This window comes from Dromiciops gliroides, chromosome 2 (genome assembly GCF_019393635.1).
Source record: "Dromiciops gliroides isolate mDroGli1 chromosome 2, mDroGli1.pri, whole genome shotgun sequence".
NCBI lineage: Eukaryota > Metazoa > Chordata > Mammalia > Microbiotheria > Microbiotheriidae > Dromiciops > Dromiciops gliroides.
This window is the reverse complement of record NC_057862.1, coordinates 308303596-308375684: the sequence shown is the minus strand read 5'-3', so window position 1 is coordinate 308375684 and position 72089 is coordinate 308303596. Positions and strand designations below refer to the sequence as shown.

Below are 72089 nucleotides of genomic sequence, written 5' to 3'. Positions count from 1 at the left end.
TGATGTAGATGCCAGCTTTGAATATGCAGAGTGTGGAACACGTCTATTTGCCTGTGTTTTGTGGCCATGGCCATGCTTACATGTGTCCACATGAACACCATCTACATCAACATAATTTTTCCTGGACCTTGGATTTCAATGGTTTAGTCATCATCATCATCTTGTTTGAATAGCACTTTAATATTTTCAGAGCACTTTACATATATCATCTCACCTGATCCTCACTGCGCTCTAAGATAAGTGCTGTTACTCCCATTTTAAAAATGAGGAAATTGATGCTGAGAAAGGTCAGGTTATTTGTCCAGGGTCACACATCCAGGAAATGTCTAAAGCAGGATCCAAACTCAGGTCTCCAACTCTAAGTCCACTGCTCTATCTATCTTGCCACCTTAGCAGGGGGAAACAACATTAACACAGATAAAGAAATATAATTTTTCTTGTTTACTCCCGTCCTTTGATTTCATCCGTGTATAGACTTTCCTGTGAGGAAATTTCCTCTAATGTTGCATATCAGCAACTCCTCTGCAAGGTACGGTCTTAGTTCCCATGGGGCACTAAGGAGTTAGGTGACTTGCCCAGGGTCTCACTGTCAGTATGTATCAGAGATGGGACTTGAACCCAAGGTACTATGTACTCAAAATGCATCATACAACCACACACTAATATGGACATTTTCTGACCCATACAGAATGTTATCGTTTTGGTAGTGTTTTTTCTCACTCCTCCCTTCATTCAAGCCTTCTAACAAGCCGTTTGAGGAGGTCAGAGATTTCTACCTCCATTTTACAAGGAAAGAGACTGAGGTCCAGAAAGGAGATATAATATGTGTATGAAAATATATATAGGGGGCAGCTAGATGGCGCAGTGGATAGAGCACCGGCCCTGGAGTCAGGAGTACCTGAGTTCAAATCCAGCCTCAGACACTTAACACTTACTAGCTGTGTGACCCTGGGCAAGTCACTTAACCCCAACTGCCTCACTAAATATATATATATATATATATATATATATATATATATATATATATATATATATATATATATATATATATATATATATATATATATATAATGATTTCTCTTCTTTACACCCTCTTTTGGTAACCTCATCAAGTATCCCTATGCAGATTACTTCCAAATCTACATTTCCAGCCCTACCCTAAACTCCAGTCTCACATATCCAACTGCTTGCAAAGCATTTCCAAATGGATATCCTATAGGCATCTCAAGACACACATGTCCAAAACAATTCATTTTCTCCTTCATGAAACTCAGCTTTCTTCCAAGACTCTCCATTTTTATAGAGAGCATCATTCTCTTTCTAGTCACTCAGCTTTCAACCCTCAAAGTCATCCTCAACTCCTCATTCTCCCTCATTGCCCATATTAAATCATTTGCCAAATTTTTTGTCAATTCAACCTCCACAACATATCTCCCATAGTGCCTTTCTCTCTCTAGTTACATGACCACCACCTGAATTCAGGCTGAATTCACCTTTTCCTAGGACTACTCTTTAAAAAAAAAAAAAGATTTCATATAGCTGTGTGACCCTGGACAAGTCACTTAACCCTCATTGCCCTGGGGAAAAAAGATTTAATATTTTTCCAATTACATGCAAAAAAAAATTTTATCTTCATTTTTTACAATTTTAAGATCCAAATTCTCTCCTACCCTCCCTACCCTCCCCCTTTGTTAAGAAGACAAACAATTTGATAAAGGTTATACATTTGCAGTCATGCAAAACATATTTCTATATTAGTCATGTTATGAAAGAAAGAAAAAAACAAGAAAAAAGAAAGTTAAAAAAACAACATTATGCTTCAATCTGCATTCAGTTCTTTCTCTGGAGGTGGATAACATTTTTCATAATAGGTCCTTCAGAACTGTCTTGGATCTTTGTATTGCTGGGAACAGCTAAGTCATTCACAGCTGATTATTGTACAATGTCGCCATTACTATGTATAGTGTTCTCCTGGTTCTGTTCATTTCACTCTGCATCAGTCCATATAAGACTTACCAGGTTTTCCGAGAGCATCTTGCTTGTCATTTCTTATAGCACAATAGTATTCCATTACATTCATATACCACAACTTTTTCAGCCATTCCTCAATTGATGGGCATCCCTTCAATTCCCAATTCTTTGCCACCACAAAGAGCTGCTGTACATATTTTTGTACAAGTGGGTCCTTTTCTCCCCCGCTTTTGTTTGTTTGTTTGTTTTTTGTGGGGCAATGAGGGTTAAGTGACTTGCCCAGCGTCACACAGCTAGTAAGTGTCAAGTGTCCAGATTTGAACTCAGGTCCTCCTGAATCTAGGGCTGGTGCTTTATCCACTGTGCCACCTAGCTTTCCCCATCTCCCCCTTTTTTTTAAGTAATTTTTTGTTGTTGTTTTCTTTTGAGGGGCAATAAGGGTTAAGTGACTTGCCCAGGGTCACATAGCTGGTGTCAAGTGTCTGAGGCCAGATTTGAACTCAGGTCCTCCTGAATCCAGGGCTGGTGCTTCATCCACTGTGCCATCTAGCTCCCCTTTTTAAAATATCTCTTTGGGATACAGACCTAGGAAGGGGATTGCTGGGTCAGAGGGTGTGCAGTTTTATAGCCTTTTAGGCATAGTTCCAAATTGCTCTCCAGAATGGTTAGCTTCATTCACAACTGCACCAACAGTGCATTAGTTCCTTGGACTACTCCTAATGGGTCTCCCCACTTCCAATCCACCCCACACACAGTTGCCAAAATAATCATCGTACACAAATCTAGCCATGCCACTCCCTTGCTCAAGAATCATCCATGGTTTCCTATTGCCTGTAGGACAAAAGCCAAACCCCACAGCTTGGAATTTAAAGCCCTTCCTAGTCTGGCTCCAGCCTACTTTTCCAGCCTCCCATCACAAGGTTCACCTTCACATCCTCTTTGTTCCAGTCAAATTGGTCTATTTGCTTATTCCCTTAACTCAGCAGTGCAGCTTCTCCCCAGGTGCCTTTGGACAAGCTACCCAACATGCCTAGAAGACACTTCCTCTTCATCCCCTCCCTTTAGAATCTTCTACTTCTTCAAGACTCTGTCCTTCATCGTATTATCTTGTCCTTATATTTCTGGGTAAATGCTGCACCCACCCATAGAATGTAAACTCCTCAAAAGTCCTCGATGTTACCCCCTACTCTCCCCCTTTCCTCCAGTCTCTGATAATGAGGAGGTCCTCCTCCTGGCCAAGACAAACCTCTCCCCATGAACCCTAAATCCCATCCCCTCCTGACTTCTCCAGGAAATTGCCCCCTAAATCATCCCTCATCTCTTTCTAATCTTCTCTTCTCTAATCTCCCTATGTACTGGTAACTTCCCTGCTGCCTATAAACATGTTTGTCTCCCCATTGTTAAAAAACAAAAACAAAAACAAAAAAATCCTCCCTATATCTTCCCATGCCTTCACCACACTTCTTCTAGTCTCTGATTTGTAACCCCATTCCTCACTCTCCCTCATGCAACATTTCCAATCAGTTGCCATATCTCAGTGTTTCTATCTCTGAAACAGTTTTTTGTGGGGCAATGAGGGTCACACAGCTAATAAGTGTCAAGTGTCTGAGGCCAGATTTGAACTCAGGTCCTCCTGAATCCAGGGCCAGTGCTTTATCCACCTCTGTAACATTTCAACCTCACAACCAACCCATTCTCTCTGCTGATGAAGCTACCACCTTAGTTCAAGTTTGATCACCAAGACCACCACAAGCAGCTAAATGGCACAGTGGATAGAAGCACCAGGCCTGGAGTCAGGAAAACCTGAGTTCAAATCTGGACACTTGACACTAGCTGTGTGACTCTAGGCAAGTCACTTAACCCTCATTGCCCCACAGAAAAACCAAACAAAAGAAGGGGGAAGGACCCATTTGTACAAAAATATAGCAGCTCTTTGTGGTGGCAAAGAATTGGAAACTGAGGGGATGCCCATCAATTCCTGAGTTCAAATCTGGCCTCAGACACTTATTAGCAGTGTAATCCTGGGCAAGTCACTTAACCCTATTTTTCTCAGTTTCCTCATGTGTCAAATGAACTGGAGAAGAAAATGGCAAACCCCTCCACTATGCCTTCTAAGAAAACCCCAAGGAGGAGTCATAAAGAATCAGACATGACTGAAAATGGTACAATAAAGACTATTGCAATAGCCTCCTAAATGGTCTTTCTACCTCAAGTTATCCCATATCTCTCTTCTCCTCTGTCAAACTTAGAAAAAGTTGTCTAGTCATCATTACCTCCTCTTTCCTTTCTCTCTGTCTCTGTCTCTATCTCTCTTGTCTCTCTCTGCCTCTCTGTCTCCTCTCTTTCTGTTTCTATCTCTGTCTCTTTGACTTCATTAGCTACCATGTGTTTTATTAACATCTCCATGCAGATGATTCACAAATCTATATATCCAGACCCAATCTCTCTCCCGAACTTCAGTCTCTCCTCACAATCTCCCTATTAGAAATTTCAAACCAGATGTTCTGGAGATATCTCAAACTCCCCATGTTCTAACACTCATTATCTTTTCCCCCAAAACCCATTTGTCTTCCCAACTTTCCTACCTCTGTTGATGGCATCACAATCCTCCTCATTTCTCAGGTTTGTGACCCCGATATTAACCACTCCTCATTCCCTCTCACCTCACATGTTGAATCAAGTGCCAAATCTCAACTCCCCCAGATCTTTCACATCTAGCCCACTCTTTCTCCTCCTCACCCTCACCACCATGCTCCTGGAGCATTGCAATATCCTCCTCCATGGGCTCCCTGCCTCGAGTCTATCCCCATTCCAACCCACCCTCCTCACAGCTGCCAAAGTGATTTTCCTTAAATGCAGATCTGACCATATCACTCCCTTACTCAATAAATTCCAGTGGTCCCTTACTGCCTGGAGAATAAAATAGAAACTTCTTTTTTTTTATTTTAAAAGCTCTCCACAACCTGGCACCAACCTATGCTTTCAGCCTCATTACACATTTCTCCACTCCTCACAATGTACAGTCTAGGCCAGCTGGGGGGGGGGGGCGGTGTTCTCTGATCTTCATGGACAGCTCACTACCTCCTGCCTCTGTAACTTTGCTCCCCTTCACCTTTTGCAATCTCTCTTCCTTCAAGATGCAGTTTAAACACCATCTTCTAGGTGAAACTTTTCCTGATCCAAACCTCTTCCCACCCCCAACCTCTAGTAGCCCACCTCCCTAACTACCTTGTGTTTATCCCATATGTGTTTATCTACACATGTGTTGTCTTCCAGGATGGAATGTAAGCTCTTTGAGGGTAGGGACTGTTTCAGGTTTTGTATCTATCTCCAGCTCTTAGCATCATACCAATTGCTTGTTTGATTGAGGGCAGGGGATATTTTTATTTCGTCTTTGTATCCCCCATGCCTAGCCCAGAATGTCTTGCACATAGTAATTTACTCAATAAATGTTTGTTGAATTCAATTCCTAGTTTCTTTCTGTTTATTGCACCAAAAATAATGATGACACATTTCTTAAACACTTTAAGCACTTTACCCTGTGAGGTAGGTAGGTCAAATATCATCTTCCCATTTTACAGATGTGCAAAGCGGGGCCCAGGACAGATAAGTGACTTACCCAGGATCACACAGCTAATAAGTGTTAGAGTTGGGACTCAAACCCAAACCCAGATCTCCTGCTTCCTAGCTTATTGCTTTATTAGGACTACCTGGGCAAGGGCAGCAGAGGGTGGGGCATGGCAAGAAGGACAAACATCCAAGGACAGAAAAGGCCTAGGGCATAGGAAGGGAGTCAGGAAGAGGAAAGAAATTTTAAGACAAATTTCAAAAGCTAAATTCCCCATTTCCTTGACTATGGATTCTGGCCAGATTTGGGGGTTAGTGAGGTTGAGAAGCAGGAGACAGAGGAGAGTGTCCAGGAAGCCTGCCACATTTGTTCCTTTAATAATCAGTCAACCAGAAAGTCTTTACTGAGGCCCCACTTAGGACCTACTGTGCACCCAGTTCAATTCCAGAAACATCTACTAAGTACTTACATATGCATGGCACCATGCTAGGCTGTGGGGAAGATACAGGGCTTAGATCAGACATGGTCCCTGTTCTTACAGGGTTCCCAGTTTATAAAGGGGAGAAGGCATACACAAAGACAACTACAATACAAAATAATACAAAATCAAGTGCATTAGAGAGGGACAACCAAAGCTTTATATAAGACTTGCTTTGAACTGGATTTTAATGGATGGGCAGAAGTTAAATGAGTAAAGAATAAAGTGGGTCAGGGAAGACATTCCAGTCGGAGGGAACAGCATGAGCAAAAGGGTAGAGGTGGGATACTAGGTCATCTTCAAGGCACAGCCCAATTTGGTTGGAGTACTGGGTACTTAGAGGGGAATCATAGAGAAATAAGACCTTAGTTAGGCACTATGAGAGAATGCCTAGTGACAACAGGGAGCCTCCTGATGACAAGGTACTGGACAAGGCAGGGTTAGCTTCCCCCACCCCAGCTCCTCAGAGGGTTACCTGTCCTACTTTAAACTACTGTTTTATTTCTGAGGTTCCACAAAGAAATGCTCCCAAAACAGGCCGCCTCATAAGCCCTGCCGTAAGCCTAAGGTTTGCACCCTATCTCAGTCCCTCTCCCATCCTGATATTTTGTGTACAAACACAAGGAGGGGCAAGGGGGGAGGTAGCACACAGCCCAGCTGAGAAGACAGTACCACAAGCCCCTGACAATGCCCTTGAGCCCCCAGCCTGGTCCCCTTTGGCAGCTCCCCAGAGCCTGGCTCCTTTCCCCTACCCCCAATTTATTTCTGAGAGTGATGGCTTTGCAGCCGCCTCCCACCAGGGCTCCGGGAAATCAGGTGGCTGCTCTTCTCTTTATTTATTTCCCTTTTTTTCCTCCTTTTTAGGAGACGATAATTATTCAGATGATCGTGGTGATTTACTCAGCAATCAGAGTGGCTGAACACAGGCCGGCCAGCGGTGCCCAGAATGAGAATCACTTCGGGCCCCAGGGCTCCTGGCTCCTTCCCTCTCCTCTCTGCTTTTGTTTCCCTCTCCCCACTCCCCCAGAACAAATGGGAGGGGGATGTGTGCATATATGCCCAAGCAGGTATGGGCATGTGCGCAAGCATCAATGTGTGCAGATGTGTACACTTCATGGGAGGGCATGTGCATGAATGTGCATTCTGCTCTGTGTATGCAAGTGTGTGCGTGCATACATATGAGCATGGGAGAGCAGTTTTCCTGAGGGTGACAAGCTTGCTCCTGCTTAAACACGTTCATGCACCTAATGGGTGAATGGTGAATGCCCATACATGTGCATGTACACGTAGCTGGGCTGTGTGCCTCTGTATGTTTTCCCATGTGTGCATGTGGTTAGCCGCCGCCCCCCCACCAATCCTGCTGCCCAGAAAGACTGTGCGACAGCAACGTTGTAAATGGCGGATCCGAGGTGACCTCATTAACATCTCTGCAGAGGCCCCTTAAAAACCATCAGTCTCATTTGGCTGCTCTAAGTGGAGGAGAACGCGGCTGTGTTTCCTTGATCAATTGCTTAAAATTCAGGGTCGGGGTTCGGTGCTGAGAGAGGGCTTGGTGCCAGCCCGCTCAGACGCTGGGGCGCGCTCTCTCTCTCTCTCTCTCTCTCTCTCTCTCTCTCTCTCTCTCTCTCTCTCTCTCTCTCTCTCTCTCTTCTCCCTCCCCCCCATTTCCCTCCCTCTTCCCTCACCTCTCTCCCGCTCTCTCAATGGGGGGGTTAGGGAGGAGGGAGAGAGAAATAGTGATGCTGTCGTATTGGAAAACATCCCTGTGCTGGCTGGGAACGGCCGGTAGGGAATCGGCGCTGGAAGCCGTTCCACTCGAGCAGATGGCTGAGAAACTTTGGCTGCGAGATAAATTGGGTCTGACGGTCTGAGGCCCAATCACAGATGGGTGGAATTCTCCGCACCGTCCCCAACGTCCGGGGCGGGGAAGGCACCTCGCTCACGCACCCCCTTTGTGCTCCGGGGCCTCTGTGCCTGCTTAATGCGGACTGGAAAAATGTTTGCCGAGAGAGGCTCCGAGGCGCGGCCTCCCAACAAACAGTCTCATATTCAGTGTTCCCTCCATCTCCACACCATTCACAGGACCCTCAGGGGCCAAGAGGGGCCAGGGAAGCAGAGGTCCTCCTGCCTCCACTTCCAAGCTGGCAGCCTGGCTTTTTTCCTCCTCCATACTTCAGAGAAAAGGGCCTGAAGCATGAAGGTTAACAGCTGGGGGGGGGGGAAGATGCCTTTCCCTCCCCTCACCCCCTCCCTTCCACCCAACCCTGGGGATCATTATCTTAAATAGGGTTGTGAGGTGTGAAGAGAGAGAGAGAGGCTGAGCTGCCAGAGACAGGGAAAGAGAGGCACATAGCCAGGCAGCCAGAGCCAGAGATAGAGGCAGAAACAGAAACAGAGACAGAGACAGAGGCAGACAGAACAGGAGGTCAAATGCCTGAGCCAGCCTGAGAGGGACACAATGAAAGAGGGAGACACACACATAATGAGGAAAAGACAGAGAAGGAGAAAGGGAGTGAGATAGAAAACACACACACGAAGGGAGGGGGGTTATGGAGTAGAGAAAACAGACAGAAAAGGAGAGAGACAGAGCCGAAGAGAGACACACAAAGAGAGGCAGAAGCACAGGAAGAGCTGGCTCTGTGAGCATCAGTTGTGCAGAACAGCTCCCAGAGAGCAATGGTCCCTGCACATCTGTAGAAGCCAAATCTCTGGGGAAGGGAGGGAAGGGGAAGGGAGGGAAGAACCCCAGGGCCAGATGCTCCCCCTCAGCCTGTCTCTGACTCCCTCAGGAATCCCTCAAGCACTGGGATTCCGGCCTCAAGTCCACAATCTCAGGCTCTGTTTCTATCCCTCCACCTTTCCCAGCCTCAGTTTCCCCGGGAGCTTAAGGGTGGGAGTGGTGGTGATGGTGGTGTGAGGAGAGTGATATTGTGAGAGGGAGAAAGGAAGGGAGGGAGGGAGGGCGGGAGGGCGGGAGGGAGGAAAGAGGGACTTGGATTGCAGTAATCAGGCTGCAGCAGATAGCCTTGCCAGTAGACAGAGGCAGTTTCCCAAATGCATCAGTCCAGCGAGCAAATATCGATCACAGCAAAGCCAAGCTCAATACCCACTTGAGCAGCACTAAATCCTGTCTTTCCCCCTGCAGAAGGCAACACCTGAATCGCCACACACCCGATCTCCCTGACAGCAGGGGCTCCTGGCACCACTGGCTCCCCATCTGCCCCCAGCCCATCACACAAATGCTACCACCGCGTTCCAAATCTCAAAACTCCTGCAGACTCTGGGACAGGGAAGCTCTGTCCTTGAGGATCCCTAAGAACAGAATAAAGACACTACCCCTGTCTGCTCCCCTCCCCGACCCCCAGTCCCTCCAGCGGCCTGGGCCAGAGAAAAGGCCATTCTGCCTAGATGATGAACAGAGTGCCCTCTAAAGTTCTTCCCCCACCACCGTTCCACCAGGGTCCTGGACCCTGAAAGATTGGAAAATCCTCCAGAGTTGATGAAGTTGAAGTTTCATAAAGGGCTTGAGTGATGCAGCCAATCAGAATGTCCTCATTTACATAGGAATTCTGATTGGTTAGGCAGGCTTCCCTTTAGGATTTTAGTTTGAAAAACGGAAGAAAAGAACAGGCTCCTACAGGTGAAGGGAAGGGGAGGGGGAGGAGAGAGGGGGAGGGTCTCAATCTAGCTAGCTTCCCAGGGCCCTTCGGCAGGGTCTTCCCTTCCCTTCTTCCCCTCAAATGTCCTCATCAACACAGGACTCTGAGCCTGAACACCTCCCACTCCAACCCTGGGAACTGAGCCTTCATGGAAGAAAGGGCCTCTTCCCTGGGGTCATTACTGCTTATTTCTGCAGCATCTGTGGAGAGCACTCAGAATCCTTCAGGGTGATGATGTCAGGGGTTAAGCTTCATCAGTCCCAAGGACATGCTTGCTCCCCGATTCCATATTCTGGGACAATTCCCCACTACCCCCAGGCATCCAGCGACCCCCTCTTCACACATCAACTCGTCCAATTACCAGCCTGAGCCTGGGCACCATCCTGACCTTGAGATCAGGTTTCCTCTTATAACCACAGGGCCCAGCATACCCTCTGACCTGCCACTGAGTCCCTGCAATTAATTGAGCCTGTTTGCTTCCACTGCCTGCCCTGGACGCTGCCACTTCCCTACCCATCCACCCACCCCACCTTTATATCACAGCATAGTCAGGATCTGGAAAGATCTGGATGCTCTCCAATAGACACCCCCATACTCATTATGCTCACCCCCACCAAAGATACAGAACAGAAGCTATGGGTTTGAAATAAAGGGCCAAGCACACAGGGATAAAAGGGGAGATAGGGAGGGAGGCTCTGGATAAAAAAGTGAGTTCATGAGGCTCAGCATCAGGCAGGGAGGGCAATCAAACTTGTCTTGGTGTCCCCAGATCCTCCTCTCAATCCCATTACTGTGGGCCATCAGTCGGCCCGAAATGAGAGCATGCCATCTTTCACTAGGAGGAAGAGGAGGAGGGAGAGGGGAGGGAGGGGGGAGGAGAAGGAGAAGGAGAAGGAGGAACACAGAGGCTCCTTGGATAGGAAGGTTCAGGGGCTGAGAGCAGCAGAAATTCTTTTTAAAAAACACAGCAGTTCCGGTTAAAAGAGACAGCTTCCCCTCCTCTCCAACTGCCCCCCTTCTACCTCACCCCTTTTACAGATTCAGCCAACACTCTCTTCCTGCTGGGAAAAGGTTCCCCTGGGGTTATCAAACAAACACTGAATCTTGTCTTCTCATCCCTCCCTCCCCTGGAGGGAGAACAGGAATATTAAGTCTACTTTGGTCTCTCAGGGATCTCTAAGCATGTTAGAATGCTATAAATTATTCCACACACAATACCCTTCCACGGCCCCCCCCCAACACATATACTGACCCAAGCCAAGATACTAGGTAGTGGGGAAAGAATATTAGCCCATCCAGTGGGGAGACTGGTGAATGAGGAAGGGGAGAGGGTCTCTCTGAGTGACACAGTTCTAATAATGGGAAAGAAACCGCCTAGAACCCCCTGACCAATGCTTGAGAGAGAGCGCCCCTCCCCTGACAGACATATTAACATCCTTCACTCTTATACAGAGCCCAAATCAGGAAGGGGAAGGGGGGCAGTTTGGGCCAGATGTCGATATCTGTTTATGCATCTGTGTGTGTTTATGATGTGTCTGTCTCGGGATGAGGAAAGGTGCTGTGCCTTCCTGGATTTAAATGTGCATCTCTGCAATTACTCAGATATGGCTGACTGTATTGCATGAGTATATGTGTGTGCAAGAGAGAGAGAGTGTGTGTATATATGTTTCTTTGTGCACACGTCTCCAGCCTGGCTTGGGCTACCCTGAAGCCCACAGCAAACATGCCTTGTTTGCAGAACGGAAATGCCGCAGACCCAGCCCTCTGATACAGCAACACTGAAAGCCACCTGACAAAGCAAACAGCAGAGGCCTCCCTGGGCTGGGAGCCTGGGCACAGGGAGGAAGGGACAGAGGTCACTTCAGAGGGCTCCATTCCCCTGCCTCCTGCCTAAACAGGCAACCCTTCCTCCCCACCCCTACCACCAAGCAGCAGGGAAGAGTTGGACACCCGGGTTCCAATCTGGCTTCTAAATCAGGTTTGCTAAGACCTTGGGCAAGTCACTTTGTCTTGGTGCGCCCTGGTTCTTTCCTCCTGAGCAATGCCGAGCTTAAAGATTATGTACAGACACTCATTGGATGAGGTTAAGATTGTATAGCAATGGAATCTAGACGCATGGACCTGCGTGAATTCCAGCCTTCCTAGTCTGGTTTGGAGGACAGCCAGTCCTTCCTGGAGGTAAAGCAGGCAGTGGACCTCTCCTAACTGGATTCAGATTCGAGTCTGGAGGGCTTTTCCATCTTGACTTCTGCAGTTGCAGTTTCGCTCATTCCCCACTCCCACTGGCATTTTCTCTGCCGAAAGGAGACAGCTAGCATGGGGCAGAAGGGGTTGTGTGGAAGTGGGAGGAAGGGGGAGGCAACCTAGGAGATGAGTTCTACCACCAGGACCCACACTGTGAAGCTGAGATAATCCCGGGCCATCTGTCTTGTTTTTGCTAACCCGCTCAGCCGGACAGCTGCCTGGAGGCCCTGGGCAGAGGCGAAGGCATGCTGAGTGGCTTGTGGAGTAGGAAAGGGAGGCAGGCTCACGTGGGGACTGGATGGGAGAGAGGGGAGGCAGGGGCGATCTGCCTCTGACTCCAAACATCCCCATTCCCTCCTCCTGCCTCCCTTGTTTGGCTTCTCTTTGTCTCTGCAGAACCAACATCCCAGAATCTTGAAGTCACCTAAGAATCCCTCTCTGGCCTCTCTCCAAGGGTAAACAAAAACAAAAAAGATTTTCCCCCTTCCCAGTCACAGAACATTCTAGGCTAGGAAAGGGATTGTCCTGCTCTGGATGAAAAGGGATGGACAAAATGACCTCTGAACAGATCTGTAAGACTGATTTTTCCCCAGTTATTTTATTTATTTATTTATTTATTTTGCGGGGCAATGGGGGTTAAGTGACTTGCCCAGAGTCACACAGCTAGTAAGTGTCAAGTGTCTGAGTTCAGATTTGAACTCAGGTACTCCTGAATCCAGGGCCGGTGCTTTATCCACTGCGCCACCTAGCTGCCCCCCCCAGTTATTTTTAGGGGGATCCGGGGCTGCCATGGCCCTCACGTGTCTCTGATGGGAGTCAGTGAAGTAGGGAATCTGCCCCACTCAATCCCTCACACTTCATACTGGCCCAGTCTTCCAAAAGCCACCTCATGCATTTCATCACCCCCATGCAGGACCAATGAGAATGTCTCCAGCTGAATGACTCCCTTTCTGCTGTGAAAATCAGTCAGTGAACAAGTACTTAATCATTTAAATAGTGCTAAAATTTCAGGATACAAAGAAAGGCAAAAACATATCCCCTGCCCTCAAGGACCATACGTTCTAATGGGGAAGACAATGTACAAATAACGAGGTACAGTGACTGGAAGGTAATGTGAAAGGGCAAGGCATTAGTAGTTAAGGGGACTGGGGACAGGCCTCCTGCAGGTAGGAGAGAGAAGAGAAATCTCTTACAACCTGATGGGAGACCCATCACCCCACCCTCGGTCTTTCTCAGCTTGAGGGCTAGATTTTTTTGTTCTTTCTTTGGTTGTTTTGGTTTGGGTTTTTTTTTTTTTTGCAGGGCAATGACTTGCCCAGAGTCACACTGCTAGTATGTGTCAAGTGTCTAAGGCTGGATTTGAACTCAGGTCCTCCTGAATCCAGGGCCAGTGTTTTATCCACTATACCACTTAGCTGCTCCCCAGGGCTAGGTTTTATGAACTCACAGTTCCCACTGGGAGAAAGGACTCACTTCCCACCATACATATACACACACACACACTCACACACACACACACACACACCCCACACACAAATCCAGAGAGTCACATAAAAACCCAGACCTGTACAAACCCAGACAGGAGTCACATACAAACTCAGACATTCTTAAAAACAGAGTCACAAACTCAGCATACACATAGCTCACATAAACCCTTATAACCCATGAGGCAATAGGGCCTGAAAGGAGAGAGCCCTGAATTAGGAAGCACTCCTGATCTTACTCAGCTCTGCCCCCTAGCTCACTGTGTGATCTCGAACAAATTGCTTCCCCTCTCTGGGCCTCAGTTTCATCATCTGTAAATTGAGCAAGCTGAATTATATGGCCACAGAAGGCCCTTCCAACTCTGGAATTTTCTGATTTACACACATACACTCACATGTTCCACACTCAAAACCTCAGTACACACAGATCATAAGATCATAGACTTCAAGCTTGAAGGAAACTCTAGTCCAATGACCTCATGCTACAGAGGAGGAAACTGAGGCCCAGAAAAGTTTAATGACTTGGCCAAAGTCCCATAAGAATAGCTAACAATAATAGCTGACATTTATATAATGCTTACTATATGCCAGGCACATTGCTGAGCACATTATAACTATTCCATTTGATCTTCATCCACTTTGAGAGGTAGGTGCCATTATTATCTCCATTTGACAATTGAGGAAACCAAGGTATATGGAGGCTAAGTGACTTGCCCAAGGTCACACAGCTAGTAAGTGTCTGAGGCTGGATTTAAACTCAGGTCTTTCTAACTCCAGGCCAGCGTTCTATCCACTGCATCACAGCGACAGTGATAGAACTGGGATATAAACTAAGGGTGTTCAGTTCCGTTGTTTTTCAGTCATGTCCAACTCTTCATGATCCCATTTGGGGTTTTCTTGGCAAAGATCCTGCAGTGATTTTCCATTTCCTTCTCCAGCTCATTTGACAAATGAGGAAACTGAAGCAAAGAGGGTTAAGTAACTTGCCCAGGGTCACAGAGGTAGGAAGTATCTGAGATCTGATTTGAACTTAGGAAGAAGAGTCTCCCTGAATCCAGGCCTGACATTCTACCTACTGTGCCACCGAGTTGCCCAGACTGAGGGGGAGCTGACTCCATATCCAGCATAGTTTCTGCTGTCAGTTCATCAATAAGCATTTATTAAGTGACTACTGTGTGCCAGGCACTGGAGATACCAAGAAAGGCAAAAGACAACCCCTGCCTGGAAAAAGCTCGCAATCTAATTCGAGAAAAAACAGGCAAATATATACAAACAAGCTATTTACAGAATAAATAGGAGGCAATCAACAGAGAGACGGCACTAGAATTAAAAGGAATGGGGAAGGCTTCTTGGAAAAGGTGGAATTTTAGCTGGGCTTTGAAGGAAGTAGGGAAGCCAGAAGGCAGAGATGGGGAGGAAGTGATGGGGATAGCCAGTGAAAATACCCAGAGCCAAGAGATGAGCTGTTTTGTTCATGGAACAACTGGGAGGCCAGTGGCACTGGATTGAAGAGTGGAGGAGGGGGGCAGTGTAAGGTATAAGGAGACTGGAAAGGTGGGAGGAGAAGAAATGCTGAGTTATGAAGAGCAATGTGCAACAATCACAAATACCATAGACATACACAGATCATAGGTTGGGTATGTTCAATGTGCTAGTACACTCAGTATACCCTGGGAGACCATTACCCAGATAAGTAAGCTTCATGCATACCTATCTCTCTCTCTCTCTCTCTCCCCCTCTCTCTCTCACACACACACACACACACACACACATACACACATGTGTTTATGTATGTGTATATGTATATACATATATACCTCTCATAGATGTCTACATGTATATCTCATAAATACATATACACAAATATCATATATATACACACATATACATACATATACTCACAAAGCACTCAATCCAGAGCCTCACACATAAATGCATACTTCCACCCTCATACAATTCATTCCCCCACCCACCCACACAGTTCACATGACCACCTCTCCTTGTCCTTGGGGAATGTCTCTGCCCCTGCAGAGACACAGCTGTTGTCATCAAAGAGTCTTGACAGTGACCCTCCCCCATCCCATGGACAAGTTAGACAGAATCTGGCCCTGTCTGGGCCCCAGACTTGTGCTCAGCTCTGTCTCTATACTATTGGACTCACCCTGACTTCAGACAAACTGTCCCCTGGAGCTAATCCTGAGAAACAGCCCAGAGCCAAACAAACAAGGCTTCAGAGGGTCAACAATGTGGTGCCCAGATCCCAGTCCTGTCCCCAGTTAAGTAGTCCCCTACTTCCAGACAGTTCCAAGTCCACTTGGTGTGTGTATGTGTGCATGTGTGTACGTGTGCATGTGTATGTGTGTGTGGATTGGAGGTGGGGATCAGCAGCCAGAACATAGACACCTTGACCACCATTGACCATGGGCACCTCACAATGCAATTTGATTCAACAAACTTATTAATCTACAGTGTGCATGGCATTGTATTGGCTGCTAGGGATCTGATGGTCCAAACCTGTGATTTCATTGGTGTGGGAAACTACTGGTGTGGGAAATCCTTTCATCAATGCTGATCAATACCCCTTTGGCAACTGAGACTTTAAGTGACTTGCCACAGCCAGCGGTCATACAGATAAATGTCAGAGGCCAGACTGGAACTCAGGCCTTCCATATTCCTCAGTCAGCTTTCGGTCCTCTGTGCCTCTCAGGTACTGAGTATACAAAACCACCCCTGCTCTCAAGGAACTTCCCTGTGACATTGTGCTATAGTCACATAAAGCCATTTAAATCAAACCTTTGCCCTCAGAAGGGCTTATAGTCCAAAACACCCAGAGGGTCACAAAGACAAGGAAAAGCTAACAAATTCCAGAGAGGAGCATCATAATATAAACACATTCAATCTTTTTTTTTTTTTTTGTGCGGGGCAATGGGGGTTAAGTTACTTGCCCAGGGTCAAACAGCTAGTGTTAAGTGTTTGAGGCCAGATTTGAACTCAGGTACTCCTGAACCTAGGGCCAGTGCTTTATCCACTGCGCCACCTAGCCACCCTCTAAACACATTCAATCTAATAAATAGACACAGTTACAACAACAATATAATGAACAGAAACATATTTACTGCGAATGGTTACAACGTACTGGAAACCAGCTTTCTAGAAACCTTTTCAATGGAAGGATCATTCATTGATTCATTTGCTTGTTAAATGAATGGATTAGGGGGCAGCTAGGTGGCGCAGTGGATAGAGCACTGGCCCTGGAGTCAGGAGGACCTGAATTCAAATCCAGCCTCAGACACTTGACCCTTACTAGCTGTGTGACCCTGGGCAAGTCACTTAACCCCAACTGCCTCACCAAAAAAAAAAATGAATGGATTAAAAAGCATTTATTAAGCACCTGTTATGGACCCAGCTAAAATGCTGGGAATACAGATAGATAGAGACAGGCTTTGCCCTCAAAGAGCTTACACTCTAGTTGGTCGAAACAACACATAAAAGAAAATTCAGAAGCAAGGGCAGATGGCCAGAATCCTAAGGTCAGCAGAGGATCAGATGGCAAGACCCAGAGATTATTAGAGAAACTGTAGTACAGTTGTTAAGATGTATAGGAGGGGGGCAGCTAGGTGGCACAGTGGATAGAGCACCGGCCCTAGAGTCAGGAGTACCTGAGTTCAAATCCGGCCTCAGACACTTAACACTTACTAGCTATGTGACCCTGGGCAAGTCACTTAATTCCAACTGCCTCACTAAAAAAAAAAAAAAAAAAAAAAAAAAAGATGTATAGGAGGGCAGCTAGGTGGCACAGTGGATAAAGCACCAGCCCTGGATTCAGAAGGACTTGAGTTCAAATCTGGACTCAGACACTTGACACTAGCTGGGTATCCCTGGACAAGTCACTTAACCCTCATTGCCCCCCCCAAATATGTATGGGAAATAGAGTTTGTATCCAGTAATTCATAACACACAGGAAGTACACTTTGTAAAATTCAAGGATCTGTGCTTCCATCACGCAGCCATTCCTTCCAATTGATATGGAGAGTCTTCTAGAGCTTCTATGGCTAAAAATAATCCATGATCCTGCAGCTAAGCTAGTGTAGAGCCTGGAGAACCAAGCTTAGCTAGTTGAGTCCTCAGGCTTGGTGGATCCTGGTAGAGCTATGCTCCTCTGGTATAGCCTTCAAGGACCCAGGGTCACCTCCCTGTCATGATGAGGCCACAGAGGAGGACCCTCTTCAGCAGGGACTTTGTATGAGGAAACTTTGTATATTGCTACCACATATGAGCAAATAGGCCTTGACTAGTGAACTACATTGCATGATAAGCAGTAATAACATTAGATTGAATAAGGAGTTCAGATATCAATAGATAGCTTCACTGTGCATGGTGGGGCTGGGGAGCTACATTTCTACAAGGTAGGATTATTATCTATGCTCTGGACAATGTAACTGGCCTAGCAATCCATCTAGGAAAAACCAAGTAGCAGAAGACAGCATATCACCCAGACTGCATGGCAGAAAGAGGACTGGCCTTGGACTTAAGAGATCTGGGTTGGAATCTTGGCTTTAACACTTCTAGCTGTGTGCCTATGGACAAGTCACTTAACCTCTTTATGACTCAGTTTCTTTACCTGTAAAATGGAAGCAATCTTATTTGCAGTATCTATCTTAATGGGAAAGTACTATGCAGGCCCCAAAGCTCCCACCTAGTTGGCCACAGAGATTATCTGCACGTATACAAGCCACATTACACTATCATTATGGCATGTAGTTGGATGAGTAGCTCATTGAGTGAGTCCATCAGTACATGGATCATTGGACAATAAGCTGGACCAGGAATTGAATAGGAGGAGGAGAATGGGCTGGGTCTCCTTCAGGAAACAGTGGTTCTTTCAGTGATCCCAAACTGTTCCCTGATACAAAAGCCTAGTCTTTCGAACAGCGACATTCTCCCCTTGATGCTGTAGGGTTGCAAACCATGAGACGCCATAATCATAATGTGACTCCATGAAGAATCACAATTGCAGGTAACCTAAAGGTCAGTAGGAAGATGCCAGGTGGGTGTCAGTGGACTGAAGCATCCTCCATAGATAACTTTCATGTGAGAAGCAGTATAAAAGACATCAAGAGGACCTATAGGACTGGAAAAAAGAGGAAGGTTGATCATACAGCTAAGTGGCACAGTGGATAGAACACTGACCCTGAAGTTGGGAGGATCTGAGTTCATATTTCACCTCAAACACTTACTAGCTGTATGACCCTGGGCAAGTCACTTCACCCCAATTGCCTTAAACATCCAGGGCCATCTCCAGTCATCCTGATGTCTATCTTTCCACTTGACCCAGATGGCTCTGGGGGAGAAAGTGAGGTTGGTGACCTTGCACAGCCCTCCCTCACTTAAATCTAATTCAGTACAAGTCATGACATCACCTCCTGATGTCATGGTCCTCTTCAAGAATGAAGGACAAACAACAAGAAGAATAAGGGAATGCCCACATACAGCACTGGAGTCCATGAGACAAACAGACAGATAAACCTTTTGTTTTTACATCACCTTCATTTTTGAATATATGCTTCCATACCATCACTTGGAGCCTATCCAGCTTGGTAGAAGCTGCCATGATGAGGCCCCAGAGAGAGTTTTTCCTTTAGTGGAGACTTAGTGTCTGTATTCCCTTGTAACAAAGAATAAAAAGGCATGATTTTTTAAAAGTAGTTTAACAGGGGCAGCTAGGTGATGCAGTGGATAGAGCACCGGCCCTGGAGTCAGGAGTACCTGAGTTCAAATCTTGCCTCAGACATTTGACACTTACTAGCTGTGTGACCCTGGGCAAGTCACTTAACCCCAATTGCCTCATCAAAAAAAAAAAGTAGTTTAACAAAACCAACCAACACTTCAACCAAGTTTGGCCATGTAATCAATATTGCTTTCCCACAGTCCCTGACCTCTGCAAAGAAGGGAAGTAGATAGAAGCATTTCACAATTTTTCTCTAGGATCAAGCTAAGTCATTATAATTATGCAAGTTCATTTTTTTATTTTTGTTTTTGTTGTTTCCATTTCTTTTGTTGTAGTAATTATGTATGTTATTTTCCTGGTTCTACTTACTTCACTTTGGATCAGCTCATGTAAGTCTTCCTATACATCTCTGTATTCGTTGTTCCTGACAGTGCAGCAATATTTCATTATATTTATGTATTTCAGTTTGTTTAGTTGTTCCCCAATTACTTGGCATCTACATTAGTTCCAGGGTGTATGTGTGGAGAATTAGCTTGCTGAGTCCACCTGGCTCTCAACTCTCACTTGTGGCTCCAAGAATGTGCAGTATTGCAGCATCCATACCCTGGTAAACTGTCTAGGCAAATGGTATAAACCAGGTTGAGGGTAACCAATGGGCTACAGACCTGTCAGTGAGTTGGGGGGGGGGTGTCTATGCCAAGCATGTGAAGACTTCCCCAGGCAAAATGTGCAGATAAGAACAATTTGTTGCAGCACCTATGAAGGTGGATGAAGCAGGTGCTGTGGAGTGCTTAGAGCTTGGTCAGACATCAAACACACCAAGGTCATCCACTGCATCCTGGGCCATGGACATCCTGACTTTTGTCTTGCCACTGGACTTGTGGAGGAGAGAATGAGGCCAACAACTCTGCAACTCTGCCTCACTTAAATCCAGTTCTTGCATGAGTCAAGACATCACCCCATGATGTCATTGGTCCTCTTTGAAAATGAAGGATGGGGGGGGCAACTAGGTGGCGCAGTGGATAAAGCACTGGCCTTGGATTCAGGAGGACCTGAGTTCAAATCCAGCCTCAGACACTTGACACTTAACTAGCTGTGTGACCCTGGGCAAGTCACTTAACCCTCATTGCCCTGCAAAAAAAAAATTAGAAAATGAAGGATAGGGCAGCTAGGTGGCTCAGTGGATAAAGCACTGGCCCTGGATTCATGAGGACCTGAGTTCAAATCCAGCCTCAGACACTTGACACTTACTAGCTGTGTGACCTTGAGAAAGTCACTTAACCCTCATTGCCCTGCCTCCCCCCCCCCAAAAAAAAGAAAGAAAGAAAATGAAGGATAAACAACAACTTTGGTTCTGGTTCTTTGCTACCACAAAAGATGACATTATCAATATTTTAGTGGAAATGAGACCTTCCCATCTTTGACCTGGTTGGGGTATATGCCTAGCAATATGGATCAAAAGTTGTGGGCCTTTTAGTTGTTTTTTGAAAGGATATTTACAAATTGCTTCCCAGCACAGCTCTACCACTATTAGTGCATCTGTCTTTCCGTAGCCTCTTCAACACTGATGATTTCCATCCTTGACAATCAATGACCAACTCTGAGATGGTACTTCAGAGATAGCTCAATTCGCATAGTATTAAGAACATCAGAGGAAGATTCCCCAGTGTGTTGGACACACCATTTATGGAGGATTTATGGAAAGACATGGACAAGAATCACACATGCTAAAAAGGCAAGGAAGGCTTGTGATCCACAGGGGTGGAAAGGGTACCTAATGTGACTGAGACGAAGAGCCATCAGAATCCATCGGAATGATGAAGATGGGTGTGGTATAGAAGAGGTTCCAGATATCCAGGAGGGGAAAATCTCCAAACTCTAGTTGAGTCCCATCCTCAAACTTGGGACCTAAACTACAAACAACCAATGAAGTAAACTGGTAGGATTTTATAATCCTCACCATTCTCCATTCAAAACCAGGAAACGAGGAAAGACATGGTCAAAACAAAAGGGAGTAAGAAGGATGAGCTAAGGGGCCTAGATATTTTATTCTCTGCACAATGCCTAGCCTGGTTCTGCTTAGGATCATAGATTTAGATGTGCCCCAGTACAGTAGAAAATGTATTCTGAGTCAGAGGACCTGGGTTCAAATCCCACGTATACCATTTTCTCTGTGTAACCTTGGGCACAGAGGCATTGCTCTCTGAGATATCTATCTCCTTGAGCAGGAGACAGGCAGATACTTTTATAGAGCACCTATGGAGGGGCAGCTAGATGGTGTAGTGGACAGAGCATCGGCCCTAGAATCAGGAGCATCCGAGTTCAAATCCAGCCTCAGACACTCAACACTCACTCTGAGGTTCTTTTTGATTCTAAATGTATGATCTTAGAGTGGGGAGGGACCTTAGAGGCCATGTAGTCCAATTCTTTCATTTTACAGATGAAGACCTAATGCCTAGACTGGACAGGGAGTTTAATTAGCTTGCCCAAAGTTGCACAGGTTGTATACATTACAGATGGAACTCAGAACTATGACCTCTGACCTAGAGCCCAGTGCCCTTTTTCCTGTGCCACCACATTTCGAACCACAAGGCTCCCTAAGAACAGCATTGTCTATTTCCATTCTCCAGGCCTGCCATAGATCCGTGGACTAGTTACTCCTCCTTCTCTTGCTGTCTCCTTCCCCAAACCCTGTTCCTCTTGTTCTTGGCTCTGTCCATCAGCCTCACTCACCAGTCAGGTTAGGAGTGTGGGGGGAGACTTCTCCATGCTACCCTTCCCTAGGTGCAAATGCAATGATTTTCTCACCTCCCCCATGTAGACAGCAAAGGTCAACGGGGAGCCTCTGTCTTTCCCCCTACCCCAGGGAGCCACTCTGACAACCAACTGCCATGTGCTGAGTCAGACAGGAGCAGATGAAAAAGCTGGTGTTGGGTATCAGGGCAGGGACCAAGGCATCTGATACCCCCTGGAGTGGAGGGGAGGAGAGGGGAAGGAGGAGAAGGGGCCCAAGCAGCAGCTTGGATAGCCCTGAATAATTCAGGGATGTTTGGCTGTATTTGCGTGCCTGGTGAGTTCCTTGTCCTGATCCTCTCTCCCTCTCTGCCTCTCTAGCCACAGAAAAAGCTTAGTTTCCTGGAATATTCATCAGATCCTGCATCATTCCTGGAAAAGAACTGCCAGGTGTGTCTGGGAGCCACAATCTTCAGTTTCTGAGGTTTTGCCTCACGAATAGCAGCAATGACTTAAGTACCACTACCCCACCCCCAACACTAATCAGAGGAGCTGGCAGTGAATGAGCCATCTCAGAAGAAGATGGGTCACTTACCACTGTCACTGGGGCCCACTCTTTCTTTTCTGATATCCCCCCATTCCTGGCAAGAACACTAGATGACCTGCAGCATCAGTGTTGGGGTCTATCATCCCTGGCTTCTCTGGGAAAAACCCTTCCCAAATCTGTTATTCAGCCAGCATGTCAGAGATCAGTTATTTCTGCCATTTAACTATCAACAAGTATTTATTAAGCCCTATGGTGTACCAAGCTCTGTTTTGGATGCTGAGGATACAAAATTCCCAAGGGAAGAGTTAGAACATACATATATTTATCTGTATATATTATATATGTGCACATATTTACATGTATGGTTGTGTGTCTGTATTACACACATGCATTGCACATATGTACACATGTGTGTATTATACATGCATATAAATATAGGTATATGTATTGTGGTGTGTGCATATGTGCATGTGGGGTTGGGGTATGTGTATATACACATATTTGGGGCAAGTCTCACACTAAACTAGAAAGACTTCAAATACAAACCTGGTGATGAGCCATAATATCACTTTATATAGCACCCTGCTAAATATATTCAAATGTTTATTAAATGCCTGTGGATGATGGGGCAGCAGTGTGGTATAGTAATCAGACAGAAGGAAATAGAGAACAATTTACACAATGATCTCGGTAATGTAAAGGAAAACAACACTCAAAGGGTTCAGATCTCAGATCAATTGAATGACTTCCTAAGACTAAGAGGAAAGCCTAACTCCAGCCTCTTGAAAGGTAGTAGACTAGAGAGTAGACCAGTACTCAGAAAGATAATGGACTAGAGGTGAGGAATGTGACACACTTTTCTAGACATAGTCAATGTGTAGATTTGTATTACTTGACTGTCCATATTTGTTGCAAGAGAGAGCTTTGGGGGCTTGTGAGATAATACTTGGAAGTAACAATAATCTAGGTGGCACAATGGATAGAGTACCAGGCTTGGAGTAAGGAAGAGTCATCTTTCCAAGTCTAAATCTGGCCTCAGACACTTACTAGCTGTGTGACTCTGGGCAAATCACTTAACCCTGTTTACCTGTTTCCTCATCTGTAAAATGAGTTGGGGGTGAAAAATGACAAACCATTCCAGTATCCCTGCCAAGAAAAGTTCAAATGGAGTTGGACACAAAAAGAGTTAGACACAACTGAAAAATAACTCAACAACAACAGTGATTTTTTAAAGAGTAGAACAAGTTGTGTTATATGATTGTGATGGAGTGCTATTGTGCTGTAAGAAATGATAAAGGGGATGGCTTCAGAAAAACCTAGAAAAACTTATTGGAACTGATGCAAAGTGAAGTGAGCAGAACCAGGAGAACATTGTGCACAGTAACAACCATATTGTAAAAATAATCAACCGTGAAAGACTTAGCTACTCTGATCAATCCAATGATCTATAACAATTTCAAAGAACTCATAATAAAAAATGCTGTCTGCCTGAAGAGAGAGAACTTATGAATTTTCAGTATAGATTGAAACATATTGTTTCACTTTCTTGACTATTTTTTGCAACATGGCTAACATGGAAATATGTTTTGCATGACTTCACATGTACAATGTACATCATATTGATTGCCTTCTCAATGAATAAAGAAAGGACAAGAGGGATAAAGGGAATTTTGAACTGAAATTAATTTTTAAGTATCAATAAAAATATCTAAAAGCAAAAAAAAACCTAGATGCTACTCAGATCTGGCTCCCTAATTATGCTGCTACCACTAATTTGCTATGCAACCATGGACAAAGTATTTCCCTTCTCGGGGCTTTAGTTTCCTTATCTCAAGATGAGGGGTCTAGACTATATGGTCTTAAAGGTCCCTTTCTAGTTTGATACATGCAGAGGTAAAAGTTATACAACTGAAAAATAGAATAAGGTGCTCTATATCTTGCAGATAAATGGAATCATTTACCCAAAAAGAATTGTGTTTCTATTCCCTATGTGTTAATAAAAATCTAATAATATAAGAGGCAAAGGATGTAGTGGATGGGAAGCTGGTCTTGGAACTAGGAAGAGGGTGAGTTCAAGTCTCACTTCTGACACATACTGGCCATATGACTCTGGGGAAGTCCATCCAAGCAACTTTCTGAGACTATAAATTACAGAGGAGGAGCTAACCTGCATTGCTTGAGAGAATTTCCTCACCTGGGAGTTCCCCAAACCAACAAAATCACAGGTCAAGCCCTTATCCCTAATTTACAATGGTAGCTTATTCCTCACTATTTGTTCTTGTTGTTTATTTATTTTCAACTCTTTGTGACCCCTTTCAGAGTTTTCTTGGCAAAAATGGTTTGCCATTTCCTTCTCCAGCTCATTTGACAGATGAGGAAACTGAGGCAACCAGGGTTAAGTGACTTTCCCAGGGTCACATAGCTAGTAAGTGTCTGAGGTCAGATTCGAACCCAGGAAGATGAGTCTTTCTGATTCTAAGCACTGCACCACGTAGCTACCCCTCACCATTTTTCCATCACACATAAAAGCCAATAACCAACATCCACCATCAGCAGCTGACATTAGCCAGACATGTCAGATTAATCTCAACATCTAGGCAGAGAACAAAGGGAAAACTAGTAGCAACTCAGAACCCAATTCCAAAAGACACGGGATTCTATCTCCTCCCCTTCCCCACAGCATACCACAAGAGATGCTTTCTCAGATTTCTGTTCATTGTTGATCCTGCTATCTGCCTACATGTTCCTAAAAATCTCTGCAGTAATAGTGACTGCATCCCCCACACACTAGAATTTAAGTCCCTTGAGGGTAGGGACTGTTTTCCATTTTGTCTTTGCATCCTAAGCACCAAACATAATGCTCAGCCCATTTTCCCCCTCACCACCACCCCCCATACACACATTGGACCTGTGATTTCATTGGTATGATGAGGAAATTCTCTCCTATTTCAGATAAGCACCTACTTTGACACTTAGTCTTGACACAATCAGCATGTGTCAGAGTTAAAGATTTAAATCTGGGTCTTCCTGACTCTAGGATGGGTCTGCTCTAGCTAGTCTGTCATGACAGAGCAGGAGCTCATTAGATACAGTAGTATGCTAATTAATTGGGAGAAAGTAAAACAACAAAATTTTGACATATAACAAATCTTACATTTCAAAATTTTGTTACTAATAATAGCATTTATGTAGTACTCTAAAGTTTCTTTACAAATATTATTTCATTTTATCCTCACAACTCTGAGATATTATATCCATTTGACAGATGAGAAAACTGAGGCAAAGGTTAAATGACTTGCCTAGGGTTATATAACCAGTAAGTATCTTCATTTTAAGATGGAATATTCAGGGGCAGCTAGGTGGCACAGTGGATAAAGCACCAGCCCTGGATTCAGGAGAACCTGAGTTCAAATCCAGCCTCAGACACTTGACACTAGCTGTGTGACCCTGGGCAAGTCACTTAACCCTCACTGCCTCACAAAAAATGCAATATGCAATCCATTTGCTGAAGTTATTCATTTTTTACATGGTTTGGCATAGAGTGCACAAGAGCACATTTTAATATTCATTATGAAACCACTCATTTTCCAAAGGTAGCCTGGATGATAGTCATATATTTTCAAAGATGTTTAAATCAGGCAAGTTCTTAGGCCACTGAAACATGTCTATTTCTATCTTTTGGATAAACATAATATCCTTTATTGATAAGTGGCATGGTACAAGGTCAGGTTGTAGTACTACATCTACATTTGGGTATTCTATATTTCCAGAAGAATTCTGCTTCTTAGGATAACAATATATTTATCAAAGTTTATTATTCCTTTAGTGAGGTCAAGACTTCCAGGCCCCTTAGAAGAAAAAAAAAGATATCCTAAATAATTTTTTGGAGAGTGTTTTACACAGTCTGATGAAGATGCCCAAATTTCAAAGACTCACTTGGTCTTTCTCTGGCAATGGTTTTAGTATAGTCTTGAATGAAAAAGAGTTTCCTCAATAAAAATTACCTTTTTCCATTTTTCAGTGCTCCAGATTTTTTATTGTCTTACCCATGAGAAACATTTTTTTCTTCATAGCAATCATTAGTAGCTGTTTTAATGGTCTTCTCACTGTTCTTCCAACTTCAAGAAACCTATACCACACTATACTTCCAACCGCCATGTCCCTCTGAAGGTCTTTGCTTGGTTCCTGAGGATTAAGTAGCAAGTATTTGTCAGTTCTCAGCAGTTTTTTAACCACACTTTCCTTTGTATTTTTGTGCTATTGATACTAGTCATTAGAGAGGGTAGTTTGTTTCTGAGCTCAAATGATCCTTGAAACATTTGGCTTCCTCATACCAACAACAGTCAATGAAATATCCCTAACAGCCATTGAAGTGTGCCTTTGAAGAGCTACAGTTTGTGTATGTTTCCTTCTTCTTCTTCTTTTTTTGGGGGGGAGGGTGGGGCAATGAGGGTTAAGTGACTTGCCCAGGGTCACATAGCTAGTGTTAAGTGTCTGAAGCCAGATTTGAACTCAGGTCCTCATGAATCTAGGGCTGGTGCTTTATCCACTGCGCCACCTAGCTGCCCCCTTGTGCATGTTTCCTTGGAATAATATTTATTATTTAAAACCACAAGAGAGATCAATGAAATAGGCATGTGACACAAAATTCAACTGACTGAAAAAGTACTAACTAAAAGTGAGAAAACCTGCTCAAGCTAGCCCCATAAGGTCAAAGTCAGACATTCTAGTGTCAGTAAAAGCATATGCAGAGGGGGGAGCTAGGTGGCGCAATGGATAGAGCACCGGCCCTGGAGTCAGGAGAACCTGGGTTCAAATCCGGCCTCAGACACTTAACACTTACTAGCTGTGTGACCCTGGGCAAGTCACTTAACCCCCCAATTGCCTCACTAAAAAAAAAAAAAAGCATATGCAGAACCATTGCTGTCACAGAATGAAACCATAACAAAATGACTGTTTGTCCCAATTAATTTGCATACCAATGTACTTGGATTGGTCTGAAAAATCTTTTAGACTGGGGGTTCTTAATTTTTACGTGTGTCATGAATCCCTTTGGTAGTCTGGTGAGATCTATGGACCCATTCTCAGGATAGTGTTGGTTGGGGGCGGGGGGGGGGGTTAAACATTCATAATTGCAGGAAATGATAAATTTCAGTTAGAGTTTATGAAAATAAAGATATGGGGTTTTTTCCCATCCAAGTTCATGGGCTCCCTTAAATGTCTCTATGGATCTCTTGCTAAGCAGGGGAAAAACCCTCTCCTAAAAGCAAGGCTAGGTCTCAAGTGTGTCTGAGTGTGTCTTCATAGAGAACAAAGCAGAAAGTTAGTGAAATCAGTGTTAAGACAACAATCCCCATCCCTAACCCAGTGATCCTTAAGGCACGGTTCCCCTAGAGAAGCCAGAGCTACCAGACCCCAACCCTGCTGCTCCAGGTCACACAATGCTCTTACCAATAGGGCTTATTCTCAAGGTCAATCACGTACTTCCCAGCATCATCCTGAGAGGAATGTGTCCAAGTCTGCATCCCGCTGGCCATCTGCTCAGGGGGAACAGAGAAGAGACTTTGTGCTGAAGCGGATGTGGCTGGATCCCTGCAGCCTGACCTTTTAGACACCACCCTCCTCACCCTCCCCCCCCCCAACCCCCATTCGAACAAACTCTCCTATTCGGTCTCTTGAGGGGTTCCAATGCCTCTTCCTACAGCCCTAGCAGGGTTCTGCATGGAGCTGCTTTCACTCAGCTGACCCCAAGCCCAGATTCAGCACAGAACGAGCTGTTAGATTCTCACATAGTTTCTGTGGGGTGATGTGGATAGTGGGACGTTAGTAAAGTATGCACTTATTAGCTATGGAGCTGACTGATGCATCAGAATATAGTAATACATACAACCTTCTTCTCTGCCTCTTACCACCCCCCTTCTTCCTTCCCTTCACTTTTTCTCTCTCTCTTTAATATTTTTAACTCTCTTGCTCCCTCCTTCTCCTTCCCCTCCCTCCCTCCCTCCCCCCCCTCACATACACACACACAATCGTGCAATCACAAGACTCACAGCTGAAACAGGCCTTAGAGATTATTCAGCCTCATACTCTCATGTATAAAATTGGGAAACTGAGGAGGGAATTGACTTGCTTGCGGTCAATGTAAGTAGTAAGGAGATACAAGTGGATACAAACCTAAGTCATTTGACTCAAAATCCAGTACTCTTTCCATTATATCAGGGAATCAATCAGTCAACAAGCATTTATTAAGTACCTGCTGTATGCCAGACACTGTGCTAGGTGCTGGAAAAACAAGTACTAAGACTAAAACTACTCTTAATGAGCTTACATTTGAATGGAGGAGGGGCAGCTAGATGGCACAGTGGTTAAAGCACCAGCCCTGAATTCAGGAGTACCTGAGTTCAAATTCAGCCTCAGACACTTGACACTTACTAGCTGTGTGACCTTGGGCAAGTCACTTAACTCCCATTGCCTACAAAAAAAAAAAACATTTGAATGGGGGAGTCACAAGTGTGTATATGCATGTGTGTGCATAAACACACCCACGCATATACACATGTATGTACACATATGTATGTGCATGTATATACATGTGTGCATACAGCTTAAATATAAAGTGAATAAATATAAATTTATATAAAGTAGCTAAATACAAGGCTACCTTACGGGAAAGAGGGCTCTAGCAACTGGGGAGATAAGATTTCAGCATCATACTTTGTTCCCCTTACACACACACACACACACACACACACACACACACTCTCCTCTCCCCTTCTTCTCCAGCTCCTCATAATTGTGTGTATCTGTCCCTTGTGGATGTATCTCTCCTTCCTCTGTGCGTCTCTCTCCTTCGGTGCTATGTATGTCTCTCTGCCTTTCCTCCTCTTTCTGGGTCTCTCCTTCCCTGTCTTTTTCTCCATGTTTGTCTGTCCATCTTGCTCCCTTCTCCTCATATTCCCCCATTAGGATTAGTCCGTGCTGGTTTCCCTCCTACCGGAGAGGGAGACAATAATATCTGGGGCCTGTGCCTGGAGGGAGTCTCACTTGGATATTATTTTAGACGCAGACAGACACGAGGCAGATGGTGACAAAATTCCTTCCCCGTTCCCCACAGATGATCAGTTGACGCCCTGAAGCCTCGGGGTTGTTCTCCCTCAGGAATATTTCCGTCCTGACTCTGTAGCTAAATGTGGCTGCTTGTGTTAGACGCAGTTTGCTCACTATGCACCCCCCACCCCCGGGCCCACAAGGTAGCACAGCAGGCTTCTAGCTCAGTTCCCTTCTCTGGAGCCAACCCCCCCCCCTTCCTCAACCCCTCCCAAACCCACAGAGGGTCTGCTCTTGCCCCCTCACCCAGTCACAGCCATCTTGATGACAAGGCACAATGCCCTCGCCTGGCACCAAAGGGGATGAGGTTGTTCAGAAATCAAAACCCAAGTGAAGAAAGCAAGAGTAACAGCCCACCCAAAATGTGTTCTCTGCCAATCCAAGTCTTTCCAGGCTCTGCCCGAGCACCACCTTCTCCAGGAAGCTTTCCCTAACCCCTGCCTCATTGATCTCTCCCTCTATATTCTTCCAGCACTTAATTGTCTGAAAAACACTCATTCGGGCATTTAGCAAACACTGACTTATATTGGTAATTATCTTTCTATGTCTATGAGCTGTCTCCCCAACTAGATTTCCAGGAGCTTTATGTATCCACCAAAGGACTCTTCTTATAAATGGTTAATACATTCTTGTTGAGTGGGGGAGGTGGGCTGATGGTGATGATGACGAGAACTCCAACCTAAGGGTGATGATAAAGAATTGTGTGCTGTCTCTCCTGAGCTCTTTAATGGTAGGGATTCTGCCTTCTCCTTTCTCCCCTTAAGTGTCAAGCACAGACCTGGGCACACAATGGACACTCAAATAATATATGAATTGAAATGAACCTGATCCCAGAAGCCCCTATAGGGAAGGGAGAAGTTAAGTCATGGTTGATAGGGTCAGGGCCTAGGGAGAAGCTACTAGGCCTCCTCTGGGCCTGAACAGCAGCCGTGTCAAAGGGAGTTTAAACCTTTCCCTCCACTGGGCCCTTCCCTTATGCTGATGTAACTAAAACTGGGGTCACTCTCCTAGGAGTGGAAAAAGGACTGGATGAGGAATCAGATGATTTGTATAAATACCCCAGCTCCACCACTTACTAGCCCAGTGACCTTGGGGAAGTAATCTTCATCTCTTTAGGTTTCATTGTTTGCCTGCACCAGAAGTTGACATGAAGTTTCCAAATGATATAATGCCTGTAAGAGGGCTTTGCAAACCATAAAATGCTGTCCAAATGGGCATCCTGCTGCTGGACCCACTTGCTCACTGAGCAGTGGCTAATGGGGTCACGTACCCTCCCCCAGATATCCTAGGGTCAGGAACCAATCCTTTCTCCCTCCCAAATCAGGGCCCACAACTTGCCTAACTTCAGCCCTTGTTGGGAAAGTCAACGTCCTTATCCATTCTAATCATTCAAAAAAGCCAGAAACTGATGGGTCTGAGGAGATGTGGGAGGCTGGTGAGGAGAGGGTTGAAGGGGGAAAGGATGCAGCATTGTTCTTATTTCCCAGGCCAAATACTGAAACCAAGGAGGGAGTTCTCTGACTGTGTGGGGGCTAGGGAGGGGAGGGGGCAGGGCTCAGGAAGGATAGAGTGTTGGTACTTGTACAAAGAAGGAGAAGTTGCCCATCCCCCCCCCTCCCTAGGGAGACCTCCCCCACCCAAGCAGGGTGTGGTTCTCTCCTTCCCTCCCTCCCTTCCCCACCCCATCCCACTCCAAGTCCACATCCCTGCTCCAGCTTCCTCTCTTTCCTTTTGTCTGCCGGCCCTCCCAGGGTTTGGCTAAGGTTACACCAATTCTATGCCTCTCTCTTTGTTTCTCTTCTTCTACCCTCCTCTTAAAGTGCTTGGAGGTCTTTGGGAAGGCAAGGAAAGGAAGGAGGAATCAGTGACTGCCAGGGAGGGTTGACACTCCTCTTTGCTCTACGGAGGACAGTTTGTCCCCAGGGAGCTGATGCAGGGACAGACATGCTGTGTCTCCTCTCTCTCTCCATCGTGCCCTTCTTGCTGGCTCAGCTCTGCCCCCAGCCCTGCCCCTGTGCACAGGCCTGACACTGCTTCCCAACAGACAGCTCAGCCTGGCCCAGGACAGACAGGAGGCAGTGAGGAGAGAAGCAGGAAGGGGTCAGGCTGGGATATGAATTGGCTCCTCTCTGAATTAGAAAGCATCGCTGAGCAGATGCAAATGTGTTTGCTTTGGGTAAGAACCCAGGCTCTGGCTCAGGAACCTCACACAGCTACAGTACCTGCATCTTTCAGCAGACTTGTAGCTGCCTCAGCTACAGAAACACCATAGACAAATGTATACACATTATACATGAGGCATTCGAATACATATAAAGACACACACAGAGGCACAAGGCACGTCAGTACATAAATTCCACCATGAAGACACACAAATATGCCCAGACACACACTGTGCACACAAATAAACAGCTCCATACACAAGTGCATACAAGCATACTATGCAGATACCAGGAACAAAAAAAAAAGCACACATACTACATCCTGGAGACCCACACTCCACAGACATAAACACACCCAACATATGATACACACACACACACACACACCATATATGGAAGCAGGAAAATTTGTGCCACATTAAAACCAAAAACAGGGTACATTGGATAAAGCACTGGCCCTGGATTCAGGAAGACCTGAGTTCAAATCCGACCTTAGACACTTAACACTTACTAGCTTAACCCTCATTGTCCCACAAAAAGAAAGAAAAAAAGAAAAGGAAGAGAAAACCAAAACAATGGACAACTGAGATGCAAGTGCATACTCTATATGATGCACAGATAGAAATATACACTACACAGAGATGCAGGAGAAATGACACAAAGCTCTCACTACTTTATTCTCCCCAGGAATGATTCAGGCTTGACTGGGACTACCTGCTGATCCAGCCCACTGCGTCCAAGTGGGAGAGAATAAGAAAAGAGGGGATAGTATCTTTCAAAGGGATCAGACACTGGGAAAAAAGGAGAAAAGGACAGAGGCAATAGTCAAGTCTAGGGGCATCCTGACCTTGCTGTGTCATATCTGGTTCCCTTGGAAGACAAAGGGGGCACATGGCTATCCATTGCAGGCGAGCCTCAAGCTTATTTCCAAAAGTGCCCACACTTTTAACTCAATTGCTAAATGTCACCCAGCTGGAAGACCAGCTAGCCAAACTCCTCATTTCACAGATGAGGAACCAGCTTTCAAAGAGATTCAGCGATTTGCCCAGGATCAGATAGGAAGTAACAGAATAAGAATTTGAACCCAAGTCCTCTGACTTCTAAGTCAATACTATTTCTACTCTACCATGCCTTAGGGTTGTCTTTGATTCCTCCCTCTCTCCCTAACCAAGAGCAATCCATATTTCTTTCTCTTTTTTTGCTCCATTTTCATTTTAATTTTTCATTATTCTGAACATAATGAACACCAACAAACATTTGGTGAACATTTCCATTGACCAAGAAGGACAGAAAAAGAAAATTATATTTCTTTCTAAGCCTGTTTCAAACCCATCCTCATTTATATGTCCTTTGTCTCCACTATCATCTTAAACCTAGACTACTCCATAGACTCCTAGGTTATTTTTTTTAAGTGAGGCAATTGGGGGTTAAGTGACTTGCCCAGATTCACACAGCTAGTAAGTGTTAAGTGTCTGAGGCTGGATTTGAACTCAGGTCCTCCTGAATCCAGGGTCGGTGCTTTATCCACTGCCCCACCTAGCTGCCCCCCTAGGTTATGTTTGAACACAGTGAACAGATATTCCTAAAACACAGTTCTGATTCCATCACTCCCCTTCCTAAAAACCATCAGTGGCTCCCAATTGCCTAACAAAGTAATGCTTCCTTCCATATTTCACCTCCCATCTGCCTGCCTTGCAAAGCCCATTTCCCGTGCCAGGAATGCTCTCACTCCTTCCCCTCTACCCTTTGGAATTCCATGCTTCCTTCAAAGCTCCACTCATCACCTCATACTCTAGGCTTTTCCTGATTTCCCTTACCTTAACCCCAGGGCAGCTAGGTGGTGCAGTGGATAAAGCACTGACCCTGAAGTTGGAAGGATCTGGGTTCAAATTTCACCTTAGACACCAGCTATGGGACCCTGGGCAAGTCACTTAACCCCAATTGCCTGAAACATCCAAGGCCATCCCCAGTTGTCCTGCTATATATCTTGCCACTGGACCCAGATGGTTCTGGAGGAGAAAGTGAGGGTGGTGACCTTGCACAGCCCTCCCTTACTTAAATCTAATTCAGTACAAGTCATAACATCACCTCCTGATGTCATGGTCCTCTTCGAGAATGAAGGGCAAACAACTATTACTACCTTCCCCAACCTACTCACATTATTTTTTGTTTCCTTTGTATATTTTTGTATCTACTTCTCTGTGGACATGTTGTCTCTGCCCCCTCCCCCAATAAAATGTAAGCCCTTTGAGAGCAGAACCTGTTTTGTTTTTCCCTGTTTCCCTAGCACCTGAGACAGCGTCTGGCACGCAGTGGGCTTGTTCAGAGCATTCAAGATCCTTCACAATCTGATTCCAGGCTATCTTTCCAGCCTTTATGTAAAAAGAAGGCAAAGTCATTTTTATGTTAACTACATTCAACAAACATTCATTTAACAGCTAACTATGAGCAAGGTACTGTGCTAGACTCTGGGAGTTACCACCATAAAACAGTCCCTGCCCTCAGGAAGCTTGCAGACTAGTGGAGGGGGATCAAAAGGTCTACACAATCAATTAAAAGGCAGAATGCAGTAAGTGCACAAGAAAGGCACAACTCGGGAACTGAACAGTCTAGGGAAAAGGCTTATGGCATCTTTCTTTCTTTGTTTTTGTTTGGCAATGAGGGTTAAGTGACTTGCCCAAGGTCACACAGCTGGTAAGTGTCAAGTGTCTGAAGACAGATTTGAACTCAGGTCCTCCTGACTCTAGGGCCAGTGTTCTATCCACTGTGCCACCTAGCTGCCCCCTTGATGCCATCTTTCTAGAAAGGTGGGATCAAGGAAGGCTTCAAGGAGGAGGAGGAGAGGGGAGGCTTTAAGAACAGTAGGACTTCAAAGAGTGAATGTGAGAGTGAAGACATTCCTAGTACAAAGAAAGGTAAGAACTAAGGTGCCTGGAAAATAGGAATCTCTCTCCTTCTACTCCCCTCACATATCTGACACTCCAGCTAAACTTCTGCTACCTTTTCGATTTTCCTGAAGGAAAGAAGAAAAGACTTGAGAGGAAGGGGAGCAAGGTAAGGTGAGAGATGGGATGAGATTATAGTCACAAATTTAGAGGGAACTTAGAAACCATTGCTTCCAACTCCATTTTACAAATGAAGAAACTGAGGGTAAGAGAGTTTAAGTGATTTGCCCAGGGTCATATGGCGATTAAATGTCAAGGCAAGATTCAAACTCAGGTATTCTTGACTGCAGAATAACTATATTCAACGCCTGTTAAAAAAAAAAACACCACCATCTGCCAAGATCTCCACTAAGGACAAAAGGAAATGGTATCGATTTTGCTAGAGGGAAGGCGACTGAGACCATAAACAAGAAAACAACTTCCAGACCAGGAGGGTGGAAGGGCACACCAATTCTAGGGAGCAAAGAGGGCTGAGAAAGCTTCCCCTTGGAGAATTTAAAGAATAGGAGCTTTTCCCCTTCTCTATTCCCTTCCCCAACCCCCTACCCCCACCTCGCTGGGAGGACAGGGAAGCCATGCGGCCTGGAGATAAGGGTTAAAATGAGACCTCTCATGACTTCCATCTTCAGAGATGGAACTGCTCAGACCCTGAGAGTCTGACGTGGTCGGGGGGGGGGGGGGAGGCGGTGACGAGGGTGAATAGGCCCATGACTTTGGGAAGCTGACCCCTCCCCAGCCTCTCTCCATCCTGGGCCAGGCTAAGCTGCAGGGAGCTCGGCTCAGGACCGTGAACAGAGACAGGGCTGAGCCTGCTAAGGGGCTCTCACCGGAGGGGTCAGCAGGTACTCGGGGAGGCTCCACACCTTGTTTGAACACCACGGCCCTGGCCAGTCAGCCTGAGATGAAAGCTCTCGCTACTTGCCTCATTTCTAACCACCCGCCCCCCCCCCTTCGCACAACCCCCTTCTTTCTGCCTCCCATGAAAAGGAGCCGGGTTTAAAATTAATGTACCCACGGAGGCGGCGGCGGCGGCAGCGTCTTTGCGCACAATACAGAGGGGATATTATGTGCCCGGAGAGAGAGTGTGTTTTGTTTGGGAGAAGCAGACAGCAGGGTTGTGTTCTGGTGGTCATCTACAAACAGGGAGAGGGAGGGGAGGGGGCGCGGGGAAGGCCGGGCGGGAGGGCACACTGCGCTCGCTCCCTCGCACGCACTTCTCCCAGGCCCGCTTCACAATTAAGCCCAGTATCAAACTGAGAAAGCATCGATTGAGGCCGGGCAGGCCAGAGAGCGCTGGCTCTGTCCCCGCGCGTCCGGCGCCGCCACCGAGCCCGGAGCCGGGGAGGACGCGTCCGCTCCGCTTGGCCGTGCCCACGGCGAGAGGACGCCTGCTGTGTCCTCCGGTACATGATTAATCGGGCTCAGGGCAGGAAGCTGCAGGCGAGGATTCTGCGACAGGCAGCGCAGGGGAGGCGAAGGGGAGGGAGGGAAGCGGGGGGGGGGGGAGGGAAGAGGGGGGGAAAAAAAGTTTTAACGCTTTGAACGCTGGATCCAGCGCAGCGAAGGCCTAGTCTGCTGGAAAGAGGAGGAGGAGGCGTGGAGGGGTCTGGGGAGAATGGGACTGGGAGAGGGGGGAGTATGAGACTGTTTTTCTCTCTGCCCTGCTCTCGGCCTGGCCCTGGGTGGTTGCTGCCTGTGCCCAAAACGGAGATCAAAACCGAGGTGCCGCTTCTGAGCACTCAGACAAAGGGCCGTATTGTTCTTTCCGAGCTTGGGTGTTTGCTCGCTCCCCCCTCGCCCCCCCCACTGCTCCCCCCACCCCACCCCCGCCGCCCCTCTGCGGCCCAGGCTTCAGGAATCCGGCTGGAGCCGGTGGCTCCAAGTTGTAGGGGACCCAGGCATCCGGCTCTCCCAGTCCAGTGGGAGCCGGTGTCCCTCCCTTCCCCCACCCCTCAGGCTCACTGCACCTGCGGGGCTGGGGAAGGGGGGGTGCGATAGGGGGAGGCCACTCTCTCCGACATCCGGGCCCTTCCGCCTCCCCCGCCTCATCTCGCCTGCGACCTTGCAGCTGGGGCGTGCCAAGGAGAGATTAGAGACAATTAATATATTAGGCCTCTAATTGCTGGGTTTGGGGGCCGAGGGGAGGGGGGTGCTGCAGTGTGGCAGAGAAGCTGCGGAGGGCGGTGTTACACTAAGGGAGGAGCCCAGTTCTCTTTAGCACCAGGGCTAGCTAAAAGGCCTCTGTAACCGGCCCCAGGGGCCTACCAGGGTCTCCCCCAATCTCCTCTTTCACCTTCCTCTTGGAGGGTGCGTCTTATAACGCTTTCTGTGTAGGACCCAGCACACAAACACACACACACACACGAAAAGCCCGTGGCCTTGAGATAAACCCTTGCCTTCTGCACTAAGCCCCCAGCCCCACAGCCATACTGGGCACATTTGAGAGGATGCTGAGCATAGCCAGCTCTCCTTCAGCATCAGACACCCCTGCAAATGTACACAAATCCCAAATCATTTCCTCAGATATGGGGCTATTGCCACGAACTGGCCACATGACCTTGGGTAAGTCAATTCCCCTTCTCTACTCCTCAATTCTCTCATCTGTTAAAAGAGAAAACAAGGCCAGATGTATTTAAGGTTCTTTCCAGCTCTAACAGCCTATGTTTCTATGATTTCCCTCAACCCTGTCTTATCTCTTGTTCACTCCCCCAACTTCCCCATCTCGGGATCTGGGGTTCAAGTATTTTAGGTCTCCACACCCCCACATCCTTCCCAGGACTGTACCCGACTGCCACAGTGGTGAGACCCTTCCCTCCAGCCCAGCCTTCTGGCCTCAAGGCAGCTGCTGTTTCCTGCAGTTTCATTCCTTCCCTCCACCCCCTACTTAGACAGCAGTCCCCCCCCCCCCCCCAGACACTCACACCCACAGCCCGAGGTCTGTGGCTGAGCCGTGTCATCTTTAATTAAAGGCAGCCAGAGCCGAGCAGAGAGCCTGGGATCTAGCCCCGGCCCTAGGAACTCTAGCACAGCAGTACAGCATTGGGCTGGCAACAGGGATGACCTGGGGCCAGGGGAGGTGGGGAGAGGGGGAGCTAGGGAAGTGGGGGCTAGCACGGAGGCCCTGGCTTTTTCCACCCGCCTGTGAGCTGATCCACCAGGCTAGGCTAGGAGTGTGCTGGCGTCAGCTCCGAGGTGTCCCTAGCTAATCCGCATGGCTGCTCCGGGAGGGGGAAGGGAGGAGGAAGAGGAGGAGGAGGAGGAGGAGGAGAGCAAGGAGGAGGGCTGGGGTGGTGGTGGTTGTTTTTTTTACACTAACTGAAGCAAGAAGGAGAGGAAGTGGAGAGAGAGCAGGGCCCCTGGGGACAATTGCAGAACCGACTGCAGGCCTGGGGAAGGAGCAGGTTTGGCTTTGGCTGGGGAGAAGGCAGTCCTGGGGGGGAAATGTCTGCGTGTGTGCAGTAAGAAGACAAACAAAGAGACATTCACCAGGCTTGCCCCTCCCAGCCTACCCCATAGCTGGCTCCCTCCCTCCCCTGGGGAGTTTCTGCCTTTGCACACCTCTCACCCCCAGAGCTCAGAGCCATTCCCAGACCCCCCCCACCCCCACCCTCCCATCCTACACACAGGCCTTCCACAGGCCAAAAGACACAGAAGGACCTGTGGCCTTACAGCATGCTACACTGATTGGGAACAGGCCTCACTCAGGGCCCCTTCAGTGTCCCAGCTCCCTGCAGTGTCAAGTCCAAACCCCAAAGTTTCCTCTAAAGATGAAAGATGGAGGAAGAGGCAGCGTTCCAAAAGACCAGGTGAATACAGCCAAGTGAAGCTTTCTCTCTAACTAGGAGGTCGGTCTCTAGCCCCTGCCCCACCCACAGCCCTCTGGCCCACCCAGAAATTCAAGTCTGACATGACCCTACTCTGATATAATGAATAAAGGGCCCTCTACCTCTTGGCCTTGGTCACCACCAGCACTGGCCACATACCTTTCTGTTAACACCCCAGGTCACAGATTAGATTTTGAGCTGGAATTCAGTCTGAGGGAGGTTGACTTGCCCAAGGTCACCCAGGTCACTACTAGCAAAGATGGGATTTGAAATCTAGCTCCAAACCCGTCACACCTTCCATAGTACCACAGTGGTGCCGTGAGAATCAGCTTGAGCTGACTCCCGATGGTCAGCATGCATGGGCAGGGTTGGGCATTTTCCCCCTCCGTGGTCAGCAAGACCTCCTTGGTCTACAGCCTATAGAGGGAGCTAGACAGAATCAATGTCTTTTTTTTTTTTTTTTTTTGGTGAGGCAGTTGGGGTTAAGTGACTTGCCCAGGGTCACACAACTAGTAAGTGTTAAGTGTCTGAGGCCAGATTTGAACTCAGGTCCTCCTGACTCCAGGGCCAGTGCTCTATGCACTGCGACACCTAGCTGCCCCTAATGTCTTTTTTCTAGGGTGAATGACAGGTCCATAGTGGGTTCATGTCCTCACAGTGTCTTTGGAAAAAGGGTTGCCAGAAAAAGAGAGAGGGGTGAAGAAAACTGTATTTAGCCCCCATATGAACACAGGGTCATGGACACAGAACTGGAAGAGGTCTCATAGGGCATCTAGTTCTTTCTCCTCATTTTACAGATGAGGAAACAGAGCCAGAGAGGTTAAATTATTTGCCCAAAGCCACACAAGCAGTAAGGGCAGCTGGGTGATGCAGTGGATAGAGCCAGGCCTAGAATTGGGAAGACTCATCTTCCTGAGTTCAAATCCAGCCTCAGAAACTTCCTAGCTGTGGATCCTAAGCAAGGCATTTGACCCTGTTTGCCTCAGTTTCCTCATCTGTAAAATGAGCTGGAGAAGGAAATGGCAAGCCACTCCAGTATCTTTGCCAAGAAGACCCCAAATGGGGTCATAAAGAGTCAGACATGATGGAAAAACAACTGAAACTGAACACAAATAGTAAGTGGCATTTTGGATATTTGAACCCTGAGCCTTTTCGATTCCAAATTTCCATATTCGAGACTAACCTAAAGCTTCTTGGGTCTCCCTCTAATTTTCTTCCTTGGAGGTAGTGGGAGATAAAACACTGGGCTAACAGGCTTGTGTTCAGATTCTGCCTCAGATGATACTAGCTTTAAAATCATAGGTATACCATGTACACTCTGGGACTGTTTCCTCATCTGTGAAATTGGGATGCTAATACCTTTACTCCCTACCTCACAAGATAGTTGTGAGGAAAACACTTGACTAACTTTAAAAGTGCTATTTAAATACGTGTTATCCACTGACTGCAATAATGTAAATGAAAACAAGAACATGCGTACACACACAAACACAAAACACTATGTTGTAATGACCAGGAAGGAGTTAAGAAAATGAACCTTCCCCCCTTCTATGGGGGGGTGGGGGGGACCTGTAAGTGTGGAACATGACACAGAGTGTCTGACTTGGGTGAGGTCAATTTTGCTGACCAGCCTTTTCTTTCCTTTTTTATTCTTTGTTACAAGGAACAACTCTCTCGGGGGTGGGGAGGAAGGTTTATTTAGAAATAAAGTTGATATAAAAACAAAAGACAGCAATAAAAATTAATAATAATAAATTTGTATTATTATTTATAGCCCCTTTATTCAATTCAAAACATGTTGGAAATTTCACGTTAAAGGTCTTATTCCTTGAATGTAATAAACTCTATGAGGGAAAGAATCATGTCTTATCCAGTTCTTTCTCCTCCCAACAATATGTAACATGAGTCAGGACATTTGTTAGTACACAATAAATACTTGTGGAGTGATTAAAAGATTTAATTGTTGAGTGATTTAAATGTTTTTTAAATAAAATTTTATTTTGCTCAATTAATGAAAATTCTCCTTTCTCTCTTCATTTCCCTATGTCAAAGAAGGGAAAATACATAATTAATATGTATAGTCAAGAGAAATAAATACCCATGTTGGACATGTTCAAAAACTGTGTCTCCATTGTCACTTTGAGTCCATCCCTTCTCAGTCAGGATGTGAGCAGCATATTTCATCATGAGTCCTGTGGAATTGTGGCTGATCTTTTCAATGATCAGAATTCTTCAGTATTTCAAAGTTATTTGTCTTCACAATTTTGTTATCATAGAAATATTTCTCATGGTTCTGCTCACTTTGTATCAGTTCATAAAAAGTTTCCCAGGATTCTCCAAAACCCATCTGTATCGTTTCTTACAGGACCATCATATTGTGGCACATTCATATACCATAACTTGTTCAGCCATTCCTCAATTGATGGGAATCCCCCTCCATTTCCATTTCTTTACCTCTGCAAAAAGAGCTGTTAGAAATATTTTGGTACACATGAATCTTTTTCTTTTTTTTGTTTTTTGTTGTTTTTTTCCGGGGCTATGGGGGGTTAAGTGACTTGCCCAGGGTCACACAGCTAGTAAGTGCCAAGTGTCTGAGGCCGGATTTGAACTCAGGTCCTCCTGAATCCAGGGCCGGTGCTGTATCCACTGCGCCACCTAGCTGCCCCCAGATCTTTTTCAAAAAGCAACAATTTCCCCAAAATATAAACTAGGGAGTCTGAGGCTTGGCATCCTTAGTGACTAACCATTTGCTTCTCACCTGTGGGCCCCTCCCAGAGCTGGCATGACAAATCTCTCCCAATCTGTCTCATTTGACCTCTCACCTCTAGCTTTAATTCACTATTTGGAATTCTTACTGACATCATTGGCTATGACCAACTGACTAGTGTTGTGGAAAGAGGGCTGGACTTAGAGACAAGAGAACATGGCTTCAAAATTAACTTCTGACCCTTATTAACCCTGTATTTGTGTGTGTGTGTGTGTGTGTGTGTGTGTGTGTGCACTCAATTGCCTCATCCTCAGTTTCCTCATCCATAATATGGGGATGATAATAAAGCAGGATTCATCTCTTCACAACACTGTTATGAGGATCAAATGAGGCAATGTGCATGCAGCACCTTGCAAACTTTGAAGTGGTTTTTTGTTTATTCGGTTTTTTTTAGTGAGGCAATTAGGGTTAAGTGATTTGCCCAGGGTCACACAGCTAGTAAGTGTTAAGTGCCTGAGGCCAAATTTGAACTCAGGTACTCCTGACTCCAGGGCTGGTGCTCTATCCACTTCGCCATCTAGCTGCCCCACTGAAGTGTTTTGAAATAAGTGCCAGCTGCTATTGGACCTGGATCTCAAAGATCCCCTTGGGAGCTGGGGTAACTGGTGACCTTAAGGTTTCTGATGTAGGATTCTGATTCTAGGACACATCTTATCCCCATATAATCCCCATTCTCCCTTCACCGGGCTTCTGTTCCCAGAATCCCTGGGACACAGGGTCTCATGAAATCTTCAATGGCCATGATGGAAAAATCCTGATTTGGAAGGAATCTTTAAGGTCATCCATTCCAACCTCCCCTAGGCTCCCAGTAGGACCCACAGCTCAATTTCTCCAGGCCCTAGGTACCAATAAGCAGATCAACAGAGCCTGCCTGAGACAGACAAACAGTGAGATAAGTAAGGCTGGGGAGGTCAGGAGGAGGGAAGGGAAAAGCTGAAAAACCACCCCTAGTAGCATCCCCAGGGTCACCTGGGTAACACAGGGTAACACAAGGGTGACCGTGAGGTGCCTCACTCCTGGACTACTGCCTCAAATCTCTCTCTCCTCCAATCCGTCCTCCATTCTACTATCCAATTCATGTTCCTAAAGTCTAGTTCTGACCATGTTAGCCACACACTCAATAAACTCCACTGGTTCCCTATTGCATTCAGGATCAAATATAAAACCCTCTGTTTGGCTTTTAAAGATCATCATAACCTGGCCCTTTCCTGCCTCTCAGTCTTCTTATACCTTCCTCCTTCCATGTACTCTGTGATCCCAAGACACTGGCCTGCTCACTGTTCCTTCCCCCTCATCTCAGTCTCCTGGATTCCCTGGGCTCCTCTAAGGCCCAGCTAAAATTCTACCTTCTGTAAGAAGCCTTTGCCAATTTCCCTTAATGCTGCTGCCTTCCCCCTCCCCCAGATCATCTTTGATTTATCCTGTTTATCTTTTTTGTAGGTAGATGTTTGCCCCATTATCCTGTGAGCTCCTTGAGAAGAGGGTCTGGTTTTCTGCCTTTGTATCCCCAGTGCTTACTTAGCACACTGCCTGGCACATAATAGGCATTTAATAAATTCTTGACTCAACACGTCCTAATAAGGTTTATCTGTTGGCTGTGGCGGAGGTGGGATCTTTCACCAACGATGGAAGCTTCCCCTGATTGCCTCCATCCTGGAGGGAGAGATCAGTCCCATCCTACCTACCTCATTCCCATTCCACAAACACCCATGGTTGAGAAAGGTTGTAGAGTCAAGGGTCAGTTCTCCTGACCTCTGGAAGGCTTAATCCATTTTAGCCAATCTTTCTTCTCCAATCTCCAAAGGGATTTTGGCCCTCTTACCTGCACTTTTCATCACCTTTATTCAGGTATTTATGACCCCGTCTCACATTCTCTACTACATTCTATGCTCCTTGGGAGAAGAGATAGAATCTTTATTTTTTTGTTGTTGTTGTTGTTTGGTTTGGGGTTTTTTTTGCAGGGCAATGAGGATTAGATGATTTGCCCAGGGTCACACAGCTAGTAAGTGTCAAGTGTCTGAGGCCGCATTTGAACTCAGGTCCTCCTGAATCCAGGGCCAGTGCTTTATCCACTGTGCCACCTAGCTGCTCCCTGAAGAGATAGAATCTTAATCATCTTTGCAACCCCATAGTAGGCATGTAATATAAATGTTTGTTACATTGAATCTCTCCCTGAAAATGGGTGGAAGAGAGAATGGCCTTGGTAACTCTGAATGATATGGATAGTCATGGAATCATGGAATGTCAGAGCTAAAATAGAGGGCCCTTGGAAATGCTTGTCCATGCCCTCCTTTTACAGCTGAAGAGACTGAGACAGTACATTAGTAACAGAGCCAAGAACCTAGGTCTCCTGACTCTCAGCTTGGTGAAGGCCTGAAAGTTACCAAGTATAGGAGAAGTGGAGGTGAAGACCCTCTTGAGGTGACCCCATCCAGCCTCTATGTTCAGGCAGAGATGCCTGCAGAGAGAAACTATCTTCAAAGACACTAAGGACCTGAGGCCTCCCTGGATAACCCACCAAGCTTTTTTGCTAATTCCATCTAAATCCTTACTGGACTGCTACTATAGTGTCAGCCTGAATTTCAATCAATCTCTCGATCTCTCCCCTCTCTGTCTCTCTGTCTCTCTCCTGCTCTCCCTCTTCACTCCTCCCTCTCTCTTCACTCCTCCCTTTCCCTCTTCCCTTTCCCTCCTTTACTCTCTCTCTCTCTCCCTCCTTCTCTCCATCTCTCTCTCTCTCCCCCTCCCTCCCTCTCTCCATCTCTCTCAAACACACACCCCAATGACTCTTCCTATCTATCAGGATCTCTTGGGAATGGTGACCCAATCAACATCCCCAAGGGAGAAAGTGCTCAAGTCCTTTGCCTCCATTCCTTGGTACCAGTGAACATCATCTCCATTTCCCCAGCTTCTGCCCTTCCACTACTATCTTTCCCAAGAATCACTCTTAGCAATGAATCAGCTTAATAATGGGAACACCAGGAAATCCAAGACAGGGAACCAGACAGACACATGCTGAAGCAGGGATAAGAGTCTGGGTGGGGGAGGATAGGGAGAAGAGAGAGTAGCCTTGGCTATGGGAAATAACCCTGAATTGTTTGTATATCATTTAATAAATTAAATCCTACCTCCCTCCTCCCACTCCCACCCCCTCTCACAAATCCAGTCAGGGTAGCCAGGCACAGGGCAGTAAAAATTGACAACCTGGCTTAAGGGAGAGAGCTCTCAACTGTCAATTAGGAGACAGACCTGGGTCCTTGTTTTTTTTTTTTTTTTAATGGGGCAATGGGGGTTAAGTGACTTGCCCAGGGTCACACAGCTAATAAGTATCAAGTGTCTGAGGCCGGACAGACCTGGGTCCTTGTGCTCCCACTGACATTGAATAATCCTCTGAGATTCACTTTCCCCATCTAGAGAATGGGAAAAATCCTTGAACTCTATTTTACAGACAAGCTGGATGCTGAAAAATTCACATTAGCCAATGTTCTGAGATCCACATTCAACATCTAGATGCTATGTGCAATGGGTTAGGCATTAGGGGGGAAACCTAGATAAATAAGAAAAGGGCCTTATGCTCATAGAACCCTAGTTTAGTAGGATCTGTACAAGCATAAACACAAGGCATGTTAAAATGTGCTAAGTGTATCCCAGCTCTGCTGTTTACTAGCTGGGGGACCTTAGGGAAATCACTGGTCCTCCCTGGACCAGCTTCTTCACCTGTAAATTGATGGTTAGTTGAAATAGACCTCTCAAGCTTTAAGTCTAGGCTATCATCATTCCATGAACACACAAAATTATGAGATCATTATGAGAATACTTTTAGTTGGTGAGATAAGGGAAGACTACAAGGAATGGGTAGCATTGACCAAGAAAAGATGTGAATATACAAAGATCTTACTTACCACACAGCTGGTGAGCTGTCAAGGCAGGATTAGAACTCAGCTCCTCTGACTTCCAAGCCATTCTCTTTCCATTGCCCCATGCTGCCTTCTTCAAAAGTGGGAGTGGCAAGGGAAGGAGATGTATTTCAGGCAAAAAAGGACCGGCAAAGTCAAGGATGTAAGAGGCCATTAGGGGAAGGGCTGGGAGAGGAGGTAGCAAAGAGACTGTCACATCAATTGTGCTCCCTGAATATTATCTCTGGGACTGCCATTCCTGATGAGGAAGCAACAGTGATGTGCAGGGGAGGAAAGGACTGGATTTAGAGTCAGAGGTCCTGAGTTCAAGTCTCATTCTGCCTTTTACTATCTTCTCTGGAACTCTCCAACACATCTTCCTTACCCAGGAAACTCATCATTAGGAAATCTCATTATGCTGCAAGATCAGATCTGCCTGGTACTAACATCTCATCCCTTTGCCCCTCTGATAGGACACCATCACTGGAGAGCAGGGCCAAGGGCTCCAGGGCCTCTATTTAAAGAGGGAGCAAGACAAAACTTTTCTCCCCATTTACCACCAGCTGCATACTATTTTGGATGTCTCTGAAACTTTCCAATACACCCCCCTGCTCTGGGTACCTTCCTCATCTTTTCGGTTCCCTTCTATATGTTGCTTTCCCCCATTAGATTGTAAGCTCCTCCAGGGCAGAAACTAGCTATGTTTTTATTTGTATTTGTATCTCCAGTGCTTATCACAGAGCTTGGCATATAGTCAGCACTTAATGTTGATTGGTTGATAGATTTGTGATAATGGGTGAGTCACTTAACCTGACATTATTTTCTCATCTTTAAAATGAAAGGGTTGGCCTAGATAACCTCTAGGGTCCTTTCAGGCCCTGAATCTATGGTACCACCTGACTGCCTCCTATACTGAGGCCCTCCCATCTTTTGTTTTTTGGTGAGGCAATTGGGATTAAGTGACTTGCCCAGGGTCACACAGCTAGTAAGTGTCAAGTATCTGAGGCTGGATTTGAACTCGGGTCCTCCTGAATCCAGGGCCAGTGCTCCCATCTTTTTTATGCCAATCATAGTCAGGTGTTGTCAATTGTATCCCCACTTCCACCCCAATCACCAGCTTTTGCCTCTGCCAGGCTCCCCCTGCCACTGCCACCACCCACGCACACACCCTTTATCAGAGACAGAAATTAATTTCCCCTTGGCATAAACTGGTTTTGATGAGCCCATGTCTCTGGCTATTTATCATGAATGTCGCTGGGAGGGAGGGAGAAGCATGACTTATGGGTATACTCACCCTGGTCTCTGCACTGCTTCTAATGGCTCCATCCCTGTCCCCCTAAATCAGTCCACAAGCAGGGAATGGGTCTCATGGGATTTACATGGGGGGGGGGAAGACCCGGAGATGCACCAAGGTCCCCCTCCCAGATGCCTTGGGCAGGAGCTGGAGGCCACAGTGCAGTCTGAAATAGAAACAGGAGGTGACTTCATCTGAGCGCTGTTCTCGATTAACCCTGGCATCCTTGGGCATCAGATTCTACCAGCACCTGTCCCATATCCCGCTTGATGTCCAGGAGGGTGGAGGGGTTGCTTGCTAAAATGTGGGGGCTCAGCCCATAAGAACCTTTGAAATCTCCCTCTCCTTCTCTGAGCTTTGTAGAACCTGCCCAGCCCCGATCTCCCTTGAGACAGACATCTGGCTTCCTCCCCATCCCTCCCACCCCTGTTCCTTATCTACCCTCCCCCTTCCCAGACTCCTCACGGGGTTAGGCTTGGTGACTCCCTGCAGCGGCCTCCTCCCAGGGAAGAGCTCCCTGCTGTGGGCAGCAGGTGAAGTGGTTGTCATCCAATCAGCATTTTCCAGGTGGCGATGTCTCCATGAAACCCTTACTTCCTGGGGATGGGATCCCAGGGGGCCAAAGTGGTCTTTGGCCTCTTCCCACCTCTCCTTTCTACAATGCTTCTACCCACCCCTTCCCCCTAGCCTAAAGCCTGGCCTGGGTTCCATTCCTTCACGGTGCTGCCACTAATCCCTGCTTCAGCATTATTACCTGATGAGATTTAAGGTGCTCTTCCTCCCCAGGAGGGGAATTTGTATTATTTGTATTTTAACAAATACTATAGGAAGTATCCAAGAAATGAAGTTCCAATAGTAGAATTTCGGGCACTCTAATGGGCATTTGAGGGCTTGACACCAGGGTACTTCCTGGGAACTTCTCTATCTGACATATTCCTTACTCGAAGATGTAGGAAGTGGGCATCACATTGGACTTCAGCTCAAGAGGACTTGTATATCTCCTGAATGCATGACCCTGAGCAAGTCATTTAACCTCTCTGAGAGCCCCTTTTTCCTCATCTATAAAATGGGAAGAATAATATATGCCATGTCTAAGAATAATTATGAGGCTCAAATGAAGTAATGCTACAATAATAGCACCTATTTCTCAGGGTTGTCATGAGGATAAAGTGAACTAATATTTGTAAAATGCTTTACAAACTCTAAAATCCTACATTAATAATAATAGTGATCATTTCTAGAGGACACACACATACATATATGTATCAATTTAGTTCAGTCAACTCTTCATGACTCCATGTGGAGTTTTCTTGACAAAGATACTAAAATTGTTTGCCATTTCCTTCTCTAGCTCATTTTACAGATGAGGAAACTGAGGCAAATTGGGTTAAGTGACTTGTCCAGGGACACACAGGTAGTGTCTGAGGCTAGATTTGAACTTAGGTCTTTCTGATCTTCACTCCAGACCTGGCATTCTACTTCACCACTTGACTGATAAATATGTGCGTATATATGTATTATGTGTATCTATGTATGTATATGTATGAGTATCTGAAGATGAAAATAGCAAGACACCCTATTATATTTGCCAAGAAAAACCCAAAAGTGGTCATAAAGAGTTGGATGTGACTGAAAAACAACTAAACAACAACATATATATGTGCATGCATGTATCTATCTATATCTATATATCACATTAGTAAACATTTACATATAGCACATTAAAGTTTGAAAAGTGCTTTACAAATATTAGTACATTTGATCTTCCCATCAACCCTAGGAGGTTAGTGCTATTATTATCTTCAGTTTACAGATGAAGAAACTGAGATTGAGAGGTTAACTGACTTGCCCCCGGGTCACACAGCTCATAAGTGTCTAAGGCTACATTTGAACTTGGGTCTTCCTGACTCCTGCATTACCCTCTGTTCCACCTAGCTGCCTCGTAAATGTTAACTTCTATTATTTCCCCATGAGGTATTGTTCTCCCTAAGTATTTCTCCTGAGTAATTCAGTGATCATTTCCATTCAATTCAACAAACATTAAGCAGATATTATACACTATCAGGGGGTACTATGGGGCAGCTAAGTGGCTCAATGGATAGAGCACTGGGCCTGGAGTCAGAAAGACCTGAGTTCAAATTTGATCCCAGACACTTACTAGCTATGTGACCCTGGGCAAGTCACTTAACCTCTGTCTGCCTCCACTTCTTCATCTGTAAAAGGAGGGTAATAACAGCACTTAGCTCCCAAGGTTATTATGAGGATCAAATGAGACATTTGTAAAACACTTAGAACAGGGCCTGGTACAAAGTAGGTGCTGTGTAACTGTTAAGGATTATTATTATTATTAGAGAATTATGTAAGGCACTGGGGGGTGGGGTATGCAAGAATGAAATAAGACAGTCTTTGCTGTTCAGTAATTTACAATCTGGTGGGGTAGGGCAGGGAGTGTGCAAAACCACACAGCATAAAGCATAATCTAGTAAATACAAGAAGTGACAGGAGAGATCTAAGGATGGAAATCTCTCCCTTCTCAAATGCTTTGGGGCGTTCTATTTGCAAGTCAACTGAATCACAAGCAGAGAATGGTAGATCTGGAAGAAATCTTAGAGATCCCCTAGTCCAACCCTCTCATCTCACCCTGAAGAGAATGGAGGACCAGAAACCTACCCAAGGTAGAACAATTCATTCGGGAAAAGTCAGGACCAGAGCCCAGAGCTCCTAACTCCCTGGAAAAACTCCATCCCTGACATACCCTCACAGTGAAGGGGGCTCTCTAAGGGTGGGAATCCATGTCTTTTTTTTTTCGGGGCAGTGAGAGTTAAGTGATTTGCCCAGGGCCATGCAGCTAGTGTCACGTGTCTGAGACCAGATTTGAACTCGGATCCTCCGGAACCCAGAGCAGGTGCTTTATCCACTGCACCACCTAGCTGCCCCTACCCATGTCTTTTTTTGATCATATGCCTTGCCTCTTCCTACTGGAATATATTTCTTAAAGCCAGGGGCTCAGTTAACTCGATGCTTAGCATATAAATAATCTTTTTCTTCATATTCAATTTTTCCAAATTTATTTTTATTCATAATCAATCAACCAGCATTTATTAAGTCATTATTGTATGCAAGGCACTGTACTAGGATTTGAGAATACAGATCCAAAAATGAAAGTCTCTGACCTGAAGGAGCTTACTTTCTTCACAGGGTCTCTCCACAGTGAAACCTTTAGCAGTCATATGGACTAATTGATACTGAATACAAGGAGGTAAGGGAGGGCGGGAAGGGCTGGCTCTGTCCCATGATGCTTCACGGTCATCCAATATGAAGGGAAAAACAACTCCTGCCCTTGCTGCAACCTCAGAGACGCACGAGGTACGGTTCAGATTTTGGACAAAGGTCTGAGTGGGTCTTATTTTATCCAAATGACTGCTTTGCCTGTGGCTCCGAGAGCTGGCTCAGGGTTCTCGTGACAAGCTCAGGCCTATGACATCCCCCCCCTTTCTCTCCCTCGGGCCCAGCTCCCCGCCTCCCCATGCATCTCTCCCACCCCCTACCCAGCAGGAAAGTAGGAACAGCTCTTCAAAGCCAACAGCCTCTGAAATGAGGCCGCGTGAGATGGCGGCCACAGCAGGAGGAAAGCACTAGGCTCCCCCAGCCTCCCTCCTGTGCTGCAGTCAAGGCTGGATGGAGCCAGGCAGAGCCCAGCCAATCATCTCCTCCAGACCGGGCTGGTTAACCCCACCCTGCAGAGTCTGAGGGGAAGAAGAGAACACGGGGAAGAAGGGCAGAGGGTGATGGGGGGAGAGGACCAGTTTTAGGGAAGATAGACAAGAGCTATTAAGCACATTTGCATATGGTATTTTTGAGTGAGCAGCTCAGGCCCTCTTGGCCTAACTCCTCCCTTCCTGTCCCAAGCTGGCTGCTTAGTCAGGGCTGTTACATGGAGGATGGTCCTTTTCTATCTCCATGGACCTGAGCTGGAACCAAACCAGTTGCCAGGGGGATTTCACAGCATCCTGGGATGTCAGAGCTAGGAGAAACCTTAGCAACCGTCCAGTTCAGAGCCCCTTGACCTTCAGTGAGCCTGTCCAAACTGCCTATGGAATAGGAAAGGAAATCAATTCTAGAGTTTTCCATGTACATTCACCTAAGAAATCAAATGCTAAGATATTATTTGCCTTTTCAAGGGGTGCTGGTGGGGTGGGTGGTAGGGAGGGAAGGAATTTGGAACTCAAAATTTTTTAAAATGAATGTTGAGGGGGCAGCTAGGTGGCACAGTGGATAGAGCACTGGCCCTGGAGTCAGGAGTACCTGAGTTCAAATCTGGCCTCAGACACTTCACACTTACTAGCTGTGTGACCCTGGGCAAGTCACTTAACCCCAATTGCTTCACTAAAAAAAAAAATGAACATTGAGGGTCAGTTAGGTGGTGCAGTGGATAAAACACTGGCCCTGGATTCAGGAGGACTGGAGTTCAAATCCAGCCTTGGACACTTGACACTTACTAGCTGTGTGACCCTGGGCAAGTCACTTAACCCCCATTGCCCTGCCCCCCCAAAAAAAGAATGTTGAAAAAAATTTATATGTAAACAGGAAATTGATGAAATAAGTAAAAAATGTATTGAGAAATAAAATTCAATAAACTGGTTAACTTTTTACAAAAAGAAAACTTTATTCAATACATAAAAATAGTTTTTCACCAATGCTATTCCTTTTGGAATATTTCAACAGGACAATGCAATTATTTACCAAATGCTCATTTGCCAAACTTCTTGTACCCCTCAGTGGGTATACATGTCCCGCACTGGAAACCTTTGTTCTAGTCTAATCCCTTTATTTCACAACTAAGACCCAAAGATGCTGAACTCTTCCTTGTCAGAAAGCAGTCCTGAACTCTAATCCCACCAAACACCCCATCCCTAGGGAAGGAAGAAAACAAGCATTTATTAAGCACCTACTGCTACCATGTGCCCAGCATTGTTGCTATGTGCTATATAAAGATTATCTCATTTGATCCTCATAGCAACCCTGAGAAGAAGGTGGTGGTGTTGTTGTTTTGTTGGGAAATGAGGATTAAATGACTTGCCCAGGGTCACATAGCTAGTGTCAAGTGTCTGAGGTCACATTTGAACTCAGGTCCTCCTGAATCCACTGTGCCACCTACCTGCCCCAGAAGGTGCTATTATTATGCCAACTTTACAGATGAGAAAGCTGAAGCTAATGGAGATTAAATGTCTTACCCAGGGGCAATCTGCCCAGGGTCACTCAGCTAGTAACTGAGGCTGGATTTGAACTCAGGTTTTCCTGACTTCATGACCCCCTCCCTCCTCTATAATACCTATCTGCCTCAGGGGCCCCTGACCATGGCTGTTAGCAGGATAGGGAGAGAATCATGTGGGTCAGGGTGTAGCTGAACCATGAAGACCTCTCTCCTCCCCCCCCATTCCCACCCCTAAGCCCAGGAAAATGCCCAGAAAGGCTGTCTTGCCTATCTATGCCCTTTCTCTAGAGAACACTCCCTTCTCAGCCAGCTAAAAGGATTCCTATGGTTAATGCATGAGAAGAGAACTATCAGCCTCTGCTCAGAAAGTCCTACCTAAGGCCTGCCTTCCATCCTCCCTAAGAGTTGGAGCAGAGTAAGCAATGATGTGTATGATGAATACAGAGAAACATGAAAAGATCTATATGAACTGATGCAGGCCAAAGTAAGCAGAGTCAAGAAAACAATATGCACAGTGATGAAAGCAATGTAAATAGAAAGAACAACGACAAATCAAAAGACCTAAAGTAAATGTAACAAAATTATAAAGTTCAAAGAAGACTGGAATTAAAAAATAGAAGATACCCCCAACCTACCCCTTCTTCCTACAGATGAAAGGGCCACAAGCGTTATACATTGTACATTTTTTAATGTAACTACCAGTTGTGCTATTTTTTTCCTCTCTAAAAAATACTGTTATACAGGATGGCTCTGGAGGAGAGGAAGGGATATTTAGGACAATTGTGGTTGGTGGAAACAGAAAAGATTAATAAAACCTTTTCTTTTTTTAAGTCAAAGCAGAGCATGCAATGGACAGTGGCCAGCCACCCAGGCTATGGGGTAGTATGTTGGGATGATACTCCAGGGATTGCCCTGAGTGGGGGCTCAAACCAGCACATCCTTAGCATGCCCAGAAAAGATGACAGAGTCTGATTGATTTCCAGCTCGCACCTCCTACCTGTTTCAGTCAGTTCTTTCTAGAAGCCACACATTTCCTTCTCCCCCTCTCCCCTCCCCAGCCTCTTCTTAGAACCAAGGAGATCCCTTGCGTGAGGAGTGAACCCCCCTTCTGTCTTCACCATCATGTCTAAGGTTTTGTGGAGTTCAGAGTGTTGATTCTTGGGATTTTCACATAATATCCCCATTCCTCTGCAGCTGCTAACATACACACACACACACACACACACACACACACACACCCCAATCAGCCTAGAATCCTGAATCCTGAGGGTGAATCTAGAGGCCCAGAATGTAGAGGGAAGGGGAGTCTCGCTGATGCCATATTGCCTTCAAGTCTACAAAATCCTGACTGCCTCAATCTTAACTCCAATAAATTTCAGCAAATGTTTCTTAAGCAATTACTCAGAATGGATCACAATGCTAAGGATTGGGGCAGATACTAGGGCCTGACATGCCAATGTGTGGAGACCCATAGAACACACAGGAGAGAGAAGATGGCAGACCAGGAAAAAAAATCACAAGCAAGCAGGACATCTTTGAAAGTTGCATGTTAAATCTGTCATAAGGGGTGGCTAGGTGGCGCAGTGGATAAAGCACCTGCCCTGGATTCAGGAGTACCTGAGTTCAAATCCGGCCTCAGACACTTGACACTTACTAGCTGTGTGACTCTGGGCAAGTCACTTAACCCCCATTGCCCCGCACCAAAAAAAAAAAAAAAACCTGTCGTAAATATTAAAAGCTGTACATAATGAAGATCCTCAGTTTCCTCTTTTTTCTGTCCTACCATGTATATGAAAATATTTTATTTGGTTAAGTTTAGAATAAATGAATGGATCAATAAATAAAAATGAGTATTAAACACTATATCTGCCCCCATGAAGCTTGAAATCTAGGATGCAGATGGTACACACACACAAATATAACACTATAATATGTGTTAAATACATGACTTCAGTGGCCATCTAGAAGGGAGAGAAAGAGATGGATTCTGCAAAGATTGTGGAGATAGTATTGACAAGATTTGGCAACTGATTGGATGAAATCATAGCTATTGTTTATATAGCACTTTAAAGTTTGCAAAGTGCTTTACATGTCACCTCATTTGAATTTCACAATAACCCTTCCAGGTAGGTACTATTATTAGCCCCAGTAGTGTGCTAGTAAATGGTTTAACAACCAGCTCTCTGGGAAAATGTTCCATGTACAAAAACTCTTAGATTTAATTTGCATTATTAACAAAAAATGTTAAGGCAAATTAAACTTACTTTCTTACATCTCAGCAATCAACAAAATAATAACTCAAGCCCTGATTCTTACAATTTGCCAATTTCCAAGGCATGAATGCTCATGCTGAAAATTTGGTCATTTTTGAGCTGGCTCCAGCATACTCCTGATTTTCCCCATTTTACAGATAAAGAAACTGAGGTACAGAGAGGTTCAGTGACTTGACCAGGGTCACACAGGTAATACACTATCCAAGTCAAGATTTGGACTCAGGCCTTCCTCACTCCAAGTCCAGCACTGTATCTTCAATACTACCTAGCTGCCTCAGATAATTGCTGCGTGCCCATGGTCATTTAACCTTTCTCTGCCTCAGTCTCCCAAGGATATAGGGGCAAGAGATAATGAGAGATTTCAGGGTAAGTGACCCAGAGACTGTGAACCTGGGCAACTTGTGAGGATGGTGGCTTACTCTACAGAAATAGACTAAATTTAGAGGAGAGATAGATTTAAGGAACAAACCCATTCAGAACTGCCTCCCCTCCCTCCTCCCCAGGTCAGGAAAAGAAGCATTTCTGAGCCCTAAAGAGCACTCTTGGAGAAGGTTTACTTATTCCCAAACAACCCTGTGTCTCCAGATGTGCTGGGGAAATGTGCTAACTCTATTTTGCTGCCATCATGCTTTTCCTTCTTAAACTATGAGGGGAATTCTTCCAACATACCCATTCTGAAGGAAGTAGAGAGAATTCTAAGTCCTTAGGCTTTCAGAAGTCCATTGTCTTTCTCCCAGTCTCTAGGGGAGGGGAGTGGCACCTAGTGGAGTCCAGACACTCTCCCCCACCCAATACCTCTACTGTAATAATATGCTGTTGTGAGGAGAGGGGCTCTTTCTACCTGTTTCCTAATACTAGGACCTAGAGATTTGGATGTGGGTGGATTTGGAGAGGAGAGAGCAACCCTGGGCCTCAGGAAGAGCAGATGGGTGACTGCAAAAAAAGGGACTAGAGAAAGACATGAGTCCTAAGCAGCCAGACAAAGGATGACCCCAGGCAGGGCCAGGCCACCCCCTCCTTCTTCCCTGCTCCCCCCTCCCCTGCTGTCTGCGGCAGGCGGCTTGGCAAGGACTATGAGCCAAGCCTGAGTTCCTGCAGAGCGTGCTTAATGCAGAGCCGGTGACATTTCTGCCGTCAGAAGCAAAACAGGAACCCGGCCATTTTGATTGAGGGCGACCAGATCACGTTGGCAATTTAATCAGATTAGAGTGTTAGGGTTTTGGCCAAGATGTGGGTTCCTACAGTCTCCCAGCTCTGTCTGGTTTTCCATCCTTCCCCCTGGGAAGAATCCTGGCCTTAAGCTCCTCACCTGGAGCTCCTTTCTGTTGCCCAAGGACCCCAACTTTGGCTGTAGTCCTCTGACCAAATGGCCCAAGGGACAGCTGAATATGAGATTTTATGTCATCTAAAGTTGGATTGGGGGGGGGAGAATAGAAATATCTCTATGAGCACTTTGGTTCTTGAGTTAAAGAAACCCTGAAGCTCTCCCCAGCTCCCCACCAAGGGCCAATTAATCTCCTGGGGTAAGAAATTTGAATCCTTCCCCACCTGTCTAATTCTGGCCACACAAATCACTGCTAAGACAAAGCTCATTCTGGACCAAGGATTCTGCACTTGGGCTCCATGAATGCTTCCTATTTTGATAAGCTGTATTTCAGTAGAGTTGGTTTCCTTTGCAATTATGCATTTCAAAACATCATTCTGAAAAGGGATCCATAGCTTTTCCCTGACTGCCAAAGGGGTCCATGTTGCCCAAAAAAAAAAAAAATGGTTAAGAACTCTTGTTCTAGACAAAGAGTTGTAGATGAATAGGGCCAGAAGAAACCTTAGAGTCGTGTAGTATGAGGTAATGGAAAGAATTCTGGATTTGTACTCCAAGGACCCCAGCTTCGAGCCTAGTTCTGCTACTTAGCCGTCTGATTGAGGGCAAGACCTAACTAAACCTTAGTTTTCCCAGCTGAAGAATGAGAAAGTTGGATTAAGATGTCCCTCCCAGCTCTAAATCCCATTTTACACAGGAGGAAATTGAAGCCTTAGAAAAAGACTCATCCAAGATCTTACAGTTTCAGAGGCTGGAAGCACACACATAACCCACACAACTAAGGACAATGGGAGCAGGGGAACTAGCATGTGAGAGAAATAACTTGGAGTCTAATGGTTAGAAATTACCCTTTACACCTGACCCCCAAGTATAGAGAAGAAAAATAAATGTGAGAAGCGGATGGGGCGCTGGTATTTCTCCTGCTGCTGCTGCTGTTTCCAAGTCACCAGCACCATTTAGCAATTAGAGGGTTAAGTTTCCTCCCCGTACTTGCTGCATTAACTGGAAAGGAATGAAGTGTCAACTATGTTCTCACCACAGCGGGCTGTTGGATAGCAACCCCCCCCCCTCCTTCAACCAACCCACCCCTCCTCCCCTCCCACTCCCCCCTCTGAGCGCGGAACGCACACCTCCCACTGCTTCGCCCAAATTATTCCCGATCCTCCAGGGACTCAGGATGCCAGACGAAATCGGCAGCCTGGCTCTGATTCATTGCAGAAGGATGCGGCTGTAATATTCCCTCCTTCCCCAGGCTTTCTCGGCCAGGTCTGCGCCCCTGAGCGACCACTGGCCTGGGTCTATCCGGGAATGGGGTTCTAAGGAGTCTGAAGACGCGTCTGTGCATGGCCTGGAGCAGAGGCGGGGGGAGCAGCCCTCTTCCCTCCCTAGGTTTCCAATACCTCCCCCCCCCCCCGCACCCCCTAGTTCCTGGGCTCTGCGGAAGGCAGGCCTGGGCGCGCTAATTAGCTTCCTATTTCGCAGTAAATAGGTCTGATTGGCGGTAATTTCCTGGCTGAGCCGCCGGCCGGGGATCGTTTGTCTCCGGCGCTTGTGAGCGCCGGGAAGGTGGGATGGGAACCTGGATCAAAGGCAGCTTTCCTTTCCCCCCACTAGGCTAAGCAGGCCAGAAAACTGGTTTGAAATGCCTTCTAGCCCCCCCCTTTTTTATTTATAGTGCACCGTCTCCATGGCAACCGCGGAGGAGGTCACGGTAGCTAGGCCCCCGCGCGTCACCCCGCGCTGCTTGCCAACGGCCTCCGGGATTATGGTCTCGAAGACGCTCCCTCCCCTGGTGAAGGGGTGGGTGGGGGCAAGAAGAGCCCTAGACCTGAAAGGTCTCTAACGGGCTGGACCTGTAGTGGGTTGCCCTCAGCCCCAGAGGACCACTGGGAACCTAGCTAAGGCACCGTGCAAGGAAAATGATGGCCTCTGGTCCTTGCAGAGAGCTTGGTGAAGATGGTGGGGCAAGATGTGGGGCCCGTGGGAACCAGAAAAGCCAGTAGATAATCCGGGCACATAGTATAGACTGAAATGAGCAAATTCGGAGACCCCAGGACTAAAAACTGGATTCTCTAGCGGCTATGCAGGCTCCTTAGTGGTTTTATATCATACATTAGACAGCATAACCACTTCCACATAGTACAGATAGAAAAACTGAGGCCGGGAGAGATGAGGTGATTTGCCCAAGGTCGCACAATTTAATCAGTGGCAGAGGCTAGACTACAGTCAAAATCTCCTGACTCCCAGGCCATAGATATTTCCTCTTTATGGGTTCTCTACATTTCAATGATGGCCCTGGTCCTCTCACTGCCCCCTTTCATCCCAAAGGCCGAAGTGCTGTACTGTTCTTGGCTCAGATCCCAACTCCCCACCCCCACCCCTATTTTGGACAATCTGGCCTCAACTCTGAAAAACTGGGGAACCTCCCGCAGTGCAGAAATAGGACTACTGTAGGCTGGTGGGTTGGCAACCAGTGGCTGGAAGGGGCCACTGGGGAATACATTTATATGCACGGGTTAGTAGTATCTGTACATGGGATATAGACAGCGTATTGTAACAGAAAAAACACTAGGTTTGGAATGAAAAACTGGTTTCAAATCCTAGTTCTGCTAACCCTGGTCAGCTTGGGGAGGTCACTTCCCCTGTGGCGACTGCAATTTCCCCCATCTGCTTTCCAAAGTTTTTTCCAACCCTAAAATCCTATCTATATGCTTAGAATTGAGTGCATGTTCTGCACAAACAAGGTATGATCATGTGTGTTACAAGGGTGATTCTGAGTCGGTGGGCGCTTGGGATGCGTACAGATGCCCTCTAGTTTCCGCATTTACCCCCATAAGCCTGCGCGTTGCTGGCAGGGCCAGAATATACCTCCTGCAAGGCGGGCTCATTATCACCTCCGTGATTAAGGCCAGCTCTGCAGAGGCAGGGAGCCGGCGAGCCGCAGAGAGCCCGGCGCCGCGCTCAGCCGCCCTAGAGGAGCCCGCGCCAGCCCGCCCGCCGCCTGGAGCGAGGACAAGCGGAGGCCTGGAATCTCTACAGCCCACTGCGTCCGCACACGAAGCCCTGGAAACCGGGCTCCCCGTGGCCACCGCCCGCCCCAGGCCTACTAGCTCCATAGCAACAGCCTCCTATCCTTTTCGCTCCTTCCCCACCCCCATCCCCGGCCCCAAGAGCACCTGCCCTGCAGCGACTGGGCAGACCCTGGGGAGCTGGAGAGGGGTGATCGAATGGGGAGGGTGGAGGAGAAGGGGTATCAAGCAGTTCTGCCGCCCCACCGGATGCTGACTCAGAGGCTGAAAGCAGGGGCAGCTCCCGCTTGACTTCCTCTAGACCCTTACCGCCTCTCGAGCTCTCCACTACCACCACCACCCCAGACCCTAGGCAGGCTAGGGGAGGGAGGGAGGGGAGGCTAACCCGCGCGCTTGGCCCAGTTCTCAGTCTTTGCAAGCCATTGCGGGGCAGGAAGTCCCAGACCCTATTGTGGCCAAGATCCTGGCTCGGACGCCGTCCCAGGCTCAGAGTAGGGAGGCAGGAAATTCTGAGTGACTATCGAAGTTGACCCCCTGGGTGTGGTGCGTGGGAGAGGAGCCGGCCAGCCACGGAGGGGTTAACCGGGCGCCCTAGAGGCTCTTTCCGAGGCTCTGCAGGCACTGGCCGGCTGGGCTCGAGGCTCCAGCTGACCACGTGAGGAGGGAGGGAGAGAGAGAGAGAGAGAGAGAGAGAGAGAGAGAGAGAGAGAGAGAGAGAGAGAGAGAGGGAGAGAGAGAGAGAGAGAGAGAGAGAGAGGGAGAGAGAGGGAGAGAGAGGGAGAGAGAGGCAGGCAGGCCTCAGAGCTCCTACCCCGAGGCCAAAACAAGGCCCTTAGGTCCATCGATCCGGAAAGAGCCACACTCCCCAGAAGTGGGAGCTCGGGCTAAGCTGAGCAAGGTCCCTGGTCTTTGCCCCAGCCGGGTTGGGTTCCCTCAGCCCAGCCCAGCCCGTCACAGCCCGGGTTTTCCATCCGGCTCCAGCTCAGCAGTTGTCAGGGGACCAGGCTGACCTTCCTGAGCTGGGAGTTTCAATTAGCCGCAGATCAGATAAGCAGGCCGGGACGGTATCTCCTGGACACCGCGGCTTTTACTCCGCCCCCGCCCCCTCCCGGCTCCAAACGCGGTCCAGATGATAGAACAATGCTCTTAGGCGCTTCCTAGGGAAGCAGGTTCCACCTGCAGCTGTGGGGAGCAAGGTTATCAACAAAGAATTTCCCCTACCTGGAGCGGGGAAGCCTGGGACATGTCACCCCTGGGGAACCAGAAACAAAAGGAGAGGCCCGCCCCCTCCCAGAGCTGGTTCTAGCTCGCCTGGAGCTTTTAAGACTGCAGCCTTCCGATGGTAGCCCCGAAACACTGTTTGCCAATTCTGTATCACTAGGCTGACCAACCTTAGTAAATCACATGTATAAAACACTGCTTTCCTCACTACAAAGTGGTATGGGGTACTATCGTTATCCCCATTTTGCAGCTAAGGAAATGAAGGCTTGAAAAGATATGCCCAATCAGCTAGTAAGTTTCAAAGCTAGGATTTGAACACACCTCCAGTCCAAGTCTTGAGTGTTTTTCACTGTCACACTGCCTATAGGATCAAAGTTTAAGTGTTTTCTTATCCATTCTCCACATCTCTATTCTCCTAAAGGCAGAGCAGGAATAGATGGTAGTTCCTTGAGGGCAGACAGTCTATTTACCTTTGGGGTCTCCCTTAAGTGCCCAGCACAGTACACTACACATATTTCAATATTTTCAGGGATGCAAATTATGGAATAGTAAAATCTCAGGGGAATCGAAATTACTGGTTCTTTTCCCTTCCCCCACCCCCAAAAAAAAGGGCAAGGGAGAAATATATAATCAACAATGAAATTCAGACCAAAAAGTATGTTCAGAACAGACTACACGATATCATAGAGTTTTATGACCAGAAAAAGACTGTGGACTGATCATGTATCTTAGACATTGGTGGATAACAGGTATGGATGACCTATTTGTTGCATTGTTCTCCACATCAATGTCCAGAGACATAGGAAAGGGTCTTCAGAACTTTCAGTGGAGGGGCAGCTAGGTGGCACAGTGGATAGAGCACTTCCCATGGAGTCAGGAGGACCTGAGTTCAAATCCAACCTCAGACACTTGACACTTACTGGCTGTGTGACCCTGGGCAAGTCACTTAACCCCAATTGCCTCACCAAAATTTTTTTTTAAAAACCGTTCACTGGAAAGGAAGGGAGGGAGGGAGAGAGGGAGGGAGGGAAGAAAGGAAAAAGAATTTATTATTCACTATGTATTTACTTTGTGCACTAGGAATACCATACAAGAGGGCAAAACACTGCCTACCCTCCAGGAGTTTACATTCTAATGAGGGAACAAAATACATGTAAAAGAGTAGTGGTTAAGGAAGAGTGTTTTGGATAAGAACATCAGAGGGATGGTTATTGGAGCCACATGGGAAACTGGTTGACACATGCTTTCTAGGAATGGTGATATTAATTTATTATTCCCAGAATTAGAGCAGGAAAAGAGGAAGAGTTGTCCTGGAATATAAGGTGAAAGGTCACCAATCAGAAGCTCATGGGCTCAGGATGGGAACTTGAGTTCTGGATTGGAGGTTGAAGCTTGAAGGAAGGACCAAGGGAGCTTGAAGATGGCCAGGAAATATGAACAATTTATGAGAGGACATGGAAAGGATAAGAATTTTAGATGTACAATGCTCACAAAATCCTATAGTTGGAATTGGAAACAACCTCAGAAGCCATCTAGTCCAAATCATAAACAAAAGGAATTCCCACCATAACAAGTGGTCATCCAGCCTCCACCTGAAGATCTAAAAGGAAGGGAACAGAAGGGGAACCCTCCATCTTTCTAGGGGCCTATTCCTCTTTGGACAGCTCTGATTGTGAAATAACTAGGTAGTGCAGTGAATGTAACATGGGACTTGGAGTCAGGAAGACCCAAGTTCTAGTCCTACCTCAAATACTCACTAGCTGTGTGACTCTGGGCAAATCATTCGGCCTCTCTAAGAGCCATTTTCCAAATGGTACCTACCTCACAGATTTGTTGTGAAGAACAAAAGAATGAATAGGGGCAACTAGGTACCAAAGTAGATAGAGCACTGCCCCTGGGGTCAGTAGGATCTGAATTCAAATCCAGCCTCAGATACTTACTAGCTGTGTGACCCTGGGCAAGTCACTTAACCCCATTGTCTTCACCCCCTCCAAGAAAATGAATATATATCAAGCACTTTGCAAACATTACAGCTCTGTATAAGTGCTAGTTAATCATTACTACTATTTTTATTCTGATAATTGAACTTAAATTGGCCTCTTTCTAACTTCTACCATTGCTATCCCTAGCTTTTGCCCCCTGGGGTCAAACAAAACAAATCTACTCCCTCTTCCATGTCTTACCTGAGTCTTCTCTTCTTCAGACTAAAAATGCCCAGTTTCTTCAAATGATGCCCATATAATATGGATTCAAGGCCCTTTCCATTCCTCTGTATGTTCTCAAGCTTATCAATGCTCTTAAACTGTGAAATGAACACATACTCCAGGTGAGGTCTGAAGAGGGGTAAGTACACTGCAACTATCACCTCCCAGTTTCTTAATAATAAACATTTTTATTTAAAATTTTGAGTTCCTGTGCCCAAAGGGCTATAAAATTGTGCATACCCTTTGACCCAGCAATACCACTATTAGGTCTTTTCCCCAAAGAGATCATAAAAAAGGGAAAAGGACCCTTTATAGCTGCTCTTTTTGTGGTGGCAAGGAATTGGAAATTGAGGAGATGCCCATCAATTGGGGAATGGCTGAACAAGTTGTGGTATATGAATGTAAGGGAATATTATTGTGCTGTAAGAAACGATGAGCAGGTGGATTTCAGAGAAACCTGGAAGGACTTACATGAACTGATGCTGAGTGAGATGAGCAGAACCAGAAGAACATTGCATACCATATCAACAACATTGTGTGTTGATCAACTGTGATAGACTTGACTCTTCTCAGCAATACAATGGTCCAACATAGTTCCAAAGAACTCATGATGATGGACAGTGCTCTCCAAATTCAGAAAAAAAGAACTGTAGCATCTAGATGCAGATTAAACCATACTATTTCTATTGTTTTTGGTTTTGTTTTTTGAGGTTTTTCCCTTTTGCTCTAATTCTTCTTTCACAGCATGACTACTGCAGAAATATGTTTAATGTGATTGTACACATATAACCTATATCAGATTACTTGCTGCCTTGGGGAGGGGGGAGGGAGGGAGAAAAATTTGAAAATAGAAATCTTATAAAAATAAATGTTAGAAGGGGGTAGCTAGGTGGCACAGTGTATAAAGCACCAGCCCTGGATTCAGGAGGACTTGAGTTCAAATCAGACCTCAGACACTTGACACTTACTAGCTGTGTGACCCTGGGCAAGTCACTTAACCCTCATTGCCCCACAAAAAAAGAAAAGAAAAACAAATGTTAGAAACTATCTCTACATGTAACTAGAAAATAATAAAATAATTTTATGATTAATAAAATAAAATTTTGAGTTCCAAATTGTATCCCTTCTTTCCTTCTTCCCCTTCCCGCTCCCTGAAGCACTAAGCACTAAGATATAGGTTATACATGTGCAATTATGTAGAACATCACCATATTAGTAATTTTGTATAAGAAAACTTGAATAACTAAAAAATGAAAGAAAGGGGGTACAGTGGATAGAGCACTGGCCCTGGATTCAGGAGGACCTGAGTTCAAATCTGGCCTCAGACACTTAACACTTACTAGCTGTGTGACCCTGGGCAAGTCAATTAACCCCAATTGCCCCACAAAAAAAGAAAAAGAAAAAGAAAGAAAGTAAAAAATATCATGCTTCGGTCTGTATTCAATCAATAGCTTTCTTTGGAGGTGGATAGTATGCTTCATCACCAGTCCTTTGGGATTGTCTTGGATCGATCATTGCATTGCTGAGAATAGCTGCATTGTTCGTAATTCTTCATGGAACAATGTTACTGTTTACTGTGTACAACATTCTCCTGGTTCTGCTCACTTCACTATACATGGGTTCATACAAATCTTTCCAGGCCTTTCTGAAATCATCCTCTTGTCATTTCTTATAGCACAATAATATTCCATCACCATCATATACCACAGCTTATTTAGCCATTCCCCAATTGATGGGCATGCCTTTGATTTATAGTTCTTAGCCACCACAAAAAAAAGCTGCTATAAATATTTTTGTACAAATAAATCTTTTTCTCTTTTTTGGGATGTCTTTGGGATATAAACCTAGTTGTAGTATTGCTGGATCAAAGGGTATACACGATTTTATACTCCTTTGGGCATAGTTCCAAATTGCTCTCCAGAATTGTTGAATCCATTCACAACTCCACCAACAGTGGATTAGCATCCCAAATTTTCTCACATCACCTCCAATATCCAATATTTTCCTTTTTTGTTATATTTGCCACTCTGATAGGTGTGAGGTGATACCTCAAAGTTGTTTTAATTTGCATTTCTCTGATAAATAGTGATCTAGAGCATTTTTTCATGACTATAGATAGCTTTGATTTCTTTGTCTGAAAACTGCTTGTTCATATCCTTTGATCATTTATCAATTGGAAAATTACTTATATTTTTATAAATTTGACTCAGTTCTCTATATATCTGAGAAATGAGACCTTTATCAAAAAATACTTGTTTCAAAAATTCTTTCCCAGTTTTCTGCTTCCCTTATAATCACAGTTACATTAGTTGTGTTTGTGCAAAACCTTTTTAATTTTATATAATCAAAATTATCTATTTTATATGGTGGGGGGGGAGGACAATAAGGGTTAAATGACTTGCCCAGGGTCACACAGCTAATAAGTGTCAAGTGTCTCAGGCCAGATTTGAACTCAGGTTCTCCTGAATCCAGGGCTGGTGCTTTATCCACTGTGCCACCTAGCTGCCCCCTATTTTACATTTTGTATTGCTCTCTATATCTTCTTTGGTCCTAAATTCTTCCTCTGTCCATAAATCTGACAGATAAACTTCACCTCCCAATTTCTGAATTTAGGCCTTTCTAAATGAAGACCAAGATTATATTCGCTTTTTTTGTATGCCACATCACATTACTGACACATTGAACTTACAGCCCACTAAAAGAACCCCAGGCCTTTTTTCAAAACAATTGCATCTCCCATCTTGTACATGTGAAATTGATTTTTTGTACCTAAGTATGAGTTTACATTTATTCCTATTGAACTTCACTTCATTAGATTCATGCCTGTGCTCCTTTTTCTATACCTGGAATATTGCTGTTGCCACTTGATGAAGAGGACCAATGACATCATGAAGTGATGTCTAAACATCTGTGTGAATTGAATTTAAGTAAGGCCGAGAGGTGCGAAGTCACCAACCTCACTATCTCCTCCTCCAGAAATCCAGTGGCAAGACAAAAGTCAGGAAGACTGGTGAAGGCTTGGGATACAGTGGATGACCTTGGCTTCTTCAGTGTCTGACCAAGCTCCAGGCACTCCACAGTGCCTGCTTCAGGTGCCTTGTTGGCCTTTGGAACAAATTGTTCTCATCTGCCTGTTCTGACTGGGAAAGCCTTTATGTGCTTGGGGTCGACATCCCCCTAATTCACCACTGGATTTAAGGCCCATTGGTTACACTCAATCAACCTAGTTTAGCCCCTCTACTGAGACAGTCTTATGGGGGGGTGTGGCTGCTATGCATGCTACAGCTTCTGCGAGCCACAGGTGAGAGTTGGATGAAGGTGATACCAAAGGTGGATGAATAGCCCTGAAAAGGACTTAACCTGGAATATAGTGGAAAGAGCATTGACTCTGAAAGTCAACCCGGAGTCAAACCCAACCTCTGACATTTATTACCTAGTTAAACTTGAACAAGTCATTTATCCTCCCTATGCCTCAGTTTCCTTGAGGGAATTGGACTAAATAGCTTCTAAAGTCCCTTTCAATCCTTGATCTATGAACCTATAAGATCTTATATGCATTGGAGTGATTTTATTCAGGCATGTCCTCCATCCATGAGTGTAGATAATAACCCATCCATGACTTTCCATGTTGGACGATTTTTTTGTCCACGTTCTTCTATAAATGCTCCTTCAAAGTTCTCCTGAACATGCCTGGAGGTCTTACTCTAGGTTTTTCTTTTGGATACTAGGTTTTCACAACACTTAAACAACACATCATGTTACCCTTTCCTCTTTTTTTGAGGTGCAATGAGGGTTAAGTGACTTGCCCAGGGTCACACAGCTAGTAAGTGTCAAATGTTTGAGGCTGGATTTGAACTCAGGTCCTTCTGAATCCAGGGCCAGTAATTTATCCACTGCACCACCTAGCTGCCCCCACCCTTGCCTCTAAATACATGAAACCCACTTACTCTCCCCATTATACATGTCCTTGTCTCCTTGCACACAGTTTGTTATTGGTGTAACAGAAGAAAGATGCTCAGCTTTGCCTCTTGGTGAGTTATACAGAGGATGCACAGCTATTCCCTGCTTGGTTCTAATCCCAAATATGGATGTTTGGGAGCTTCTTTATATGCCATGATGAAGCAAAGGTTGGTATTATGTGATGGAGAAAAGTCTTCCAATTGTCATAAGAGTTGGAATAACTCAGGAGGTGCAGAGGGAACAAAGTGTGTATACAAAAGGGACAACCAGCTCTTCAAGTTCTGGCCCTGTGACTGGCAACATGGCTAAACGCACCAAGAAGGTCGGAATTGTTGGTAAATATGGAACACGTTATGGTGCATCCCTCAGAAAAATGGTGAAGAAAATTGAAATTAGCCAGCATGCCAAGTATACCTGCTCCTTTTGTGGCAAGACCAAAATGAAGAGATGGGCTGTGGGTATCTGGCATTGTGGATCTTGTATGAAAACAGTAGCTGGTGGTGCATGAACCTACAATACCACCTCTGCAGTTACAGTCAAATCTGCCATCAGAAGACTGAAGGAATTGAAAGACCAGTAAAATCCAATCCCCATCAAATATCTGTAGCCCATAGTCCAACAATAAATTGGTTAATTTATGTAATTAAAAAAAAGGGACAGCCTGCCTACCTCTATATGGCTTTTCTTTACTGGCCAGGAGTTAGGCAGGATTGCTTTAAGCTGCCATATGGGGGAAAAGCATCTGGCCTCATTCCCCTCCACCCCCAGCCACCAAGTGTCTGTAAGTTCATGACTCTTTATTTGTAGTGATCCTTTTCTGACCTTAAGTGACTGAGTAGTCCAAGATGGGAGTCCCCAGGTGATCAGGTGAGTTTGGGAGATCCAAGGGTCCCATCAAACATTCCAGGAATGACCAGAAGTGATGAACATAGCTGTTGATGCTACCATGAAGTAGTAACCAATGACAAAGAAGGTTGCTGCAGACTCATGTGAAGTCAGTCACCCTCCTAAAGTGGCTTCAGGAGGCATGACCCTTGGAGAAGGGCCAGATAGAAAGGAACCAACACTTAGAGCTTAGCAGAGAGCTACACTAAAAAGGAACTTAATAAGGATGGCATGAAAAAAAGAGGGCTTCCTGAACCAGGAGACAGCAGGTGCCCCTTTGCTACATGTATTCTCTACCTGGGTGCCTCATTACCATTATGCTTTCAGTTTGAGTTCTCTCTCTGCAAAGATTTTATGTGTGTTGCAAGGAGAGAATATGTTCCTCAGAAGGGAAGAATGTTTTTATAGCTACTGTTCTTACTATACCTTCTCAGTAAATACCTCTTCTAAAAGCTAATGGAGTTCAACTGTTTCTGATTCATAATGGGATGCATACCAGTGGGGGCCCAGGAACTACCATGTTAGAGGTAACTCCTCAGGGTAGCTTCTACATCGCTGAGGAGCAGTTACCACACTCTGGGCACCCCAACTTGTGAGTGTCCCAATACCTAGTTGGGACAGAGAACCCAAAGAGGAGATGCTACATTGGCAATATGTCGTAGCTTATGCTAACCAGTGATCTTTGAGTTACCTGAAACTTTGATTCTTCAAAACTTCAAGACCCTGCTCCAATGTCTTTCACAAAAAACATCTTTTTTTCTAAATCTCCATCCTCTTTGTGCCTTCTCCCCCAGTTACTTTGTCCTTATTTTGCATATATTTTGTTGTTCAGTCATTTCAGTCATGTCCAACTCTTCATGAGCCCATTTGGTATTTTGGCAAAGATACTAGAATGGTTTGCCATTTCCTTCTCCAGCTCATTTTACAGATGAGGAAACTGAGGCAAATGGGATTAATTGACTTGCCTAGAGTCACACAGCTAGTAAGTGTCTGAATCCAGATTTGAACTCAGGTCTTCCTGACTCTAGGCCTATCCACTTCACCACCTAGATGCCTCAATATATTTTGTATAAACATCTAAAAGTTAGAATGTATATGACTGATACAGCATATGTATATGTGTATATATGTATGTTTAGGTATATGTATGTGTGTATATATATTTTATATACATGCATTAAAGACCTGAGATTGAACATCATCTCTGCCACTTTCTTTTTGTTTGTTTGGTTTTTTGTGGGACAATGGGGGTTAAGTGACTTGCCCAGGGTCACACAGCTAGTAAGTGTCAAGTGTCTGAGGCCGGATTTGAACTCAGGAACTCCTGAATCCAGGGCCGGTGCTTTTATCCACTGCGCCACCTAGCTGCCCCCTGCCACTTTCTACTTAAACCACCTTTAGGAAGTTATTTCTCCCTCCCTAATCCTTAGTTTCCCTATCTGAAAAAAATTAGGGGTTTGGATCGCTAAAGATCCCTTCCAACTTTAAATTACATTCTGGGTCCCACTGACATCTACACTATTTGTTCTTGGTAATTGTAAGCTGCTTTCAATAGTCATTGAGAAATTCTCTTGTTTTAAACATTCTTCCCCGAACCCCCTCCAGCAAAAGCCTCGCCACTTTCTCCCTCAGCTTACCCATAACACTCCCAGCCCACTCCCTGCTTTGTCATTGACTCACTGCTAACCCATCTACCCTTAGCCTTCTGTTCTTCCTCCTGCCTTGAATTTTCAAATGTCACATAAACAATGTGACAAGGAAAAACACTGATGAGAACATCGTGAGAGGATTAGTTGAAGGAACGGAAGATGTTTCACCTGGAGAAGACTGATCTGAGAGAAGAACGTGGTCACTCTAGCATTATTGGAGTTTCTAGTATTGGAAGTGTTGAAAGGGCTACCATGTGGAAGAAAGAAAGGTAGTCTTGTTTTTCTTTTTTTGTTGTTTGGTTTTTTGTTTGGTTTTTTTTGGGGGGGTTGAGAGGCAATGGGGGTTAAATGACTTGCCCAGGGTCACACAGCTAGTAAGTGTCAAGTGTCTGAGGCCGGATTTGAACTCAGGTACTCCTGAATCCAGGGCCGGTGCTTTATCCACTGCACCACCTAGCCACCCCGTAGTCTTGTTTTTCTTAGTCAGAACTAGGGATAAAGTGGAAGAGAGGCAGATTTAGGTTCACTAGAAAGAGAAATCTCCTAACAGAACCCTCCTAAAGTACAATGGGATACTTTATGAGGTAGTTTTCCATCACTTGTAGTCTCCAAGCAAAGGCTGGATGGCAACTTGTCAAGGATGCTGACAAGGGAATTGCTGTTCAGGTATGGATTGAATTAGTTGGCCTCTTAGGCCACCTCCAGCTCTGAGAGACTAAGATGTGTGATAATCTCCCCCAGAACACATGGTCTACCCTGAGTTGAGCTACTGCTTTGATTTCTTCCATTCAGGGCAAACTCAGCTGAGCAGAGAAGGAAGAGGGGAGGTGAGAGAGCCCCAGGTCAGAGGCAATCACTTCAGGAGAGAGGCTGGCACACATTGGTGGTTCTTCTATCCCTTCCCTTTTCTTGGTGTTCTCATTGGCATCCAGAGATTGAAACACTATGTCCATGCTGATGAATCTCCGATCTATATTTCCTGCTCCAACTTTTCTACTGACTTCCAGTCTCAGGTCTTTAACTGCTTTGTAGACATCTTAAATTCGTTATGTCCAAAACAGAACTTATCATCTTTCCCCTTAAACCCTTGCCCTCAGAAGAGGTAGAAACCTTCCCCATTAGAGGGCAACACCATTTCCTCCCAGTCCCTCAGGCTCACAACCTAGGAGTCATGCTGGATTCCTCACTATCTCTCACCCCAACATATTCAAGTTGTTGCCAAGGCCTGTCGATTTTGCCTTTGTAGCATCTCTCCAATATGTCCCCTTCTCTCTTCTGACACTGCCTCCACTCTAGCCATTGCCTTATCCCTGGACTGTGACCATAGCCTGCCGGTGGGTCCACCTGCCTCAGCTGGACTGGGGAGCCATTTCAATCCATCCTCCATTCGGCCACCAGTCATTTTCCTAAATTGTAGGTCCAATCATGTTACCCCCCTCAAGAAACTCCACTGGCTCCCTATTGTCTCTGAGATCAAATACAAAATGCTATTTGAGGCATTCAAAGCCCTTCGTAACCTAGCCCCCTCCTAGCTTTCCAATCTCCCAACACCTATCATACTCTGTGATCCACGGATACCAGCCTCCCAGCTCTCACAAACAAGACATTCCATCTCTCAGCTCTGGGCATTCTCTCCGGCTCTCTCCAATGCCTAGAATGCTCTCCCTCCTCCACTATTGGTTTCCCTGACTTCCTTTAAGTCCCAGCTAAAATCCCACCTTCTACAGGAAGCCTTCCCCAATCCCTCTTTTTTTTTTTTTTTTTAGTGAGGCAATTGGGGTTAAGTGACTTGCCCAGGGTCACACAGCTGGTAAGTGTCAAGCATCTGAGGCTAGATTTGAACTCAGGTACTTCTGACTCCAGGGCCGGTGCTCTATCCACTGCGCCACCTAGCTGCCCCCCAATCCCTCTTAATTCTAGTGCCCTCTCTCTGTTATTTCCAATTTATCCTGTTTATAATTTGCTTTACAGTTTTTTGGGTTTTGTTTGGTTTTGTTTTGCATGTTGTCTCACCCATTAAATAGTAATCTTATTGAGGGCAGAGGCTGCCTTTTGCCTCTTTTTTGTATCCCCGGCACTTAGCACACTGCCTGGCACATAATAGGCACTTAATAAATGTTTATTGATCAATGGAGAGGGAACAGAATTGGGGAGGCTGTATCTAAGAGAGGCATAATGACAAAAGAACTTTGGGTATGGCAACCAGAGGCAAAGGAAGAAGTGTGGGGGGCGGGCAGTAGAGCAGCAAAGTCTGGACTGGAGCAGGACTGTAAACCAGAGGATTGCCCTGGGGAGGAAGTCAAAGGCCCAAATCATTATTTACTACCTGGAGCAAAGCTGCACCCTAATCACAACTCCATCCAAGAGCATTCCTGACCTGGCTTCTGGGCTGAGCTGGAGGAATATCCTTAATTCCCTCCCCCAGGGCTCTTTCTCTCTCCTCCCTGGCCCACACCGGAGACCCTCCCTGGGCTCCAGGCAACACCCAGTTCACATTTCTCCAGGAAACACACCTGAATCCCCCTGAGCACTTGGATAACAGTATATTAGGATATGGCATATCCCAAAAATCAGATCATCAGATTTAAAATCTGATTATAGAACCTGTCTGTTGTTGATTAAAAGCTGAAGGCCTTTCAACTGACAGGCTCCCCTTTCCTGAAGCCTTTCATCTGGGGCCTAGGGGACTCCCCTCCTGGCCTATCAGCCTCTGTGGTATCTGGAGCTGGATCCTCCCTTGGGCTTCTCTTCTGGAGCTGGACATCTGTTCACCAGGCCTCAGGTAGAGTCCAATCGATGCAAGACCAGCATGTGGTTAGAAAGAAATAGGGTTAGAGAGAGCTTCCTCATGGGGAATGCATTCAACATTGGAGCAGGTGACTAAAGGAAATCACTTGCTTAAAAATCCTCTAATCCAGAGGGTTTTAACCTGGGGGAGAACTAGATTTCAGGGGGCCTGGGAACTTGAATGGGGAAATATCTTTATTTTCATTTATCGCTAGCTGAAATTTGACATTTCTTTGAATTACTTAACATTATTCTGAGAAGGGGTCCAAAGGCTTTCCCAGGCTTCCAAAGGGGTCTATGGCACACAAAAAAGTTAAGAACCCTCTTATTTTACAGATAAGGAAACTGAGGACCAGAAAGATAAAGTGAATTGTCCTAGATCATATAGTCAATACCAGGGCAAGATGTCAGAATTAATGGAATCAGATTAAGAACTGTTTAAGACCTTAGAGATCAGCCTCCTCGTTTTATAGAGAAGAAAGCTGAGGTGTAGCTAGGGAAAGGAACCTGTCTAAGGTCACCTGGAGCAGCGATAAGTTGTTAAATTGACGTGTGAACCAGGATTTTTCTTTTGTTTAATTAATTTTTTTAAACTAACAAGTAAGTTATCTTCTTTGCCTCCCACCTCCCCACTCCCTCAGTGGGGGGGGGGGAGAGAAACAGACAAACCTTTGTGACAAATATTCATGGTTAAGCAAAACACATTCCCCAATTGACCTTAATGATGTCTCCATGTTGGGAGGTGGGTAACTTATTTCCTCTTGGGCCTTCTGTAACTTTGGTTGATCATTGCACTGATTAGAGTGAAGCAAATTTGGAGGCTAGGTCCTCTGACCCTAAATGCAGCCTGTGCTCTTTCCCCTCTGCCATATTGTCCCTTCCTCCCTCCCTCTTCAGCTTTACCAAGGGGCCAGGCTGGCCAAGACCAGTAAGGAGTGACCTTCAAATCTCCTTCAGGATTGAAGGCATTGGGGCCGAGCCAGTCACTCTTACTCTCCAGGCTGGGCCTAGCTGGGTCACTAAAGGGCAAGGAGCTGTTTGGGCACTTTGACTTTAAGTGAACAGGATGCAAATAATTATGTAAATCGCATGCAAATCAACAGCTACCAAGGTTTTTGTCCATTAAGCCCTTTAGTTG

General features: G+C 45.9%; 1 long non-coding RNA gene and 1 pseudogene across 1 annotated transcript; one reads left to right on the top strand and one right to left on the bottom strand.

Moving 5' to 3' along the window:
• Window positions 1–40232: 40232 nt before the first annotated feature.
• On the bottom strand, window positions 40233–59573 carry LOC122743616. The gene is made up of 4 exons (XR_006355004.1): window positions 59467–59573; window positions 46408–46573; window positions 45120–45207; window positions 40233–40918 (listed from the first exon to the last, which is right to left on the bottom strand). It is a non-coding gene; the product is annotated as an uncharacterized LOC122743616 (long non-coding RNA).
• Window positions 59574–65923: 6350 nt separating this feature from the next.
• On the top strand, window positions 65924–66210 carry LOC122743233 (annotated as a pseudogene).
• Window positions 66211–72089: the final 5879 nt, after the last annotated feature.